The following is a 72089-nucleotide window of genomic DNA, read 5'->3' on the forward strand; positions in this document are numbered from 1 at the left end:
ACACACTCCCACATATATACACACTCCCACATATATACATACACTCCCACATATATACACACACTCCCACATATATACACACACTCCCACATATATACACACACTCCCACATATATACACACACTCCCACATATATACACACAGTCCCACATATATACAAACAGTCCCACATATATACACACATTCCCACATATATACACACAGTCCCACATATATACACACAGTCCCACATATATACACACAGTCCCACATATATACACACAGTCCCACATATATACACACAGTCCCACATATATACACACACACTCCCACATATATACAAACACTTCCACATATATACACACACTTCCACATATATACACACACTCCCACATATATACACACACTCCCACATATATACACACACTCCCACATATATACACACTCCCACATATATACACACACTCCCACATATATACACACACTCCCACATATATACACACACTCCCTACACACACTCCCACATATATACACACACTCCCACATATATACACACACTCCCACATTTATACACACACTCCCACATATATACACACACTCCCACATATATACACACACTCTCACATATATACAAACACTTCCACATATATACACACACTTCCACATATATACACACACTCCCACATATATACACACACTCCCACATATATACACACACTCCCACATATATACACACTCCCACATATATACACACACTCCCACATATATACACACACTCCCACATATATACACACACTCCCTACACACACTCCCACATATATACACACACTCCCACATATATACACACACTCCCACATTTATACACACACTCCCACATATATACACACACTCCCACATATATACACACACTCTCACATATATACAAACACTCCCACATATATACACACACTCCCACATATATGCACACACTCCCACATATATACACACACTCCCACATATATACACACACTCCCACATATATACACACACTCCCACATATATACACACTCCCACATATATACACACACTCCCACATATATACACACACTCCCACATATATACACACACTCCCACATATATACACACACTCCCACATATATACACACACTCCCACATATATACACACAGTCCCACATATATACACACAGTCCCACATATATACACACAGTCCCACATATATACACACAGTCCCACATATATACACACACACTCCCACATATATACAAACACTCCCACATATATACACACTCCCACATATATACACACACTCCCTATACACACTCCCACATATATACATACACTCCCACATATATATACACACTCCCACATATATACACACACTCCCACATATATACACACACTCCCACATATATACACACACTCCCACATTTATACACACAGTCCCACATATATACACACAGTCCCACATTTATACACACAGTCCCACATATATACACACAGTCCCACATAAATACACACAGTCCCACATATATACACACACACTCCCACATATATACACACACTCCCACATATATACACACACTCCCACATATATACAAACACTCCCACATATATACACACACTCCCTACACACACTCCCACATATATACACATACTCCCACATATATACATACACTCCCACATATATATACACACTCCCCCATATATACACACACTCCCACATATAAACACACACTCCCACATATATACACACACTCCCACATATATACACACACTCCCACATATATACACACACTCCCACATATATACACACACTCCCACATATATACACACACTCCCACATATATACACACACTCCCACATGTATACACACACTCCCACATGTATACACACACTCCCACATATATACACACACTCCCACATATATACACACACTCCCTACACACACGTCCACATATAAACACACACTACCACATATATACACACAGTCCCACATATATACACACACTCCCACATATATACACACTCCCACATATATACATACACTCCCACATATATACACACACTCCCACATATATACACACACTCCCACATATATACACACACTCCCACATATATACACACACTCCCACATATATACACACAGTCCCACATATATACAAACAGTCCCACATATTTACACACATTCCCACATATATACACACAGTCCCACATATATACACACAGTCCCACATATATACACAGAGTCCCACATATATACACACAGTCCCACATATATACACACAGTCCCACATATATACACACACACTCCCACATAAATACAAACACTCCCACATATATACACACTCCCACATATATACACACACTCCCTACACACACTCCCACATATATACACACACTCCCACATATAAACACACACTCCCATATATATACACACACTCCCACATATATACACACACTCCCACATATATACTCACACTCCCACATATACACACACTCCCACATATATACACACACTCCCACATATATACACACACACTCCCACATATATATATATATATATACACACTCCCACATATATACACACACTCCCTACACACACTCCCACATATATACACACACTCCCACATATATACACACACTCCCACATATATACACACACTCCCACATATATACACACACTCCCACATATATACAAACACTCCCACATATATACACACACTCCCACATATATGCACACACTCCCACATATATACACACCCTCCCACATATATACACACACTCCCACATATATACACACACTCCCACATATATACACACACTCCCTACACACACTCCCACATATATACACACACTCCCACATATATACACACACTCCCACATATATACACACACTCCCACATATATACACACTCCCACATATATACACACACTCCCACATATATACACACACTCCCACATATATACACACTCCCACATATATACATACACTCCCACATATATACACACACTCCCACATATATACACACACTCCCACATATATACACACACTCCCACATATATGCACACACTCCCACATATATACACACACTCCCACATATATGCACACACTCCCACATATATACACACACTCCCACATATATACACACACTCCCACATATATACACACACTCCCACATATATACACACACTCCCACATATATACAAACACTCCCACATATATACACACACTCCCACATATATGCACACACTCCCACATATATACACACACTCCCACATATATACACACACTCCCACATATATACACACACTCCCACATATATACACACACTCCCTACACACACTCCCACATATATACACACACTCCCACATATATACACACACTCCCACATATATACACACACTCCCACATATATACACACTCCCACATATATACACACACTCCCACATATATACACACACTCCCACATATATACACACTCCCACATATATACATACACTCCCACATATATACACACACTCCCACATATATACACACACTCCCACATATATACACACACTCCCACATATATACACACACTCCCACATATATACACACAGTCCCACATATATACAAACAGTCCCACATATATACACACATTCCCACATATATACACACAGTCCCACATATATACACACAGTCCCACATATATACACACAGTCCCACATATATACACACAGTCCCACATATATACACACAGTCCCACATATATACACACACACTCCCACATATATACAAACACTCCCACATATATACACACTCCCACATATATACACACACTCCCTACACACACTCCCACATATATACACACACTCCAACATATATATACACACTCCCACATATATATACACACTCCCCCATATATACACACACTCCCACATATAAACACACACTCCCATATATATACACACACTCCCACATATATACTCACACTCCCACATATACACACACTCCCACATATATACACACACTCCCACATATATACACACACACTCCCACATATATATATATATATACACACTCCCACATATATAAACACACTCCCTACACACACTCCCACATATATACACACACTCCCACATATATACACACACTCCCACATATATACACACACTCCCACATATATACACACACTCCCACATATATACAAACACTCCCACATATATACACACACTCCCACATATATGCACACACTCCCACATATATACACACACTCCCTACACACACTCCCACATATATACACACACTCCAACATATATATACACACTCCCACATATATATACACACTCCCCCATATATACACACACTCCCACATATAAACACACACTCCCTACACACACTCCCACATATATACACACACTCCAACATATATATACACACTCCCACATATATATATACACACTCCCCCATATATACACACACTCCCACATATAAACACACACTCCCACATATATACACACACTCCCACATATATACTCACACTCCCACATATACACACACTCCCACATATATACACACACTCCCACATATATACACACACACTCCCACATATATATATATATACACACTCCCACATATATAAACACACTCCCTACACACACTCCCACATATATACACACACTCCCACATATATACACACACTCCCACATATATACACACACTCCCACATATATACACACACTCCCACATATATACAAACACTCCCACATATATACACACACTCCCACATATATGCACACACTCCCACATATATACACACACTCCCACATATATACACACACTCCCACATATATACACACTCCCACATATATACACACACTCCCACATATATACACACACTCCCACATATATACACACTCCCACATATATACATACACTCCCACATATATACACACACTCCCACATATATACACACACTCCCACATATATACACACACTCCCACATATATACACACACTCCCACATATATACACACAGTCCCACATATATACAAACAGTCCCACATATATACACACATTCCCACATATATACACACAGTCCCACATATATACACACAGTCCCACATATATACACACAGTCCCACATATATACACACAGTCCCACATATATACACACAGTCCCACATATATACACACACACTCCCACATATATACAAACACTCCCACATATATACACACACTTCCACATATATACACACACTCCCACATATATACACACACTCCCACATATATACACACACTCCCACATATATACACACTCCCACATATATACACACACTCCCACATATATACACACACTCCCACATATATACACACACTCCCTACACACACTCCCACATATATACACACACTCCCACATATATACACACACTCCCACATTTATACACACACTCCCACATATATACACACACTCCCACATATGTTCACACACTCCCACATATATACACACACTCCCACATATATACACACACTCCCACATATATACACACACTCTCACATATATACAAACACTCCCACATATATACACACACTCCCACATATATGCACACACTCCCACATATATACACACACTCCCACATATATACACACACTCCCACATATATACACACACTCCCACATATATACACACTCCCACATATATACACACACTCCCACATATATACACACACTCCCACATATATACACACACTCCCACATATATACACACACTCCCACATATATACACACACTCCCACATATATACACACAGTCCCACATATATACACACAGTCCCACATATATACACACAGTCCCACATATATACACACACTCCCACATATATACACACAGTCCCACATATATACACACACACTACCACATATATACAAACACTCCCACATATATACACACTCCCACATATATACACACACTCCCTATACACACTCCCACATATATACATACACTCCCACATATATATACACACTCCCACATATATACACACACTCCCACATATATACACACACTCCCACATATATACACACACTCCCACATATATACACACAGTCCCACATATATACACACAGTCCCACATTTATACACACAGTCCCACATATATACACACAGTCCCACATAAATACACACAGTCCCACATATATACACACAGTCCCACATATATACACACACACTCCCACATATATACACACACTCCCACATATATACACACACTCCCACATATATACAAACACTCCCACATATATACTCACACTCCCTACACACACTCCCACATATATACACATACTCCCACATATATACATACACTCCCACATATATATACAAACTCCCCCATATATACACACACTCCCACATATAAACACACACTCCCACATATATACACACACTCCCACATATATACACACACTCCCACATATATACACACACTCCCACATATATACACACACTCCCACATATATACACACACTCCCACATATATACACACACTCCCACATGTATACACACACTCCCACATGTATACACACACTCCCACATATATACACACACTCCCACATATATACACACACTCCCTACACACACGTCCACATATATACACACACTACCACATATATACACACAGTCCCACATATATACACACACTCCCACATATATACACACTCCCACATATATACATACACTCCCACATATATACACACACTCCCACATATATACACACACTCCCACATATATACACACACTCCCACATATATACACACACTCCCACATATATACACACAGTCCCACATATATACAAACAGTCCCACATATATACACACATTCCCACATATATACACACAGTCCCACATATATACACACAGTCCCACATATATACACACAGTCCCACATATATACACACAGTCCCACATATATACACACAGTCCCACATATATACACACACACTCCCACATATATACAAACACTCCCACATATATACACACTCCCACATATATACACACACTCCCTACACACACTCCCACATATATACACACACTCCAACATATATATACACACTCCCACATATATATACACACTCCCCCATATATACACACACTCCCACATATAAACACACACTCCCATATATATACACACACTCCCACATATATACACACACTCCTACATATATACTCACACTCCCACATATACACACACTCCCACATATATACACACACTCCCACATATATACACACACACTCCCACATATATATATATATATATACACACTCCCACATATATACACACACTCCCTACACACACTCCCACATATATACACACACTCCCACATATATACACACACTCCCACATATATACACACACTCCCACATATATACACACACTCCCACATATATGCACACACTCCCACATATATACACACACTCCCACATATATACACACACTCCCACATATATACACACACTCCCACATATATACACACACTCCCTACACACACTCCCATATATATACACACACTCCCACATATATACACACACTCCCACATATATACACACACTCCCACATATATACACACTCCCACATATATACACACACTCCCACATATATACACACACTCCCACATATATACACACTCCCACATATATACATACACTCCCACATATATACACACACTCCCACATATATACACACACTCCCACATATATACACACACTCCCACATATATACACACACTCCCACATATATACACACAGTCCCACATATATACAAACAGTCCCACATATATACACACATTCCACATATATACACACAGTCCCACATATATACACACAGTCCCACATATATACACACAGTCCCACATATATACACACAGTCCCACATATATACACACAGTCCCACATATATACACACACACTCCCACATATATACAAACACTCCCACATATATACACACACTTCCACATATATACACACACTCCCACATATATACACACACTCCCACATATATACACACAATCCCACATATATACACACTCCCACATATATACACACACTCCCACATATATACACACACTCCCACATATATACACACACTCCCTACACACACTCCCACATATATACACACACTCCCACATATATACACACACTCCCACATTTATACACACACTCCCACATATATACACACACTCCCACATATGTACACACACTCCCACATATATACACACACTCCCACATATATACACACACTCCCACATATATACACACACTCTCACATATATACAAACACTCCCACATATATACACACACTCCCACATATATGCACACACTCCCACATATATACACACACTCCCACATATATACACACACTCCCACATATATACACACACTCCCACATATATACACACACTCCCACATATATACACACACTCCCACATATATACACACTCCCACATATATACATACACTCCCACATATATACACACACTCCCACATATATACACACACTTCCACATATATACACACACTCCCACATATATACACACAGTCCCACATATATACACACAGTCCCACATTTATACACACAGTCCCACATATATACACACAGTCCCACATAAATACACACAGTCCCACATATATACACACAGTCCCACATATATACACACACACTCCCACATATATACACACACTCCCACATATATACACACACTCCCACATATATACAAACACTCCCACATATATACACACACTCCCTACACACACTCCCACATATATACACATACTCCCACATATATACATACACTCCCACATATATATACACACTCCCCCATATATACACACACTCCCACATATAAACACATACTCCCACATATATACACACACTCCCACATATATACACACACTCCCACATATATACACACACTCCCACATATATACACACACTCCCACATATATACACACACTCCCACATGTATACACACACTCCCACATGTATACACACACTCCCACATGTATACACACACTCCCACATGTATACACACACTCCCACATATATACACCCACTCCCACATATATACACACACTCCCTACACACACGTCCACATATATACACACACTACCACATATATACACACAGTCCCACATATATACACACAGTCCCACATATATACACACAGTCCCACATATATACACACACTCCCACATATATACACACACTCCCACATATATACACACACTCCCACATATACACACACTCCCACATATATACACACACTCCCACATATATACACACACTCCCACATATATACCCACACTCCCACATATATATATATATATATATATATACACACTCCCACATATATACACACACTCCCTACACACACTCCCACATATATACATACACTCCCACATATATACACACACTCACACATATATACACACACTCCCACATATATACACACACTCCCACATATATACACACACTCCCACATATAAACACACACTCCCACATATATACACACACTCCCACATATATACACACACTCCCACATATATACACACACTCCCACATATATGCACACACTCCCACATATATACACACACTCCCACATATATACACACACTCCCACATATATACACACACTCCCACATATATACACACACTCCCACATATACACACACTCCCACATATATACACACTCCCACATATATACACACACTCCCACATGTATACACACACTCCCACATGTATACACACACTCCCACATATATACACACACTCCCACTTATATACACACACTCCCACATATATACACACAGTCCCACATATATACAAACAGTCCCACATATATACACACATTCCCACATATATACACACAGTCCCACATATATACACACAGTCCCACATATATACACACAGTCCCACATATATACACACAGTCCCACATATATACACACAGTCCCACATATATACACACACACTCCCACAAATATACAAACACTCCCACATATATACACACACTCCCACATATATACAAACACTCCCACTTATATACACACACTCCCTACACACACTCCCACATATATACACATACTCCCACATATATACATACACTCCCACATATATATACACACTCCCCCATATATACACACACTCCCACATATAAACACACACTCCCACATATATACACACACTCCCACATATATACACACACTCCCACATATATACACACACTCCCACATATATACACACACTCCCACATATATACCCACACTCCCACATATATATATATATATATATATATATATATATATATATATATATATACACACTCCCACATATATACGCCCACTCCCTAACACACTCCCACATATATACATACACTCCCACATATATACACACACTCCCACATATATACACACACTCCCACATATATACACACACTCCCACATATATACACACACTCCCACATATATACACACACTCCCACATATATACACACACTCCCACATATATACACACACTCCCACATATATACACACACTCCCACATATATGCACACACTCCCACATATATACACACACTCCCACATATATACACACACTCCCACATATATACACACACTCCCACATATATACACACACTCCCACATATATACACACTCCCACATAGATACACACACTCCCACATATATACACACACTCCCACATATATACACACACTCCCACATATATACACACACTCCCTACACACTCCCACATATATACACACACTCCCACATATATACATACACTCCCACATATATACACACACTCCCACATATATACACACACTCCCACATATATACACACAGTCCCACATATATACACACAGTCCCACATATATACACACAGTAGCACATATAAACACACAGTTCCACATATATACACACAGTCCCACATATATACACACAGTCCCACATATATACAAACACACTCCCACATATATACACACACTCCCACATATATACACACACTCCCACATATATACACACACTCCCACATATATACACACACTCCCTACACACACTCCCACATATATATACACACTCCCACATATATACACACACTCCCACATATATATACACACTCCCCCATATATACACACACTCCTACATATAAACACACACTCCCACATATATACACACACTCCCACATATATACACACACTCCCACATATATACACACACTCCCACATATATACACACACTCCCACATGTATACACACACTCCCACATGTATACACACACTCCCACATATATACACACACTCCCACATATATACACACACTCCCACATATATACACACTCCCACATATATACACACAGTCCCACATATATACACACAGTCCCACATATATACACACAGTCCCACATATATACACACAGTCCCACATATATACACACAGTCCCACATATATACACACACACTCCCACATATATACAAACACTCCCACATATATACACACACTTCCACATATATACACACACTCCCACATATATACACACACTCCCACATATATACACACACTCCCACATATATACACACTCCCACATATATACACACACTCCCACATATATACACACACTCCCACATATATACACACACTCCCTACACACACTCCCACATATATACACACACTCCCACATATATACACACACTCCCACATTTATACACACACTCCCACATATATACACACACTCCCACATATGTACACACACTCCCACATATATACACACACTCCCACATATATACACACACTCCCACATATATACACACACTCTCACATATATACAAACACTCCCACATATATACACACACTCACACATATATGCACACACTCCCACATATATACACACACTCCCACATATATACACACACTCCCACATATATACACACACTCCCACATATATACACACTCCCACATATATACACACACTCCCACATATATACACACACTCCCACATATATACACACACTCCCACATATATACACACACTCCCACATATATATTTACACACTCCCACATATATACACACTCCCACATATATACATACACTCCCACATATATATACACACTCCCACATATATACACACACTACCACATATATACACACACTCCCACATATATACACACACTCCCACATATATACACACAGTCCCACATTTATACACACAGTCCCACATATATACACACAGTCCCACATATATACACACAGTCCCACATATATACACACAGTCCCACATATATACACACACACTCCCACATATATACACACACTCCCACATATATACACACACTCCCACATATATACAAACACTCCCACATATATACACACACTCCCTACACACACTCCCACATACTGTATATACACATACTCCCACATATATACATACACTCCCACATATATATACACACTCCCCCATATATACACACACTCCCACATATAAACACACACTCCCACATATATACACACACTCCCACATATATACACACACTCCCACATATATACACACACTCCCACATATATACACACACTCCCACATATATACACACACTCCCACATATATACACACACTCCCACATGTATACACACACTCCCACATGTATACACACACTCCCACATATATACACACACTCCCACATATATACACACACTCCCTACACACACGTCCACATATATACACACACTACCACATATATACACACAGTCCCACATATATACACACAGTCCCACATATATACACACAGTCCCACATATAAACACACACTCCCACATATATACACACACTCCCACATATATACACACACTCCCACATATACACACACTCCCACATATATACACACACTCCCACATATATACACACACTCCCACATATATACCCACACTCCCACATATATATATTTATATATATATATACACACTCCCACATATATACACACACTCCCTACACACACTCCCACATATATACATACACTCCCACATATATACACACACTCCCACATATATACACACACTCCCACATATATACACACACTCCCACATATATACACACACTCCCACATATAAACACACACTCCCACATATATACACACACTCCCACATATATACACACACTCCCACATATATACACACACTCCCACATATATGCACACACTCCCACATATATACACACACTCCCACATATATACACACACTCCCACATATATACACACACTCCCACATATATACACACACTCCCACATATACACACACTCCCACATATATACACACTCCCACATATATACACACACTCCCACATGTATACACACACTCCCACATGTATACACACACTCCCACATATATACACACACTCCCACATATATACACACACTCCCACATATATACACACAGTCCCACATATATACAAACAGTCCCACATATATACACACATTCCCACATATATACACACAGTCCCACATATATACACACAGTCCCACATATATACACACAGTCCCACATATATACACACAGTCCCACATATATACACACAGTCCCACATATATACACACACACTCCCACATATATACAAACACTCCCACATATATACACACACTTCCACATATATACACACACTCCCACATATATACACACACTCCCACATATATACACACACTCCCACATATATACACACTCCCACATATATACACACACTCCCACATATATACACACACTCCCACATATATACACACACTCCCTACACACACTCCCACATATATACACACACTCCCACATATATACACACACTCCCACATTTATACACACACTCCCACATATATACACACACTCCCACATATGTACACACACTCCCACATATGTACACACACTCCCACATATATACACACACTCCCACATATATACACACACTCTCACATATATACAAACACTCCCACATATATACACACACTCCCACATATATGCACACACTCCCACATATATATATATATATATAAATATATATATATATATATATACACACTCCCACATATATACGCACACTCCCTAACACACTCCCACATATATACATACACTCCCACATATATACACACACTCCCACATATATACACACACTCCCACATATATACACACACTCCCACATATATACACACACTCCCACATATATACACACACTCCCACATATATACACACACTCCCACATATATACACACACTCCCACATATATACACACACTCCCACATATATGCACACACTCCCACATATATACACACACTCCCACATATATACACACACTCCCACATATATACACACACTCCCACATATATACACACACTCCCACATATATACACACTCCCACATAGATACACACACTCCCACATATATACACACACTCCCACATATATACACACACTCCCTACACACTCCCACATATATACACACACTCCCACATATATACACACACTCCCACATATATACACACACTCCCACATATATACACACTCCCACATATATACACACACTCCCACATATATACACACTCCCACATATATACATACACTCCCACATATATACACACACTCCCACATATATACACACACTCCCACATATATACACACACTCCCACATATATACCCACACTCCCACATATATATATTTATATATATATATATACACACTCCCACATATATACACAAACTCCCTACACACACTCCCACATATATACATACACTCCCACATATATACACACACTCCCACATATATACACACACTCCCACATATATACACACACTCCCACATATATACACACACTCCCACATATAAACACACACTCCCACATATATACACACACTCCCACATATATACACACACTCCCACATATATACACACACTCCCACATATATGCACACACTCCCACATATATACACACACTCCCACATATATACACACACTCCCACATATATACACACACTCCCACATATATACACACACTCCCACATATACACACACTCCCACATATATACACACTCCCACATATATACACACACTCCCACATGTATACACACACTCCCACATGTATACACACACTCCCACATATATACACACACTCCCACATATATACACACACTCCCACATATATACACACAGTCCCACATATATACACACAGTCCCACATATATACACACAGTCCCACATATATACACACAGTCCCACATATATACACACACACTCCCACATATATACAAACACTCCCACATATATACACACACTTCCACATATATACACACACTCCCACATATATACACACACTCCCACATATATACACACACTCCCACATATATACACACTCCCACATATATACACACACTCCCACATATATACACACACTCCCACATATATACACACACTCCCTACACACACTCCCACATATATACACACACTCCCACATATATACACACACTCCCACATTTATACACACACTCCCACATATATACACACACTCCCACATATGTACACACACTCCCACATATATACACACACTCCCACATATATACACACACTCCCACATATATACACACACTCTCACATATATACAAACACTCCCACATATATACACACACTCCCACATATATGCACACACTCCCACATATATATATATATATATATATATATATATATATATATATATATATACACACTCCCACATATATACGCACACTCCCTAACACACTCCCACATATATACATACACTCCCACATATATACACACACTCCCACATATATACACACACTCCCACATATATACACACACTCCCACATATATACACACACTCCCACATATATACACACACTCCCACATATATACACACACTCCCACATATATACACACACTCCCACATATATACACACACTCCCACATATATGCACACACTCCCACATATATACACACACTCCCACATATATACACACACTCCCACATATATACACACACTCCCACATATATACACACACTCCCACATATATACACACTCCCACATAGATACACACACTCCCACATATATACACACACTCCCACATATATACACACACTCCCACATATATACACACACTCCCTACACACTCCCACATATATACACACACTCCCACATATATACACACACTCCCACATATATACACACACTCCCACATATATACACACTCCCACATATATACACACAGTCCCACATATATACACACAGTCCCACATATATACACACAGTCCCACATATATACACACACACTCCCACATATATACAAACACTCCCACATATATACACACACTTCCACATATATACACACACTCCCACATATATACAAACACTCCCACATATATACACACACTCCCACATATATACACACTCCCACATATATACACACACTCCCACATATATACACACACTCCCACATATATACACACAGTCCCACATATATACAAACAGTCCCACATATATACACACATTCCCACATATATACACACAGTCCCACATATATACACACAGTCCCACATATATACACACAGTCCCACATATATACACACAGTCCCACATATATACACACAGTCCCACATATATACACACACACTCCCACATATATACAAACACTCCCACATATATACACACACTTCCACATATATACACACACTCCCACATATATACACACACTCCCACATATATACACACACTCCCACATATATACACACTCCCACATATATACACACACTCCCACATATATACACACACTCCCACATATATACACACACTCCCTACACACACTCCCACATATATACACACACTCCCACATATATACACACACTCCCACATTTATACACACACTCCCACATATATACACACACTCCCACATATGTACACACACTCCCACATATGTACACACACTCCCACATATATACACACACTCCCACATATATACACACACTCTCACATATATACAAACACTCCCACATATATACACACACTCCCACATATATGCACACACTCCCACATATATATATATATATATAAATATATATATATATATATATACACACTCCCACATATATACGCACACTCCCTAACACACTCCCACATATATACATACACTCCCACATATATACACACACTCCCACATATATACACACACTCCCACATATATACACACACTCCCACATATATACACACACTCCCACATATATACACACACTCCCACATATATACACACACTCCCACATATATACACACACTCCCACATATATACACACACTCCCACATATATGCACACACTCCCACATATATACACACACTCCCACATATATACACACACTCCCACATATATACACACACTCCCACATATATACACACACTCCCACATATATACACACTCCCACATAGATACACACACTCCCACATATATACACACACTCCCACATATATACACACACTCCCTACACACTCCCACATATATACACACACTCCCACATATATACACACACTCCCACATATATACACACACTCCCACATATATACACACTCCCACATATATACACACACTCCCACATATATACACACTCCCACATATATACATACACTCCCACATATATACACACACTCCCACATATATACACACACTCCCACATATATACACACACTCCCACATATATACCCACACTCCCACATATATATATTTATATATATATATATACACACTCCCACATATATACACAAACTCCCTACACACACTCCCACATATATACATACACTCCCACATATATACACACACTCCCACATATATACACACACTCCCACATATATACACACACTCCCACATATATACACACACTCCCACATATAAACACACACTCCCACATATATACACACACTCCCACATATATACACACACTCCCACATATATACACACACTCCCACATATATGCACACACTCCCACATATATACACACACTCCCACATATATACACACACTCCCACATATATACACACACTCCCACATATATACACACACTCCCACATATACACACACTCCCACATATATACACACTCCCACATATATACACACACTCCCACATGTATACACACACTCCCACATGTATACACACACTCCCACATATATACACACACTCCCACATATATACACACACTCCCACATATATACACACAGTCCCACATATATACACACAGTCCCACATATATACACACAGTCCCACATATATACACACAGTCCCACATATATACACACACACTCCCACATATATACAAACACTCCCACATATATACACACACTTCCACATATATACACACACTCCCACATATATACACACACTCCCACATATATACACACACTCCCACATATATACACACTCCCACATATATACACACACTCCCACATATATACACACACTCCCACATATATACACACACTCCCTACACACACTCCCACATATATACACACACTCCCACATATATACACACACTCCCACATTTATACACACACTCCCACATATATACACACACTCCCACATATGTACACACACTCCCACATATATACACACACTCCCACATATATACACACACTCCCACATATATACACACACTCTCACATATATACAAACACTCCCACATATATACACACACTCCCACATATATGCACACACTCCCACATATATATATATATATATATATATATATATATATATATATATATACACACTCCCACATATATACGCACACTCCCTAACACACTCCCACATATATACATACACTCCCACATATATACACACACTCCCACATATATACACACACTCCCACATATATACACACACTCCCACATATATACACACACTCCCACATATATACACACACTCCCACATATATACACACACTCCCACATATATACACACACTCCCACATATATACACACACTCCCACATATATGCACACACTCCCACATATATACACACACTCCCACATATATACACACACTCCCACATATATACACACACTCCCACATATATACACACACTCCCACATATATACACACTCCCACATAGATACACACACTCCCACATATATACACACACTCCCACATATATACACACACTCCCACATATATACACACACTCCCTACACACTCCCACATATATACACACACTCCCACATATATACACACACTCCCACATATATACACACACTCCCACATATATACACACTCCCACATATATACACACAGTCCCACATATATACACACAGTCCCACATATATACACACAGTCCCACATATATACACACACACTCCCACATATATACAAACACTCCCACATATATACACACACTTCCACATATATACACACACTCCCACATATATACAAACACTCCCACATATATACACACACTCCCACATATATACACACTCCCACATATATACACACACTCCCACATATATACACACACTCCCACATATATACACACACTCCCTACACACACTCCCACATATATACACACACTCCCACATATATACACACACTCCCACATTTATACACACACTCCCACATATATACACACACTCCCACATATGTACACACACTCCCACATATATACACACACTCCCACATATATACACACACTCCCACATATATACACACACTCTCACATATATACAAACACTCCCACATATATACACACACTCCCACATATATGCACACACTCCCACATATATATATATATATATATATATATATATATATACACACTCCCACATATATACGCACACTCCCTAACACACTCCCACATATATACATACACTCCCACATATATACACACACTCCCACATATATACACACACTCCCACATATATACACACACTCCCACATATATACACACACTCCCACATATATACACACACTCCCACATATATACACACACTCCCACATATATACACACACTCCCACATATATGCACACACTCCCACATATATACACACACTCCCACATATATACACACACTCCCACATATATACACACACTCCCACATATATACACACACTCCCACATATATACACACTCCCACATAGATACACACACTCCCACATATATACACACACTCCCACATATATACACACACTCCCACATATATACACACACTCCCTACACACTCCCACATATATACACACACTCCCACATATATACACACACTCCCACATATATACACACACTCCCACATATATACACACTCCCACATATATACACACACTCCCACATATATACACACTCCCACATATATACATACACTCCCACATATATACACACACTCCCACATATATACACACACTCCCACATATATACACACACTCCCACATATATACCCACACTCCCACATATATATATTTATATATATATATATACACACTCCCACATATATACACAAACTCCCTACACACACTCCCACATATATACATACACTCCCACATATATACACACACTCCCACATATATACACACACTCCCACATATATACACACACTCCCACATATATACACACACTCCCACATATAAACACACACTCCCACATATATACACACACTCCCACATATATACACACACTCCCACATATATACACACACTCCCACATATATGCACACACTCCCACATATATACACACACTCCCACATATATACACACACTCCCACATATATACACACACTCCCACATATATACACACACTCCCACATATACACACACTCCCACATATATACACACTCCCACATATATACACACACTCCCACATGTATACACACACTCCCACATGTATACACACACTCCCACATATATACACACACTCCCACATATATACACACACTCCCACATATATACACACAGTCCCACATATATACAAACAGTCCCACATATATACACACATTCCCACATATATACACACAGTCCCACATATATACACACAGTCCCACATATATACACACAGTCCCACATATATACACACAGTCCCACATATATACACACAGTCCCACATATATACACACACACTCCCACATATATACACAAGTCTCCCACATATATACACACACTTCCACATATATACACACACTCCCACATATATACACACACTCCCACATATATACACACACTCCCACATATTTACACACTCCCACATATATACACACACTCCCTACACACACTCCCACATATATACACACACTCCCACATATATACACACACTCCCACATTTATACACACACTCCCACATATATACACACACTCCCACATATGTACACACACTCCCACATATATACACACACTCCCACATATATACACACACTCCCACATATATACACACACTCTCACATATATACAAACACTCCCACATATATACACACACTCCCACATATATGCACACACTCCCACATATATACACACACTCCCACATATATACACACACTCCCACATATATACACACACTCCCACATATATACACACTCCCACATATATACACACACTCCCACATATATACACACACTCCCACATATATACACACACTCCCACATATATACACACACTCCCACATATATATATACACACTCCCACATATATACACACTCCCACATATATACATACACTCCCACATATATATACACACTCCCACATATATACACACACTACCACATATATACACACACTCCCACATATATACACACACTCCCACATATATACACACAGTCCCACATATATACACACAGTCCCACATTTATACACACAGTCCCACATATATACACACAGTCCCACATATATACACACAGTCCCACATACACTACCGACACACTTTATTGAAGTGTGGTCGGTACCGCAAGCCGGGAAATCTCCCGGCTTGCTAGTGGCCGCCCCTCGGCGTGCCGCGCGTCATAGACGCGCGGTCACGCGTCATCGGGAGCGTGCGCCCCCTGCACGCGTGTCCAGGGGCTCCCCGAGGGAGCCCTGGTGTCCCGCGATCGCGGGACAGCGGCAGGGGGTTCCGGGGGACCCGGCGGACCCGGCAGCGGTAGGGAGAGCGCCCCGATCGGAGGGCGCTCTTCCGCTGCTTCGGCGCGCGCCCGTCACACTCGGGCGCGCGCCAGGCTACTGCTGCGGCACAGAACGGGCAAATGCTCGAATAAACTGTGCCGCAGCAGTATATACACACAGTCCCACATATATACACACACACTCCCACATATATACACACACTCCCACATATATACACACACTCCCACATATATACAAACACTCCCACTTATATACACACACTCCCTACACACACTCCCACATATATACACATACTCCCACATATATACATACACTCCCACATATATATACACACTCCCCCATATATACACACACTCCCACATATAAACACACACTCCCACATATATACACACACTCCCACATATATACACACACTCCCACATATATACACACACTCCCACATATATACACACACTCCCACATATATACACACACTCCCACATGTATACACACACTCCCACATGTATACACACACTCCCACATATATACACACACTCCCACATATATACACACACTCCCTACACACACGTCCACATATATACACACACTACCACATATATACACACAGTCCCACATATATACACACAGTCCCACATATATACACACAGTCCCACATATATACACACACTCCCACATATATACACACACTCCCACATATATACACACACTCCCACATATACACACACTCCCACATATATACACACACTCCCACATATATACACACACTCCCACATATATACCCACACTCCCACATATATATATATATATATATATATATATATATATATATATATATATATATATATATATATATATATATATATATATATATATATATATATATATACACACTCCCACATATATACACACACTCCCTACACACACTCCCACATATATACATACACTCCCACATATATACACACACTCCCACATATATACACACACTCCCACATATATACACACACTCCCACATATATACACACACTCCCACATATATACACACTCCCACATATATACACACACTCCCACATATATACACACACTCCCACATATATACACACACTCCCACATATATGCAACCACTCCCACATATATACACACACTCCCACATATATACACACACTCCCACATATATACACACACTCCCACATATATACACACACTCCCACATATACACACACTCCCACATATATACACACTCCCACATATATACACACACTCCCACATGTATACACACACTCCCACAATTATACACACACTCCCACATATATATACACACTCCCACATATATACACACACTCCCTACACACACGTCCACATATATACACACACTCCCACATATATACACACAGTCGCACATATATACACACAGTCCCACATATATACACACAGTCCCACATATATACACACAGTCCCACATATATACACACACTCCCACATATATACACACACTCCCACATATATACACACACTCCCACATATATACCCACACTCCCACATATATATATATATATATATATATATACACACTCCCACATATATACGCACACTCCCTACACACACTCCCACATATATACATACACTCCCACATATATACACACACTCCCACATATATACACACACTCCCACATATATACACACACTCCCACATATATACACACACTCCCACATATATACACACACTCCCACATATATACACACACTCCCACATATATACACACACTCCCACATATATACACACACTCCCACATATATGCACACACTCCCACATATATACACACACTCCCACATATATACACACACTCCCACATATATACACACACTCCCACATATATACACACACTCCCACATATATACACACTCCCACATAGATACACACACTCCCACATATATACACACACTCCCACATATATACACACACTCCCACATATATACACACACTCCCTACACACTCCCACATATATACACACACTCCCACATATATACACACACCCCCACATATATACACACACTCCCACATATATACACACTCCCACATATATACACACACTCCCACATATATACACACTCCCACATATATACATACACTCCCACATATATACACACACTCCCACATATATACACACACTCCCACAAATATACACACAGTCCCACATATATACACACAGTCCCACATATATACACACAGTAACACATATAAACACACAGTTCCACATATATACACACAGTCCCACATATATACACACAGTCCCACATATATACACACACACTCCCACATATATACACACACTCCCACATATATACACACACTCCCACATATATACACACACTCCCTACACACACTCCCACATATATATACACACTCCCACATATATACACACACTCCCACATATATATACACACTCCCCCATATATACACACACTCCTACATATAAACACACACTCCCACATATATACACACACTCCCACATATATACACACACTCCCACATATATACACACACTCCCACATATATACACACACTCCCACATATATACACACACTCCCACATATATACACACACTCCCACATGTATACACACACTCCCACATGTATACACACACTCCCACATATATACACACATTCCCACATATATACACACACTCCCTACACACACTTCCACATATATACACACACTCCCACATATATACACACACTCCCACATATATACACACACTCCCACATATATACACACACTCCCACATATATACACACACTCCCACATATATACACACACTCCCACATATATACACACACTCCCACATATATACACACACTCCCACATATATACACACACTCCCACATATATACACACACTCCCACATGTATACACACACTCCCACATGTATACACACACTGCCACATATATACACACACTGCCACATATATACATACACTCCCTACACACACTCCCACATATATACACACACCCACATATATACACACACTCCCACATATATACACACACTCCCACATATATACACACACTCCCACATATATACACACACTCCCACATATATACACACACTCCCACATATATACACACACTCCCACATATATACACATACTCTCACATTTATACACACACTCCCACATATATACACACAGTCCCACATATATACACACAGTCCCACATATATACACACAGTCCCACATATATACACACAGTCCCACATATATACACACAGTCACACACACACACACACACACACACACACACACACGCACGCACGCACGCACGCACGCACGCACACACACACACACACACACACACACACACGCCCATGCATACACACACACACACCCATGCATACACCCACACACACACACACCCATGCATACACACACACACACCCATGCATACACACATACACACACACACACATTGGAAAGGCAGCAGGACCGAGCACCACCACTGCCCCCCCCCCCCATGACCATCTCCAGCCCAGAGATGCCGGGAAAGGGCGAGAGGGGGGAACACCCCCACTGCAAACAGCGGGATGCGGGGATGTCCCGCGGGGACAGGGCGAGAAGAGGGAACCCCCACTGCAATCAGCGGGACACGAGGACGTCCCGTGGGGACAGGGCGAGAAGGGGGAACAACCCCACTGCAATCAGTGGGACGCGGGGAAGTCCCGGGGGGAAAGGGCGAGAAGGGGAACCCCCACTGCAATCAGCGGGACGTGGGGACGTCCCGCGGGGACAGGGCGAGAAGGGGGAAACCCCATTGCAATCAGCAGGACTCGGATACAGGGCGAGAAGGGGGAACACCTGCCTCACGCGGGGAGTAAGGCGGCTTGCAGGGAAGGAGCAGAGGGGCCGCAAGACGGAGGATTGGAGAGTACTTACTCTCCAACAGATCTCCGGCCAGAAAGAATGTCCGCTCGTTGGGGGCGGGCACATATAGAGCCTGGCCGCGCACCCACAAAGCCTGGGAGCGCGCACCAATCAGCTGTCAAGTAGGGAGTTTTTTTTTTCCAGCCAGCGCGAGCAGGGAAATTTCAGCGCGAGCGGGGGGAAATTTAAAAAAAACGCACGTGGCGCTGCTTGGGCCAATATTTACTCGCCGGGGGGGTTAAATCCACCCGCCCCGGGCGTGTAAATGTATAGGATTGTCGAACACTGCATATATACATATAATATAATATATATATATATATATATATATATAAATTAATGATAATTTATGTTTCACCTAGAAAAAGGCCATTACTGCCTAATCAAGTCTTGCATGGAAGATTGTGCATTGAAAGGTGAACATTAATAATTTGCACAAACACATTTGGTTATGTTTTATTAAAGCTCTTTTTTCGCTTCATGTAGTATAATGAGAGCATAAATAGGAACATGTACCATATGGTATTTAATTGTGTTCATATGTAGCTCACTTCAGATTTTTATTTCGCTCATGTACCGGTGTGTGTAACCAGCTGCAATTAATATGTAATCACAGCATAGAGGTGAACACAGGGGGTGGGGTCGGGCACAGAGCCAGATCACAGGGTCATGGTAGGGTCAAGATTTGTGGGACGGCTTACAGGTGGTAGAACCAAATAAAAGTTTAGGGTGGTGTCACGTCTTGGGGGAGGGACAACAGTTGTTACACGCTGACAAGGTGAACAGAAGTTAATCACATTCATTAGAAATGGTAATTATCTGAATACTTTCAACCACAAGGCCACTATATATGAAAACGTACGTTAATTATTCGCTCACTCATATTATCTTTTTACCTTATAAATACGCCACCTTATCACAACAGTACCATCTGTGATCGACACACTGCATGTGTTGATGAGTGTCAGCCACATTGAGCGCTTCACCTGCTTCTCTTAAATGTTCAGACAGATCACTAAAAACATTCATTCACATTTCCACAATTAGTTACTGAATTATAAGCAGAGTCAACTTTGCTGTCATGGTAGTGATGTACATTATTATTGTTAGATTACTACACAAAATATGCAGTGTATGTACAACAGAACACTTAATTTTACAAAGCATTCCTGCATGAACATTGTATGTTTTATGGTGCCTAAAATAAATGTGCCAATTAGGTTCACATGTACATTTATGTTAAGATTGATAATGTACAGCTTGCCTGAAACATCATTTTCATTTCGTTATGTGATGCTGATATTTAGCCATAAATACTCCCACTACACAAACTTCATGCTAATTATGTACACATGTCAATAACATTCTGATGTTATTCTTCTATATAGTTGCTCCTGCAGCTCCTGGGACACCTGACACTGAACATTTCTCATCACCTGTCTCATCAAGGTCATCATCAAGCATGGAAGGGGAGTGTTCGAGGTGCAGCACATCTAATGTGTACATTTGAAGAATTTCATGTGCCATGCAAAATAAATGCCTTTCACATGTACTGCACCGACACACTTTATTCGAGCAAATACCCGGTATGTACCTGGCAGATACCTGGAATGCGCCACTCCTCACCTCTGACAAGCCCCGTTGCATTTGCCTTCCCAGCCTGGGTTCATGCCTGGCTGATGGGCGGCTGATCTGTTAAATGATAATGATTAGGATTTAATAGGCTGCAATGCTTCGCGTGTCTACCAGATGGCATAAATTCATGAATTGTAATGCAGTATATATAAATATACTGTGCAGTATTGCAGCCAGCGGGAATAAAATGCTTCAATCCCTGCTTGGAAAATAACTCAATGCACTCGGGCAGAAAACAGTCACAAACCTCAATACACCCGGGTATACCCGAATTCGTGGGACTAGCCAAGCTCGAATAAAGTGTGTCGCCAGTGTAATTAACTTCACATCAGTTATTGTCACAGAAGATGTAGTATTTCCTGACAACATGTAGTGCTAGGAGTTGTGAGGTTACAACAACCTTTCATTCATTCTTCTTTCAGACTGAGTCTAAACATCATTGTTACTTCAAGGATCATCTTTTAATTGGACACAAATTATAAATTATGGAAACATGTTATGTGTTACACTGAGAACAACTATCATTATATTGAAAAACAAGTGAAAATTCCATGGCAGTTCATAATGTCTTTCTTTATTTGTAGAACCAGATGTTGCCGCTCAAGGACAAATTCACTCAAGTGACCATGAAGCTGTTGCCACTCCTGGATTAACACAGCATTCTAGTCCTCCTGCTCGTGACACCTACTCAGCTATTGCAGCTTCTGAAGAACGAATCTTTGGTGAAGAAAATCGTCGCCATTCAGAAATGATTTCAGTGCTTGAAAGGATGCTGTCACTGCATGAAAGGATGCATGAAAGGTCAATATCAGGACTGTCACAAATTCAAAAAGTCATCATCCAAGTTCCTAAAGAAATCCAAAATGTAAACAGGACATTACAAGCACTAGTTCTGAATGTCAGCCAAGCAAATCAGTTGCGAATGACAGTAAAAGAACAACAATTCCACTTTACCCCATCTGAGGATGGATCTTTACATGCTGCAACTTTTTCTCCTGGGTCATCAGTTCTTCATTCCACAGTTCTGGATGATACCGGTACAGTAGGTGCAAGTTCTGTGCAGGTCCCTCTCAACATCCAACCGCTTACATTTGTTCAAAATCTGGAACCGACACCTACAAATGAGACACGAAAAAGAAAGTTAGGGCAACAATTACTACTAACCAGCTTTTGGAAAAAGATTAAAACACCAAAACAAGAAACTGCTCCACCATCACTCTTGCAATGTTTAGCAACTGCTTCACAACTGCCACAGCCCACACCCAGTGCCCCTGAAGTGCAACAGCCCACACTTAGTTCCACTGAAGTGCAACAGCCCACACCCAGTGCCCCTGAAGTGCAACAGCCCACACCCAGTGCCCCTGAAGTGCAACAGTCCACACCCAGTGCCCCTGAAGTGCAACAGCCAACACCCAGTGCCCATGAAGTGCAACAGCCCACACCCAGTGCCACTGAAGTGCAACAGCCAACACCCAGTGCCACTGAAGTGCCACAGCCCACACCCAGTGCGCCTGAAGTGCAACAGCCCACACCCAGTGCCATAGAATTGCCACAGGCTAGTACAAGTCATACAGTTAAGGTCAGAGTAGTTGCCAAAGGGAAAAGGCAAACACAACAGCCATCAAGCAGGCATGTGACTCGCTCTCAAAAGGATAAACAAAAATAAATAATCACATTCACTAAATTTGTTGGTGTCCTGGTGGTGTTTACTGCAGACTATTTCCTGCATAGTGTATGTATGATCATGTATAGATGCTTGATAACATTCAAGTATGTTCTTGTACACATGAATGTTTAGAAATGCTCACTGACTGAATGAATGCATATTTGATAACATATGAATATGTATTAATCATCAGTTTATTAATGGTACAACATTATTACACACTTGCCATGTTAATGGAAGCTGACATTCACTTAGCTCTTGTTCAAGATGAGATGTATCTGGGTTATTTTTGTAATGTAGATAGTCATTTCATGCTAATATTATTGACAGTTAACAAACAAGAGGATCTGCACGCAGGTGAAAGCTACAGAATTTACTCTGCTCAAGCAAAGGAGGGAAATTGATCCAAATAATTACTGAAGGGGTGGTGCTCACAGGGAATGAATTGACAGTAAGTGAGAGGAAAGAAAGAATCCCTTTAGTGTGGCACTAGAGAAAGTACACCCTAATTAATACTTAATTTTATTATAAACTGATTAAATTAGATTGTTTGGAGAAACCACATACAGAAAACAAACAAACAAATAATAATTAAAAGACAGAGAGGTGTGGTAGGGTGTTTAATAGAGGTGTAATTATATATAAATACCTCTCTAGTAAATCTTAATAAACAATAGAATGTGGGTGATCTCTATACCAAGGTAGGTATAGGTATATCTCTGAACCCCTGTGACCATTGCAGTGAAATGGGGTGAAAGCAGTTGAATGTGCTTGTCTGCTAGATGAAAAAGTGAGGCTGTATATAGTGAATTCTGAGTTGAAACAGCCACTACACACCTCACTCAGTATATCAATATACACTGCTATAAGCTCTGATATAATTTCGACCAGTCTATTGTAAGACCAGCCACACTCACTGCAGATATAGAGGAGATCAACCCTGAAGTCTGAGTGCTCTTTCTGCCCACGAATGCAGTCTACAAAGCACTCAGACAGTGTATGGCCCACACCTCACCGATGAGCCGACGTCACGTGACGGTGACGTCAGACGTACCCTACGTACTTTTCACCGTAACTGGCTTCATCGGGGGCTTAGTTTTTATTGGTTCCCGTTGCTATAGCAGCAAATCTCAGGTCTCTCCTGATTGGTTCTATCTGCCGGCCTATCGCACGGCTTGATGCGCTGATGCTCCCCCCTATATCTAGGGGCGGGAGCTGTCTTCCTTTGCTGTAATAGCAAATTGTAAGGCTCCTCTGATAGGTTCTCTCAAGCAGCCGAACAACCAATCACGCGGCTTGGAATATTGACACTCCTCCCCGTGTATAGGGTTGGGAGCTGGTAGTGAATGGAGACGGCTTCCTATTGGATAATATTGCAGGTTATGTGATTAATCATGCTCCTGAGCCGTTCGCTAAAAACCTTTACCAGATTTAAGGTCAGTGACTCCTGACTACTATAAATGGTTAGTTAATTAATAAAACCACAATATTAGAAAAGCCTGTATCTCAAAATAGCTCGTGTATATATATATCTCTACACACACGTTTCACAGAACTGCATCTCAAGTGACCTAATGGTCAGTAGGGTGAGGTAAGTATGATATGAATAAGATGTAAACAATGTTACATGACCAGGGTGTATTGGTGGGGTTAATAAAGCATGGATGAAATTCTCCCTGTGTATTTCATTTATACCTACTAGGAAATGTGCCTCCAAAGATCTTATCAAGGGAAGTAGGAATAGTGTGAATGATATTACACAGCTAATGCTCTGTGAAGTAGTAACCACGTAGATGGGTATCTAAATATAAGATACCCATCCAGAGGGAAAAGAACTATCCTTACAAAGTTCGGCAGATGCAGGATCCAAACAATCTATTTTAATCAGTTTATAATAAAATTAAGTTTTAATTAGGGTGCTTTCTCTAGTGCCACACTAAAGGGATTCTTTCTTTCCTCTCACCTAATATTATTGACATACAACTTTAAGTAACTACCCATATAACAGCTTACATTTTTATGTTATGTTTTCTGGTGTCTTAACTCTGTAAGACATTACTTACCTTAATCTTCTTTCATAGTTCATAATGTTGGCATGTGATCATGTATGATTTTTGGTTACAATAACAGATCTGTACAGTAAGTGTGTATGAATATATCTGTAGTCTCTCTGTATCTCTATGGATATATGTATACACACAGAGACACACACACACACACACACACACACACACACACACACACACACATACACACACACACACACACACACACACACACACACACACACACACACACACACACACACACAGTGTGTGTGTGTGTCTATATATATATATTAACTGAGAAATATATATATATATATATATATATATATATATATATATATCTGCCACTGTTGTCAGCAAACAGGCCTTGTGTTAATGAGATATAAATGTTAGGACACTTGCTAAAATTATGGGATCAGTATGATTGAGCCCATAATTCACTCACCTGTATTTAACTTTGAATATGATTATAACAAGGCCTACTTACTTACACACATCAATGGCTTTAGTTTAGCACTCTATATATATTATATATATATATATATATATATATATATATATATATATATATATATATATATAATCAGAATGAACAGTACAGGCCTCCATGGCTGAAAAAAGGCCTTGTATGCTATTAAATACAACTTCTACACAGCTGACTCAAATAGGCCCTCAAACATACTCACCCAGTAATGTTAAAAACTTTAATGAACTGTTAAGATAATTACAACAAGGCCTGTTTGCACACAAGGCCTTCAATGTAGAGATCTATCTATCTATCTATCTATCTATCTATCTATCTATCTATCTATCTATCTATCTATCTATCTATCTATCTATCTATCTATCTATCTATCTATCTATCTATCTATCTATCTATATCTATATCTATATAACTATAAAATATAATCAACATATATATTTATCTATATATAATTAGCTATATATTGTGTGTAGATATATATATGTAGATATATATGTATATATATATATATATATATATATATGTGTGTGTCTCTATCTATCTATCTATCTATCTATCTATCTATCTATCTATCTATCTATCTATCTATCTATCTATCTATCTATCTATCTATCTATCTCTCTATATCTATATCTATATCTATATCTATATCTATATAGATCTATATATATATATATATATATATATATATATATATATATCTACATATATATCTACATATATATATCTACACACAATATATAGCTAATTATATATAGATAAATATATATGTTGATATATTTATATATATCTAATTATATATATATATTTATTTATATTTATATATATATATATATATATATATATATATATATATAATCAAAAAAATAAAAAAATAAATAGATGATACCGTTCTGTGGCTAACGAAATGCTTTTATTTGTGCGAGCTTTCGAGATACACTGATCTCTTTTTCCGGCGATGTTGTAACATCTATTTATTTTTTTATTTTTTTGATTATTGAAGCTCGGCTAACACGGTACTGATACCTCTACATATATATATATATAGAGGTATCAGTACCGTGTTAGCCGAGCTTCAATAATCAAAAAATAAATAGATGATACCGTTCTGTGGCTAACGAAATGCTTTTATTTGTGCGAGCTTTCGAGATACACTGATCTCTTCTTCCGTCAGTGTATCTCGAAAGCTCGCACAAATAAAAGCATTTCGTTAGCCACAGAACGGTATCATCTATTTTTTTTTTGATTATATATATATATATATATATATATATATATAGATATATAGATATATATATATATATATCTATATATATATATATATAACAAAAGGAAAAATTGGCGCCAACCTAAACCACTATATATATACCCTAAAAAATATAAATAAAACCTATACTATGCACAGTGGACCAAATAAAAAATAAAAAGTTTAGTACATTAGAACAATATAAAACATGCAAAATAAGGCAACAAAAAGGAAAATGTCCAGAAAAATATATATATGAAAAATATACAAATCCTAAAAAATACTCCAAATGCTATCCAAAAGAGTCTCTGCAGCCCGAATGAAGGGAACACAACTTCCTTGAAGATATCTATAAAAACACAAAAAAAACAGGCGCACTCATAGCGTAAAAAAGTATAACAATGAGTTTATGGAATGAAGGATTTAAAAATACACACTCACAAACATAGCTGGATATAAAGCATATTTGAGTAAAAACTCAGCCCGTCAGACGCAGGAACCCGGTATGCAGGATTTTGTAGTAGTGTCCCTGGTAGGTCCTGCTGCGTTAGCCCCTCTGTGTCCTTGCAGTGACCGAAATCCACGAGGGACGCTGCCTTTCCCTTGCTCCGGCGTCACAGAGTGAGTTCTCTTGATCCAAATCTCGCGAGAACTCGGTGACGTCAGTAGGTTTCAACCGGAGTAAATTTGCAATGAAAAACGGGCTAAACGGCTGGGCGGCTGAGTAGAATGCTAACAGCACAGCAAAGATACGCTGTAGCTCATGAGTGGAGTATAATAAGTATAAAAACTGGACAGTAATCACCACTGCACTCTCTACGCATTTCGTCTCAAAAGAGACTTCATCAGGAGCTAAAGGCATACAGTAGGTAATGGACGCAGTAATATAGCACGTTAGACCAATCAGGGCATAGAAGACAATTAAGAACTAATAGGATAAATGTGGTCAGTACAGGGATGAAATTAACCCCTATTTATACTGGAACATATTCTAAAATAAACTAATTACATTAAACTAATACAATTATATTGAATGACCAAGCATATCAATGCATGCAATTACATACACTTTAACAAATGAAATAAAAAGTGAAATGCTTTATATTCAGCTATGTTTGTGAGTGTGTATTTTTAAATCCTTCATTCTATAAACTCATTGTTATACTTTTTTACGCTATGAGTGCGCCTGTTTTTTTTGTGTTTTTATAGATAGATAGATAGATAGATAGATAGATAGATAGATAGATAGATAGATAGATAGATAGATCTCAAGAGAGACTAATAGAAAGAGTCAAAGAGAGAGAGAAACAGAGAGAGAAAGAGAGAGAAAGAGAGAGAAACAGAGAGAGAGAGAAACAGAAAAAGAGCAAACAGAGAGATGTGTGTGTATGATTAAATCTAGCTAAGTGTAACCATAAATCTGTTAATCATAGCAGTGTAGATGATTTCACACACATTGTTATTCTAATTCAAAGAGTCAACTTGTTTTGCACATGTTGATAGCCTAAGCCGAAAGTAAAGTTTCGATTCCTGTGAAAAGAGTATCTTACCCAAAGATTTTCAGGCAATTATTGTAACAAATTTCTTGTGGGAGAAAACCTAGGCGTATAACTGCTAGGTTGTATTATAACCTTGGAACAAACCGCGAAGATAACATGTAACTATTCACACATTCAGCAGACATCCGTCTGCGTTCAACTTAAGACAGTGTACACTTGGAGAGAAGAAATGGCAGAAGCTTCCACATTGCACAGCCATCCACGTAAATCATACAAATTTATGATTTATGAAGCAATCGAATCAACGCCAGAGAAAAGTTCAAACGTGGCCAAAATCTATGACTTGATCCAAAAGAAATATCCATACTACCAAGAACCTGACAAACAACGAAATTTTAAAACTTCTGTACGATTCACTTTATCCGCAAATGAATGTTTTGAGCGTGTCCATGATCGGCTAGATTACGATATGGATTCTGGCATGTTGCTCCATCATTTAAACTTACCATGGAACATGGAACATATCTTCTGTTAAATAGCATATTTTTGCCTAATACCAGTGACACTGAAGCCGCACCGACTGTCGCGTCTGCTGATATACCTGCACCCTACATTCATCAAGACCAGATGTAAGATGGACATAACTACTATGATATGTATCCAAACCTATATGGGCAATACCAATGTGGATGGGAAAACAACCAACAACTGTACGTACCTCTGGACGTCTTGTTTGAAGAAGCCACTGCAGATCCATATGACGCCCTCATGGAGATGTGTGTGATTCAGGATTCAACGGTTGCCTCAACCATGGATGATACTGTTGTGCCTTCCTGGAGCGAGCAGTTGCAGCCAAATGAGTTTTGACTTCTACAAGAATGGTAAATACAAATTTCATTATGCCTTTACTCAAATTATATATGTGTACATTAATAATATACACCATTTTTTAGCCAAATTAGTGGATACAGCTTAACATTGCTGGCAGCCTTACATGTAGCGTGCACAAAGACATTATTTCCTATAACAATATACTACATGACGAACCATTAGTACACATTGGTGACGGAGTCCTAAATCATAGATGCTTATTGTTTTTAAAGTATCATTTCAACATGTTACACTAACTGTAACACACACACACCTCATTGTTTAGCATTCAAAATATAAAAACAAAGTGTCGCCCACATATGACGTTGGAACCTGGTCATGTCCCAAGGCGTCCTTAAAAAGGTTACCGATGCAAGCCCCACCCCCAACCGATGTGCGCACATGAAACAGTATTGGCTGTGCCCGTAGCTTATTGTTACGGTCAGTGCAGTGTGTCATGTGCGTGCGTCGGTGGGGCGGTGCATGCACAGCGCTGGAGACCAATGTTCATTCAGTGGGAGGGGTGTTTGCGTGCATTTCACGGTGCCTTAACATGACATCACACGTATTTTGTTCGCTCATTGGCTGATCGTCCATTTTTGCCGTGGGCACACGTCCGTTTACAAAGTTTAGATATGTACGTGTGTTGAAGTGAATTTGTTTTGCTTCCATATCATAACTTTCAGCCATGATATGCGTAATGCTAACAACACCATGGAGGGACATGTATTGAACGCACAGCGTACACATCGTTTCGCGCATGCGCTAAGACTTAGTCCACACATTCGTGACGTGCGCGCGCAACAGACGTTGTGCGCGCACATTATTATGTATACAGGCACCGGAACTAACATATCAGTAGTAATGCCAGCAACGCGATTTGAAAAATGAGACAGTTCTGTATCTGTAGTTTTATCCTTGCAGTTTAAACATATACGTAACTTATGCGTGAATATCCACAATCATATAGAGATGTGTTAAGCGTTGTGATGCTGAGACATAGATAAATGTGCCATCTTTGAACATCATGTGTTTGCTATATTTCACAGATGTCGAGGATGAATACATGGGACCAATGTATGATTTCAGATGGGCCAATCGTTATATTAGATGATTGTGACGACTAGCGAACAACTATTATAATAAGTATGTAACAATGCTTTCAATGATTGGTGCGCAGATTAACAATCACTACATAATGTTATCCTATAGTGCAAATATTTACTATACACTTAATTATCATAATGATGTTGCTAAGCACTGAAGTTAGAACTTCTATTGATATTTTTATCTTTTCTACTAACATTATATGTATTGCAATGTGATATATGCAACCAACATTATCACTCAGCAAACACATTAATCTACTATATATTATAATCTCACGTGTGACTTGTCAAAGAATGTATATGGTACACTGGCGACACACTTTATTCGAGCTCGGCTAGTCCCACGAATTCGGGTATACCCGGGTGTATTGAGGTTTGTGACTGTTTTCTGCCCGAGTGCATTGAGGTATTTTCCAGGCAGGGATTGAAGCATTTTATTCCCGCTGGCTGCAATACTGCACAGTATATATATATATACTGCATTACAATTCATGAATTTATGCCATCTGATAGACACGCGAAGCATTGCAGCCTATTAAATCCTAATCATTATCATTTAACAGATCAGCCGCCCATCAGCCAGGCATGAACCCAGGCTGGGAAGGCAAACACAACGGGGCTTGTCAGAGGTGAGGAGCGGCGCATTCCAGGTATCTGCCAGGTACATACTGGGTATTTGCTCGAATAAAGTGTGTCGGTGCAGTATATAACAACTCGACATTGTGTTACGCCGGTGCTGCCCGCAGACCAGACCCGTCCCTTATACTGAGGTGGGGACGTATAGGAACACACACCCGCAGCAGAAGGAGCGTGTCCGGAGTGTGGTGAATTAGGCGTTGCCAGGCAAGGTGGTGTTTGCTAGCAATACTTTCCGGTACCGGTTAAAGAAGTTCCGTAGTCGTAGTCCAAGCCGGGTTCAAGGGGTATCAGAGTGAGTGTTGTCCAAGGAGTGCCGAGTTCGAGAGCCAGAGGGGGTAGTCGTACAAGCCATGTCAGAACCTGTGAAAACACTAAGAGAATCCTGAAGTACTTCCATGCAGAGACTATGTCGAGCAAAGACTGAGAGCAGAGAGGAGCTAGATAAAGCAGGAAGGTCCTATTAGGAACGGAGGCGGGACAGGAAGAGCTACAGGGAGACACTGCAGATTGGTGCAGGCATAACAGGCCAGGTGAGACTTGTTGGTAACCTGAGTATGCCCGTGCGGCTTGCGGGGGCGGAGCCTGAGGTCTGGGGGACGGGAAGAAGAGTGTGCAGACTGAGCGTGCTCCGTAACGCATGTACGCGTGTTGACCGAGCCAGTGGATGGTGCAGGTGTGCGAGCGGGAAGGCGTGGGCGCACCCGGCGCTGAGCAGAGGAACCGTGAGGGAAGTGAGTGCTCTGTGTGGGGTTCGCGGAGATTGTCGATTCCTGACAGTACCCCCCTCTTCAGGAACGGCCTCAGGACGGTCCATGAACGGTTTCTCTGGAACCTTTTTCCTGACGGACTTAAGAAGGGCCAGGGCATGAATGTCCTTTAAAGGTACCCAGGATCTCTCTTCAGGGCCAAAGCCCTTCCACTGCACCAAGAACTGGAGCTGGCCCCTGGATAGGCGAGAATCCAAAAGAGGGTGAAGTTCGTATTCCTCGTTATTTTGGACAGTAATGGGGTCCGGTTTACGAGTCTGATCCGGAAAGAAGTGACTGATGATGAATGGTTTTAAGAGGGATACATGAAAGACATTGGGAATCTTCATACTGGGTGGTAGTTGGAGCCGGAATGCCACAGGATTGATTTGTTCACTAATAGGGAAGGGACCCAGGAACTTAGGTGCACATTTTGGAGATGGTACCTTGAGGCGGATATTCTTAGAAGAGAGCCATACCAAATCCCCTGGCTTGTAACTGGGTGCCAAACGACGACGACGATCGGCCTGTAGTTTTGATCTGTGGGAGGAGTCGAGAAGGGTAGACTGAATCCTAGACCATGTGGTTTGGAGGGCAGTAATGCGTTCATCTACGGCTGGAACTCCAGAAGGGTTGTTGGAGATGGGTAGGCAGGGGGGGTGGAACCCATAATTTATAAAGAAGGGCGACTCCCGGGTGGCTTCATTTTTAGCAGAATTGACAGCGTACTTTGCCCAAGGAAGGAATTGAGCCCAATCATCCTGGGAAGCAGATATGAAACATCTCAGGTATTTCTCCAGGGATTGATTGATTCTCTCTGTTTGTCCATTGGACTGTGGATGATAGGCGGAAGAGAAAGAAGAAGAGATGCCCAACCTCTTGGTGAAAGTTCTCCAAAACTTGGATACAAATTGAGAACCTCTGTCAGAAACAATGGACGAAGGAATCCCATGAATCTGGAAAATCTGCTCCGTAAAGATATCAGCAAGGGCGGGGGATGAGGGTAATCCCTTAAGTGGAATAAAATGGGACATCTTTGAGAACCTGTCAACGACCACCAAGATAGTGTTCATTCCTCTGGACCTGGGCAACTCCACAATGAAGTTTATCGAAATGTGGGACATGGGGTGGTCGGGAACTGGAAGAGGTAACAGAAAACCCTGAGGCTTTTGACGGAGAGTCTTGCTTTGAGCGCACGTGGGACAGGCGCGGGTAAACTCCAGAATATTTGAGACATCCTTGGCCACCAGAAATTCCGACGAATGAGATCAGTAGTCTTCTTAAAACCTGGATGACCTGGGCGTGTCGATGACGTCACACAGGACGGTCGGCTGAAGGAAGAGCTCCAGAGACCCTTCCGACTAAACCCTATTTTAAAGAAGTTTTAGCCCACCAAAAAACTTCAAAAAAAACATAAATCAACCCCTGAACCTGTCAGGATGACATCTAAAGGGAAAAAACCCTCAACTCAGGGCGTGGGGAACTTCTTTACGCCCGCAAAGCGGCCCGCTGAGGCAGGGAATAAGAGGCAAGATGGTGCCCAGGCCTCAGGCCAGAAAAACAAACAAGGCCCCCACGACCCACAGAGCCCCGCTGAGGCCACCCCACTCGTGGACGGAGGCATCACTAAAGAATACTTAGAGGGTTTACTCACTAAGCTCCAACGGTCCCTGCAAACCAACCTAAAAGAGGCTGTGGCAGAGATCAGGCAGGACATCCACGGCCTGGAGGAAAGAACTACCACGCTGGAGACCAAACTAGATGAGGCTGCGCACCACCAAACTGACGCAGACGAAGAAATTATTCGCCTGGGCCATGAGATCAATGCCTTAAAGGATAATCAGGAGGATCAGGAGAACAGGGTTCACCACCAAAATTTGCGCATCCGCGGCATCCCTGAGACCGTACTGCCCTCACACCTGCGGGGCTACCTGTCTGACTTTTTCCTCCTCCTCTGCACTGAGCTTGAACCGCGGGACCTGGAGATGGACAGGGCGCACCGGGCCCTAGGCCCCCGCTCTGAGGACCCTAACCGCCGGCGGGACGCGATCGTGCGCCTACACAGCTATACAGATAAAGAAAAGCTGATTACAGCAAGTAGAGGGAAGAACAAGATCGCGTTCAGAGGCGAGCAGCTGCAGGTTTATAATGATCTGTCCAAGCGGACCATGGATCGTCGCAAGGCCCTCCGCCCCCTGACCCTACTCCTCTGTGAGAGGGGGATCTCCTACAAATGGGGGTTCCCCTTCAAGCTTGTGGTCTCCCATAAGGGCAAATTTCTTACCTTGCGCCATCCAGAGGACATGGAGCACCTGGACAAAGTCCTGGGACTCCCGCTGGAGCCCTTCCAGCCGGAACACCGCCCGGAGGGCCGGCCACGAGATAGAGACAAAGATGATATCCCCGTCCGAGCTTCAGAGAGGATTGCGGAGCAAAGACAGTCCCGGGACAAATAGAGGACTATTCAGTACAAACCTCGGTCCACATTGGAAGAGCCCCTCATGCGCACACCACAATTGCAAACACAACAACATCTAAAGGGAAATTATGTACCCCCCAAAAAATGGCGACGGGAACCCTCATACCTCCACACGTGGCCACCCCTCTCTCTGGCGATTACGGCAGCTCAGGTTCGATCACGGACAGCCGCCCCAAGGACACCACAGCAAGCGCGGGTCCCCATGGAGCTGACTCTGGTACCTCGAGGAAGGCCCTGGCTCGTATAGCCTCCAACTCCAAGGAGCCCTCAAGATGGCGACGGGTGAGTCCATTTCTCCCCACGTGGAACTTCTCTGCCCTGCAGCTACCTGGGGTCCTCCACAAGATGGCGCCCGAGGAGGACCCGCACCAACGAGATGCTCCCCTCCGCCCTAGACGTGCGCCGGCTGACGTCATCAAAAGGCGCAATGGGCTCCCACCTCCGACGTCAGACGCACCAGAGCAGACCTACGGCTGCCCGCGAGGAACATCCGGCTCCACCCGACGCCCAACTACTGGCCGCTCCCCCTCCGCCTACGCTTGGCCCCACGTACCCAAGCCTGGTCCCCCCCTGCACCCTCCCCCCCGCGTCTGCGGGGAATCCCGACAGCACACCTCCCGTGCCAACGGCGCCCGGTCCCCTGACCTCCCCCCCCTTACCACCTCCCCCCCCACGCAAGACCCCGATCACAGCATACCTGGACCGGTCCCCCACAGATGATCAACGGAGGTCTGAACTGGTACAGATGCAGCCCCCAAGGCACTCACCACTGGGTAACGCCTCATTATAACATACTACCCTAGGTGCGGCCCCTACCTACCTCCCCCTCTCTTCTCCCCCTTCCTATCCCCCTTACCTCCCCCCCCTCCCCATTTAACCCCCCCGCCCCCCCTCCTCCCCCTCCCCCCCTGCCTCCCCAAACTCCCCCCTACCACTACCTTACCCCCCCTCCTCCCCTCACCCCCTCCCCCACCCCCCCGCCGGTTAAAGACGCCCCTCTCACTCAGGCGTGGAGCACGCCCAGGTGGAATCACCCTGGATCTCACCTGCCCCGCAGGAACCCAAGAGAAGTGGGACTTCCCCCTATACTATGTAGGAGTTGATATATGCCTAGGTGATCTAACAATGCGCACATTACACTCGCCTGAAACATTACACATTGCATGAATTGTACCCACTGCAGAACACACATGCGAAATACCTCCCCGCCTCCCCCTTCCCCCTAACCCCACCCCCACCCTCCCGCTCCCCCCCATCCTCCCTCCCCCAATTCCTCTCCCCCCCCAACCCACCTCCCCCCCCGACACACCCAACCCCCCCCCTCTCTCCCCCAACCCCCTCCCTCCCCCAGACCCCCCCTCCCCCCACCGCCCCCCAGTCCGCTCCCCTTCCCCTATGATCAATCTCCCCCCCACCCCCTCCTCCCCCACCCACGGATCATCCTCCTGTTAAGTCACAGGTGACTACCGCCGCTCCAAAGAAGCTTAGGAGTGGATTGCTTCAGTTCAGTATTGTATGTAACCAATCTCTCTAGTATTGTATGCACACAGCCTATCTAATACGAGGTACAATGTTGGTAGTGAATGCTATGCTTATGATATGTCAGAACTGCTCTCCCCCCCTTCTACCCCTTATCACCCCGCCCAACCCCCTCCCTCCTCCCATATCACCCCCCTTTTCCTCCCACACCCTCCCCCAATTCCTCCCCTCCACCCCCCACCCCCCTCTCTTTCCCCTCTTCTCACACCAAGGACCACTCCACGGAGGGGACGCACCCGAACCTCACCGCCCCGGGAGGGCCCAAGAGACCTCAGGTTCATTCAACCGTAATATAGACACCAACCCGAGCGGTCAAGGTACACACTATGAGTGCCTGTAAACACAGTATAGAAGCCAGGTACACATTAATCGGACTCTTCCCAGAAGCGGTCCCCTACCCAGCCTACCCCTGAACCCCCCACCCACTCACCTACCCCCCACCGCCCACCCTCAGAACTGAGCAGCCCAGCGCCTGCCCTCTCCCCTTCCACCTCCCCACATTGCCCATACAGGAGAGAAACCCAATCTTCTGGGACACCCACGGTCTGCATGTTTTGGCTGTAACTTCCAATAGCTAAGGGTCTCTACTCGGCCCACCCTTACTGGAGACAGTCGTCGGACCCGCCCCCCTAGGGTCTTAAACCACCCCAACCGGTCTATAAACCAGATCGGTTTCAAACTTTACAGACCCCAATAGGGTCTAGCTTCCCTCTTTTCTACCTCCGCTGATCCTATCCCAGCGGTTCCCCTCCCACCCTACCCCCCGTCCCATTTGGCTGTCCAGTTACCATCTTAACTCAAAGTTTACAAATAGTCAACGTCCATTCCAAACAGAATGTCACGCCAACAAGCTCTAAAGTTTATTTCCCTAAATGTCAAGGGCCTCCACAACACCAGGAAAAGACGCCTGGCCCTACAGGAGCTTAAGAGGTTGGGAGGCGATGTTGTTTTCCTCCAGGAGACACACTTCACATCTCGAGTGCCGCCTAAAACATTCCAGCATGTGTATCCGATGAGCTACTTTGCCTCATATAGTAGTAAACGCAGAGGGGTCGCCATTCTGATTCGTCAGGGCACCCCATTTAATCTTACTAAAATCCAGGCAGATCCAGAGGGAATATTTATTGTGGTCTACGGTTCGCTCTCAGGCTCGGCAATCGCCCTTATTAACCTATATGCCCCAAACCCTATGGCTCTCAACCCTAAAGAAGATAAATCGAGCCTCCCAGGGCGACAACAATCCACCCAGTCACAAAGACTGGGGAAAAAATTCAAGGACATAATGGGGGACTTTTCACTTTTAGACATCTGGAGAACACAACACCAGGGGCAAAGGGATTATACCTTTTACTCGGCCCCTCACCAGACATATTCCCGTATAGACTACTTTCTTGCTACCAAGAACATCCTAGAAGCCGCCCTAGATACTGACATCGGCCCATTCACGTGGTCAGATCATGCTCCCATCACCCTGACCCTATCCATTCCATTCGTGAAAACAATCTCGTATTCCTGGAGACTGAACGACTCCCTACTGAATCACTCGGAGACGGTACGGGAGATCAAAAAATCCCTTAAGGAATATTTCCGGACGAATATAGGCACTGTTACCTCTCCAGCGAGCCTGTGGGAAGCCCATAAGGCGACAATTAGAGGACATTTCATCTCGATTGCCTCCCATAGGAAAAAAACTAAACTTAAACAAACCAAAGAGCTAACAGATAAAATAATAAGTTTAGAACAACAGCATAAAAATAAACCTTCCCGGAAAATTTATAAACAGTTGACTTCTACCAGAAGCGACTTAAGAATAATTCAAATGGACAATGTCGAAAAAGCTTTTAAATGGACGGGTCAGAGGTATTACGATAAAGGGAACAAGGCCGACAGACTTCTTGCTAGCAAGTTACGAGGCATACACAAAAGATCGCAAATAACGGCGATTCGGAATAGTGTTGGTGAGCTCCTATACAATGAAAAAAAAATTGCAGAGGAATTCACTAAATTTTACTCTGAATTATATAACCTAAGGGCTCACTCTGCTAGCCCAGCCCCGAAGGAGCTATCGGCTACCATTGATTATCTAGCTGACTGCGACCTCCCCTCATTAACAGAGGAGGAACTCCTTCTCCTGAACGCCAAAATAACGGCGGAAGAACTAGAATGGGCCGTTAAGGCCTCCAAAATTTCTAAAGCACCGGGCCCTGATGGTTTCACAAATGCCTACTATAAGAAGTTTCTCCCCATTCTGTCCACCCACCTTTTACAATTGTTCAACTCATTTTTAGAAGGATGTCCTATCCCATCTTCAATGTCGTCCGCCAATTTGGCCATAATCCTTAAAGAAGGGAAGGACCCCACACAATGCGGTAGCTATAGACCAATCTCACTGTTGAACAATGATCTAAAACTATACAGTAAAATATTGGCGAACAGACTTAATCCAATTCTCCCGAGACTAGTACACATGGACCAGGTCGGGTTTGTCCTGGGCCGTCAGGCCTCAGACAATACCCGTAAAATCATTAACCTTGTTGACCATGCCCACCTTACAGACTCACAAGCTATGTTACTAAGCTTAGACGCAGAGAAGGCATTTGACAGAATTGACTGGCTGTTCCTAGACCAAACATTAAAAAAATTCGGATTCAGGGACTCCTTTCTTACGGGTGTCCAGGCGCTCTACCAAACTCCATCCGCCTCAGTTAGACTATCGGGTGGAGGAGCGGAACAAATCCACATTCGAAATGGTACCCGACAGGGTTGCCCCCTCTCCCCTCTCCTTTTCGCTCTCACGATTGAACCACTGGCGGCCAAAATAAGACAAAACCCAAACATCCAGGGTATACCTATGGCCACTGAACAATACAAAATTTCCCTATTCGCTGACGATATTATCCTGACCTTGACCAGACCCCTAACTTCCCTCCCCAACCTCCAGATGGAACTGACGTAGTTTGGTAGGTATCAGGATATAAAATAAACAGCGACAAATCTGAGGCCCTAAATATTAGTCTTCCCGACCCCACAATCAAACTCCTCAAGCTAAATTTCAGCTACCGATGGTGCCCCTCATGCATTAAGTATCTGGGAATTAATGTATCTAGGCACTATCGGGACCTATATAGGGATAACTACCCGAAACTATGGGATCAGATCAAAAGGGATCTAGATCGGTGGGAAGGTTATCAGATCTCATGGATTGGGAGGATGATCTCCACCAAAATGAATATACTCCCAAGAATGCTGTACCTATTCCAGACGCTCCCAATCCAGGTCCCGGCCGCCGATCTAAAATATATACAGAATAGACTACTCCACTTCATTTGGCAGGGTAAGAGGCCCAGGGTCGCCAGATCAGTCCTGATGACCACGAGATCCAGAGGAGGGATGGGGGTGCCTGACCTATATAAATATTATCTAGCCGCTCAGCTCAGGCAGGTAGTAATGTGGAACTCAGACCCGACCCGGTGTTGCTGGGTGGGAATGGAAACTCGGTGTGCCAAACTGCCTTCTCTGCAAGCCTGCCTTTGGAGCCTGAACAGAGGAGATGGCCACTTACACAATCTTAAGCTACAGGCCTCATGATTCACGTGGGACACCTGGTCCAGTTGCAAACTTAAATTTAACCTCTCATCCATAAACTCACAACACACCCCCTTCGTTAATAACCCTAAATTCCCTCCAGGATGCGGATCTAAGCTGTTCGCCCACTTTCACACACGGGGTATAGAGGCGATTGCCGACGTACTGAGCCTAGGGAAGCTCCTGAGCTAGAAAGAACTGAGGAACAAATTTAAAATTACAAAATTGGACACCTTTAAATATCTACAAATTAGAAACTTTGTTAGAACTACGTGCCCTCATCCAGAATACCCCACTCTCACTACGTTTGAACTTTTGTGTGAGGACAAGTATTACCAGAAGGGACTCATCTCGGACATATACAATATTCTAATGCGCTCAACGTCCCCTACACAGCACGACTACATGTTGCGATGGTCAGCCGACCTAAACGTTGATATAGAAAGAGAGACTTGGGAGACTTCCGGTGACGTCACCGTGAATGGAAGGGTAAGAGGAGAGCTCCCGACACCCTCCTACTAAAGCAATAAGAAAAGCACCCTAAACTGAGCGATTTCTTCCCAAAAAGTGGCTGACAACCACTCCTGAATAACCAGGCATGACGGGGAAGAATCAAAAGAAAGCAGCGAACCCAGTAACTAAATTTTTTCCGCCAGCACAGCGGCAGAGGGAACCACCCGCTGACTCCCAAGATGGCGACGAGGAGCACGAGGACGCCGCGGAGGCAGCTGCCTTGCACCAAACAGACTCTACCCAGCAGGAGCTTAACCCAGCTTTCTTCGAGGCCCTGCTTCTCAAGATGAGAAAAGGATTTGTGAAAGACCTAGAAAAGGTCTTAAGAGACATCAGGGCAGACATAAGCAGCCTGAATGCGTGGACAGAGGCAGTGGAGGCGCAAGTCACCACAATTGCAGACGCACACTCCAATCTAGAGGACGACTTAGCAAGAATGGGACACGAGATCACAGCGTTGAAAAATACCATAGAGGATCACGAGAATAGAGACCGCAGACAGAATCTGTGATTCAGGGGAATACCTGAGACGGTCCTACCAGAGTCCCTGCCAACCTATCTCAAAAAGATCTTCTTAAAACTAGTCCCCGAACTCACGGAACACGAGCTCCTGCTGGATAGGGCACATAGAGCCCTTGGACCCAAATCCCCGGACCCAAACCGCCCACGGGACATAATAATGAAGTTTCATACATACACGGCAAAAGAGAAAATCTCAGCGGTGGCGAGAAGGGAAGGGAGTCTCAAAATGGAGGACTATACTATACAAATATCCCCCCACACAGATCTTCCTCACCAAGTTGTCAAACCCCCCCCCCATATTCCACCTCACTAACCGACCTCAACGCAAACAACCCCCCCACACCTAGAATCCAAGTCCCCCCCTCACCCCCCCACCCCACCTACCCCTGCCTCCTCCCACCTCCCCCCCCCACCTTCCCCTACCCCCCCCTCCTCCTCCTCACCTCAGACGCCGAGAGCCGAGACGCAACGTTACCCCACACAGCTAGGCAATGAACAAACCTCCAGCGCCCGAACAAACCACCCTTTGACGATGCACGACCGGCTGGTTCATCTGAAGAGACTCCGGAGACCGAAGCTGCTTACGTCACCAGCTCCAGGGATACCGCACTGAAAACGGGATTACGAGACCAGCCACCGCAAAAGGGCGAAACAACCCCAAGAGGAGACGGCCTCCGCCTAATTTTTCCCCCTCCAGTCTTTGCCTCCCTGGGGGAAGGGAACTGAACTTCAGGACACCCGCACTAGCAGAGTCGCGGACCCTCCCCCACCAGGGCTCCACTTGGACAACGGCCCCTCTCTCCCTCTTCTCCCCGGACAGCAGTCTCCAAAGGAAAGGTCGTATGAAAGCATCCACCCCACCCCCCTCTCCCTCTCCCCATCACCCCAACCACCCCTTAGAGTATAAGAGATGTTTTACTATCCCCCCCCTCCCTCCCTCTCCCCCTCCCCCGAAACAGCAGAGGACCCGAAGCGGCTCTGAACTAAGACTTGAGCTCAATAAACCCCGCGAGGGTCTGTGAACTATCAGATGTATAAAAATGAAAAGAACTCTGTGTGCTCACCCAAATGCCTCCATACATATCTACCCTCCCCTCTTCCCCCCCCCCCCGATTATATAGTAAATGATGAGGAGAGAGATCAAATACGAATGACAGAAGCCCCTAGCAATACAGGTTGTTAGTAAAGAACTAAGGCAGATAGAATGTACCAATGCCACGAAAACGCAAACATAACCGTGCAAACTGCTAAAATGTTTAATTAAGAGTCGTGAGCCAGGCTGATGCCTAAAGAGAGATACAAATTAGATACCCTCCCCTCCCCTCATCTTCCACAATTCCCCGCCTTGCCCAGTATCCCCTCAGCCAACCCCTCCCCCCCCCACCCCCCCACCCCCCCACCCCATAGCCCAAGCTAAGGGCATTTGCCTGAAGCTTGTATAGAAGTATGCTCTTCCCCTCCCCCCTACCCATTCCCTCAGCCCTTTGCCCAACACCTCCCCCCCTCCCCCCCTCCCCCCCCACCTCTCTGGTACCCCGGACTGGCGACATATAAAGTGAAATGGTCCACTTAAAGCTCAGGGTAAAATTCTGCAGTAAGCAAAGAGGTATTTTGGGAAAGCATGTGTCTGAAACTTCCCACTACCGAGATCCTGTCAAACTAAAAATGCACCACAATAACCCAGAGGCAACTGTGATATGTCCACAGATAATACATAAGAAATGCTTGTTTGCCAATCGCCTGGACCCCTTCCCCTCCCCCCTCCCCCCCTCTGACCCCCCCTCCCCCCCTTCCCCCCCTCCTCCTCCCCGGCTCTCCTGAGTGGTAAGATAAGGAAAGAACTACCTCCCTAGCGGGTATCAGGGAGTACCCCCAGCCTCTCAGGAAGAACACTAAGAGAAAATTAGAAGGGAATATCCCACTGTTATGAAAATGCTTGTCTGTAACTGTATTCTCGCACTCTATATAATGTGTTCCCACGAATAATGTCGATGCATAATGAAAGGCCTCAAACTGCCACCCCCTCCCTAACCCCCACCCTACCTCTGCCTCCCCCCCCGCCAGAACCCTCCCCCCCCGCCAGAACCCTCCCCCCCCCTGCTTCCCCCCCCCTCCTCCTCCCCCCCTCCTCCTCCCCGGCTTTCCAGAGTGACAAGACAGGAAAAGAACTACTTTCCTACCGGTTATTTGAGAATATCCCCAGCCTCTCAGGAAAAACACTAAGAGAATGTCTGACAGAAATATCCCACTGTCGTGAATATGCTTGTCTATAACTGTACCCTTACACTCTAAATAATGTGTTTCCACAAATAATGTTGATGCAGAATGAAAGGTCTAAAACTGACCCCCCCCCACCCCCCCCACCTACCTCCACCTCCCCCCCCGTCAAACTCCCCCCCCTGCTCCCTCCCCCCCCAGCATGCCCCGCCACAACCCCCCCCGCCCCCCCCCTACCCAAATAAAATACAGAGAAACGCCATACTTCCCCTCCCCCTCACTACCCCCCCCCCTTCCACCCCCCCTCCCCACCCCCGTATACCCCCCTCCTCTTTTCCCCCTCCCCCCCTCCTACCCTCCCAACCCCCCCCCATCCTCCCCCCCCTCCTCCTACACTCCTATCCCAACCCCCCCCCATCATTCCCACCCCCCACCCCCCCCACACCCGCACAATGGGGAACCTAAGTCTCTCCCCAGTGACGAACCCAATCCTAATAAACCCCCCCCCCGAGCTCCCCTACCTTAAACCCAAAATATATTAAAAAAAAAAAAAAAAAAAAAAAAGGAGGGTGTCAGACCTCCAAACCCAGAAGTGCCCCACGATAGGCGCCCCAGAAGGATCTCCCGGGGATCTTTACCCCAACTCCTTGACACGTGGATGTCAAAGGGGAAAACAAATGGGCGCTCTGACAGCCCACCTCTTTCCTCCCTCTTGTGTGCTCCTCTCCCCCTCCCCCCCTCCCCCATTGCCCTGCCCCCTCCCCCCTCCACCCTCCTCCTCTCGAATCTCCCCAATCAAAACGCTAGACGAAACAGATAGAGAATTCACCAACCCTCCACCCTGTAATAAGCACGCCAACCCCCGTCATGGGACAAACACGGGATCCAGGCCTCGTACCCCTGGAAACACCCCCCCCCCCATAATGTCATCAATCAAAATCACTTCCCTTAATGTTAAGGGTCTCAACTCAACTAAGAAACGTAGACTAGCACTCCAGGAGTTTAAAAAACTCCAGAGCGATATTCTTTGCTTACAAGAGACCCACTTCAACTCAAATGACCCCCCAAACACATTCAAACAGACCTTCCCCCTGGCCTTCTTCGCCTCCTCCCCGGTTAAAAAAAGAGGAGTAGCCATCCTAATAAAGAATAGTGTCTCATTTGGCCTCACCACCATAACCCGAGACCCAGATGGGAGATATCTGCACATACAAGGATACCTATCTGGAAATCCAATCTCCATAATAAACATATATGCACCAAATGAAAACCAGGTACAATTTATCCAGGACCTACTGGACTCCCTAGACCAATCCGTGCTAACCTCACTGATTATGGTAGGGGATTTCAATATGGTTCTTGCTCCGGAGCAAGACAGAACATCCCTCCCTTCCTCCCAACATATAGCTCAGGTCCAACAAAAAGCGATGAGATTTAGAGAAATTTTAAAGAGCTTCTCCCTCACGGATATTTGGAGGGCCCAGCACATAGTCCAGAGGGACTACACGTTCTTTTCGGCCCCACATCAATCTTTCTCGAGGATCGATTATTTCATAGGTTCCACAAATGTACTCCAGGCGTCCTCCCACACCAATATAGGCCCTATAACGTGGTCCGATCATGCCCCGATAGATTTGACCCTATCTCTCCCATTTGTGAAGAACAACTCCTATAATTGGAAACTTAACGATTCGCTACTAAACGACCCCCAAACTGTAGACACGATTCGGCACAAACTAGCCATATTCTTTGAACTAAACAAAGGGTCAGTTTCCTCAGCGTCTACACTGTGGGAAGCCCACAAAGCCCAAATCAGAGGAGACCTAATCTCGCTGGCATCCTACAAAAAGAAACTCAAACTAAAAACGCAAAAGGCGCTAACCGAGAAAATAATTGCACTTGAACAGCAACATAAAAAGTCCCCTACTAAGAAATTACTCAGGATGCTTGACATGACAAGGACCGAACTTAAATTGTCCCAATTAGAAGAGGTGGAGAGAAAGCTTAAATGGTCCAATCAAAGGTTCTATGACAAAGGCAATAAGGCCGATAAACTTCTGGCATCAAAACTTCGGGGCATAAAAGCAAGGGCCCAAATCACAAAAATTCGAACTAAAGGAGGCCAAACCACCTATATTGAAAATTAAATTGCCCAAAAATTTGCAAAATATTATACGGAGCTCTACAACCTCCACCCCCCTAACCATGACCCAGCAGATGTAGACTGTATTTCGCAGTTTCTATCGAAATGCAGTCTACCATCTCTCACAGACGAGGAACTCAAAGCCCTAAATGGTAAAATCACCCAGGAAGAACTGGCGCAAGCCATAAGCACCCTCAAGATAGCCAAAACCCCTGGTCCAGACGGCTTCTCAAACGCCGATTATAAAAAATTTAAACTGCCGCTATCCCCCTTTCTACTTTAACTCCTTTCTAGAAGGAGCCCCGATTCCAGGCACAATTTCGGCTGCCAACCTAGCTATTATTCACAAGGAAGGAAGGGACCTGCTGCAATGCGGTAACTACAGACCAATCTCCCTGCTTAACACAGACCTAAAACTCTTTAGCAAGATCCTCGCAAACCGGTTAAATCCTATTCTCCCCAGACTAATTCATATAGACCAAGTGGGATTTGTGTCAGGAAGACAGGCCTCTGACAACACCCGCAAAATTATTAATGTTATCGACCACGTGCATCTCAACATACTCCAAGCTATGATCCTAAGCCTAGATGCTGAGAAGGCATTTGATCGCATCAAATGGACCTTCTTGGACAAAACCCTGATCAAGTTCGGCTTCACAGGCCCATTTTTGGAGGGGATTCGAGCACTATACCAGAACCCCACCGCATTTCTGAAATTGCCAGGAGGACAATCCAGTCCTATACACATCAGAAACGGAACCAGACAGGGCTGTCCCCTATCCCCCTTGCTCTTCGCAATTTCAATAGAACCCCTGGCGGCCCAAGTTAGAGCAGATCCGAATATAACAGGCATAACCATAGCCGACAAAAACTATAAAATATCCCTTTTCGCGGACGATGTTATTCTGACCCTAACTAACCCCCATATTTCCCTTCCCAACCTCCACAAATTACTAGATCAATTTAGTCAGGCATCAGACTATAAGATAAACAGGGACAAATCTGAGGCCCTGAATATATCCCTCACCGAGGCCACATGGAAACTCCTCCAAGCGAATTACAAATATAGATGGAACTCGTCCCATGTAAAATACCTAGGGATAAAGATTACCAAAACGTATTCCATGTTATACAAAACAAATTATCCCCCCTATTTAGTCAAATTAAAAGAGATCTAGAGACCTGGAATACATACCAGATTTCCTGGTTTGGCAGAATCGTCTCCGCTAAAATGAATATCTTACCCCGCCTGTTGTACTATTTTCAAACCCTCCCTATCCCAATACCAATAGCGGAGCTGAGAAATATACAAAAGCAGATAATGCAGTTTATATGGAAGCAAAAAAAATCCAGAGTCCCGAAATCGGTGCTCATGGCAGCAAAGACGAGAGGCGGACTGGGAGTGCCAGACGTGGTCAGGTACTACCAAGCGGCCCAACTCAGACAAGCTGTAGTATGGAATAATCCCCCAAACACAGCCTGCTGGCTGGAAATGGAGGCTAGCTATGTATCCCCTGTACCCCTCCCAGTATTGCTATGGTCCCCAGAATATAAAGAAAAACCTCCACAGAAATTTGAACTAGGAGCAATGAAATGCACGTGGTCTATTTGGTCCAAAAACAGAGGGAAATATGGCCTAACTTCAACCCCCTCCCAACTCACCCCCTTACTTGGGAACCCTGAATTCCCTCCAGGATGCACCCAAGCCCAAATTGGTCTATTTCAGGACCTACATATTAGCACGGTGGCGGATATTCTAGAGAATAACGAAGCTCTGTCCTTCCAGGAGCTCAAAAACAAATGGCCCCCCATTTTCCCATTTTTGCATTTTTACAGATAAGACATTTCCTCAGAGCTCTGTCCCCGAACTCAAAATCCCCCCCCCTAACCAAATTTGAGTCCCTCTGCCAAGTGAGAGAATACCAGAAAGGGCTAATTACAGCAATTTACGGTATAATCGAAAACTCCCTCCCCCCGCCCACACATGCTTATATGCAGAAATGGTGTATAGACCTGGGCATACCATTAGATTTTGAAGACTGGGAGGACATCTGGGAGGCAGCCCCCAAAACCTCAATTTGCTCAACGACAAAAGAAAATATCTACAAAATATTATTTCAATGGTACCTGACCCCGAGTAGATTGAGCCAGATCTTCCCCGGCACACCCGATTTGTGCTGGAGAGGATGTGGTCAAAAAGGAGACATGGTCCATATATGGTGGACATGCCCTGAGATCCAGAAATTCTGGACCAGAGTCCAGAGATTGCTGGACGAGATCTTGGGCCTGGAAGTCCCACTGGACCCTCTGACATATGTGCTGGGCTCCCCAATAGAGGACATCCCGGCTCCCACATCCAGGCTGATGTCAGCCATACTCACGGCAGCAAGATTCTCAGTGGCAGCATCCTGGAAACAGCTGAAAGCTCCCTCCAGAAGATCAGTAGTAAACAGAATAAACGTAGTCATGAACATGGAAAAACTAACAGCAATGCTCAAACAAAAAATGCCACAATTCTACAATACCTGGGAACCCTGGACAAGTTCCGGAGCCCCTCCTCCAGACTAGGCCAAACAAAGGCAAACAACTCCCCAATGAAAAAGCCAAACAGAGGGAGAAAACATGACCTGTCCCCTTTCTCCCCACCCTCCCCCCCCTAATACTAAAGATGAGAGAGGAGAACCCGAACACCCCCCCCCACACCCCTCCCTCCTCCCCCAGCTACCCTCTCCCCCCACCCCCCCCTTCTTATGTCGTTCCCAACTATCTCCCCCAACCTAAGTCTCCCCCTTTCTCCATTTCTAATAGCTAAATGAGAAAATGTTTTATTGAGACAGTTTAAGCGTTCCACAAACAAATTCAACTATCCTAAGAATGTATAATGCTATACCAATGTAACCCCTGTATGTACCATTACCCATCTGTCTTCAATAAAAGGGAAAAAAAAGTGTTAAAAAAAAAAAAAAATAGAAAGAGAGACTTGGGAGAAAATCTGGCAGGCAGCCTCAGAAACTTCCCTTTGCACCACAATTAAGGAAAACATCTATAAGATCATGTTTGGCTGGTATCTTACCCCAGCACGATTAAACCAGATCTACCCTCTGGCATCAGACCAATGTTGGAGAGTCTGTGGTAATAGAGGGGACATGGCCCACATCTGGTGGACCTGTCCAGAAATTGGGAAATACTGGGCCAAGGTCCAAATTCTTATAAAAGAGGTCACAGGCCTAGACATTCCTATTGAACCACTGACATTCCTGTTGGCAGCACCCATGCCGAATATAGTTTGGCCCACCAGGAAATTAATATCCTTCATTCTCACTGCGGCGAGATGCTGTATTGCGGCCTCCTGGAGGAAAACAGCTACGCCAGCGCTCAATACAATAAAGAAAAGGATTGGGGAAGTAATGAATATGGAAAGGCTCACAGCCAACATCAGACAAAAAACCTCGGCCTTTGAGGCTATCTGGGAACCCTGGTTCCACTTTACCAGAGCGCCCCGACCAACCCAGGGGGGTGGGAGACTAACTCCCCCTCCATAAGAAAAAATTAGTACGAATCTCACCAGCTACACCCTATTAGCCAAGTAGGACGACAATACCCTCCCCCCCCATCCCCCTCCCCTCCCTTCCTCCCATCCCCTCAACTACCCCACCACCCTCCCTCCTTACCTTCTCTCTATGAAGGCTCCCCCCCCCCTTTTTTCATGGACAACTTAGGTTGCCCTTCTTTCCCCCCCTTTAAAAAATATGTTTTGGAAAATGTTAGGCTACAAAATATGTCAGAAATGTTGTATTCTCTAAAAATGCCTAATAAAAACATTGGAAAAAAAAAAAAAACCTGGATGACCTGCAGATTTAGAGGAGTGACCCCATGACAGGACCTCTGCAACCAATTTGGAGGGTACGAAGAGTTTGTTGTCGGGAACGACCAAGTCCTTGGGAATGCGTCTCTGGAGTGCAAAATCTTGTCAAGATTCTTGAAAGTAGACATGGTGAGAATCTTTTCTTTTGGAAGGATGGTCTCCAAAAGTTCCTCTGGTCTCTCTTAAGAAGAATGTATTCGGGAGAGTGCGTCTGCCTTTACGTTCTTGGTCCCGGGAATATAGGAACGGTGAAAATCGAATCGAGAAAAAAAAGAGCCCAATGAGCCTGTCGTGGACCAAGGCGTCGAGCATTTTCTATGTAAAGAAGGTTCTTGTGGTCCGTGAGAATAGTAAACGGCTCTTTCGACCCCTCCAGCAGGAGTCTCCACTCTTGAAGAGCCATCTTCACGGCCAGAAGTTCCCTGTTACCCACGTCATAGTTCCTCTCGGCAGATGAGAATTTCTTGGAAAAATATGTACAGGGATGTAACTTATCTTGAGGCGTGGGTCTCTGAGAAAGAACGGCTCCAGAGCCGCAATCAGAAGCGTCGACCTCCAGGACGAAGAGAAGTTCAATGTTGGGATGACGGAGAATAGGTGCGGATATAAAAGCTTCCTTGAGTGTCTCGAAGGCGGAGATGGCCTGATATGACCATGCAGAAGGATCAGCTCCTTTTGTGGTGAGCGCAGTGAGAGGTGCCACGATGGTAGAAAAACTCCTTATAAACTTACGATAGTAATTAGCAAACCCTAAAAAACGTTGTATGGCCTTGAGAGAATTGGGTCTTGGCCATTCAGTGACTGCTTGAAGTTTACCGGCATCCATCATAAAACCTTCATTGAAAATGATGTTCCCCAGGAATGGAGTAGATGTCTGATGAAAGGTGCACTTCTCCAGTTTGGCGTACAAATGGTGTTCACGGAGACGGGAAAGGACGTAGGAGGTATGGCGTATATGGTCCTGGAGATCTTTGGAAAAAATCAGGATATCATCCAAGCATACTATAACAAAAATATTGAGTACCTTACGAAATACAGAAACGACATGTTTCAATTGTCACATCTTTGTCATTACGTGCTGTTTATACATCCTGTAACTATACCTGTATCGAGGTTTGCACATCTTATGACAGATGTGAATTGAAATACATACCATGAGCAGAAATTGGAGTGATATACCTTGAAAAAGAAAACATGAATGAATATAAATCATTGTCATGTTTCATGTATGTGATATGAAACAAAATCTATAATACGTCAAATATGATCTTAAATACACAATAGTGTACACATGATTGTGACACACATGTCACACTCCAAAAGAAACATTGTATGTAACCATACTGCACTAGCTATTGACTATCGACATAGTAGGTTTATTGTGTATGCATAACCAAAAATAGCATGTACATAAAATATAGATTTTGTACACATTATTTCTTCACGAACACACGACACCTTTTATTGGTAAGAAGTATAATACAACCTGTTGACGAATGACATACCGGTGCCACATGCAATTGTCCACACAGCAGAGAAGAGAAAGGTGTGCGAACCATATTCATCTGTTTCCTACTGCACCGACACACTTTATTCGAGCAAATGCCCAGTTTGTACCTGGCAGATACCTGGAATCCGCCGCTGCTCACCTCTTGCATGCTTCGTTGAGTTTGCCTTCCCAGCCACGGTTCATGCCTGGCTGACGGGGGCCTGATCTGTTAAATGATAATGAGAAGGATTTACTAGGCTGCAATGCTTCGCGTGTCCACCAGATGGCATAAACTCATGACTTGTAAAGCGCCGAATCAGTAATGTGTGGGCTTGCAGTTGCAGTTGCCCGCTTTATTGTGTGTAGTGGGGATGGGTGAGGGGGGGTATTTGGCCCTTGGTGTGAGTTTAGGACTTGCGGGGGGGGGTTTGCGGGTGCACTTAACCCCTTCACGACCGTAGCAGTTAATACCGCTACGGTCATGAAGGGGTTAAGCCCTCCCGATACCCCCCGCAAGCCCTAAACAAGCACCGTTGGGGCTAATACCCCATTCACCCACCCCCGCTACCCACAATAAAAAAAATACACACACACAGCAGCCGCCAAAAAATAAATAAATAAATCTAAATAAATGACAATAAATACATTTTAAATGAATTTTTATTGATAGTGTAGATGTGCAGGGGGTCTCCGGAGCTGAATCGTGTTGGTTTCAGGTCTGGGGACCCCCTGCCCCCCGAGATACAAGCCCCTTTAGGGGGTGCTGGTATCCCTCTGCTTGGTTTAAAGGGCCCGATCATGTGATCGCGGCCTGTAAACCAAGCAGAGCAGAGGGATACCGGCACCCCCTAAAGGGGCCTGTATCTCGGGGGGCAGGGGGTCCCCAGACCTGAAACCTGTGCGCTTCTGCTCTGGAGACCCTCTGCACATGTACAGTATCAATAAAACACATACAATATACAGTATAAATAAACACTTGTTCTTTACCTTAGCGGCTATGCGCTATGGTAAAGAAGCATCATTTCTGAATTTTAATAATATTGTACAGTGAGCAGGGGGATCCCTGAGCCAGAAATTAATGCTCAGGGACCCCCCCTGCTCCTGCTCAATATTATTAAAAATACAGAAATGCTGCGTCACTACCATAGCGGATAGCCGCTAAGGCAATGAAGGGGTTAACCAACCGTGCCCGCTTTATTGTGTGTAGTGGGGATGGGTGAGGGGGGGTATTTGGCCCTTGGTGTGAGTTTAGGACTTACGGGGGGGTTGCGGGTGCACTTAACCCCTTCACGACCGTAGCAGTTAATACCGCTACGGTCATGAAGGGGTTAAGCCATCCCGCTACCCCCCGCAAGCCCTAAACAAGCACCGTTGGGGCTAATACCCCATTCACCCACCCCCGCTACCCACAATAAAAAAAATACACACACACAGCAGCCGCCAAAAAATAAATAAATAAATCTAAATATATAAATAAATAAATGACAATAAATACATTTGAAATGAATTTTTATTGATAGTTTAGATGTGCAGGGGGTACCCGGAGCTGAATCGCGTTGGTTTCAGGTCTGGGGACCCCCTGCCCCCCGAGATACAGGCCCCTTTAGGGGGTGCCGGTATCCCTCTGCTTGGTTTAAAGGGCCCGATCACATGATCGCGACCTGTAAACCAAGCATAGCAGAGGGATACCGGCACCCCCTAAAGGGGCCTGTATCTCGGGGGGCACGGGGTCCCCAGACCTGAAACCTGGGCGCTTCTGCTCTGGAGACCCTCTGCACATGTACAGTATCAATAAAACACATACAATATACAGTATAAATAAACACTCGTTCTTTACCTTAGCGGCTATGCGCTATGGTAAAGAAGCATCATTTCTGTATTTTAATAATATTGTACAGTGAGCAGGGGGTTCCCTGAGCCAGAAATTAATGCTCAGGGACCCCCCCCTGCTCCTGCTCAATATTATTAAAAATACAGAAATGCTGCGTCATTACCATAGCGGATAGCCGCTAAGGCAATGAAGGGGTTAACCCACCATGCCTGCTTTATTGTGTGTAGTGGGGATGGGTGAGGGGGGGTATTTGGCCCTTGGTGTGAGTTTAGGACTTGCGGGGGGGTTGCGGGTGCACTTAACCCCTTCACGACCGTAGCAGTTAATACCGCTACGGTCATGAAGGGGTTAAGCCCTCCCGCAACCCCCCGCAAGCCCTAAACAAGCACCGTTGGGGCTAATACCCCATTCACCCACCCCCGCTACCCACAATAAAAAAATACACACACACAGCAGCCGCCAAAAAATAAATAAATAAATCTAAATAAATAAATGACAATAAATACATTTGAAATGAATTTTATTGATAGTTTAGATGTGCAGGGGGTCTCCGGAGCTGAATCGCGTTGGTTTCAGGTCTGGGAACCCCCTGCCCCCCGAGATACAGGCCCCTTTATGGGGTGCCGGTATCCCTCTGCTTGGTTTAAAGGGCCCGATCACGTGATCGCGGCCTGTAAACCAAGCAGAGCAGAGGGATACTGGCACCCCCTAAAGGGGCCTGTATCTCAGGGGGCAGGGGGTCCCCAGACCTGAAACCTGTGCGCTTCTGCTCTGGAGACCCTCTGCACATGTACAGTATCAATAAAACACATACAATATACAGTATAAATAAACACTCGTTCTTTACCTTAGCGGCTATGAGCTATGGTAAAGAAGCATCATTTCTGTATTTTAATAATATTGTACAGTGAGCAGGGGGTTCCCTGAGCCAGAAATTAATGCTCAGGGACCCCCCCTGCTCCTGCTCAATATTATTAATAATACAGAAATGCTGCGTCATTACCATAGCGGATAGCCGCTAAGGCAATGAAGGGGTTAACCCACCGTGCCTGCTTTATTGTGTGTAGTGGGGATGGGTGAGGGGGGGTATTTCGCCCTTGGTGTGAGTTTAGGACTTGCGGGGGGGTTGCGGGTGCACTTAACCCCTTCACGACCGTAGCAGTTAATACCGCTACGGTCATGAAGGGGTAAAGCCCTCCGCTACCCCCCGCAAGCCCTAAACAAGCACCGTTGGGGCTAATACCCCATTCACCCACCCCCGCTACCCACAATAAAAAAAATACACACACACAGCAGCCCCACAATTAATAAATAAATCTAAATAAATAAATAAATACATGAAGAGAAATAAATATATACTGTATATATATACTGGATATATATACAGTATATATATAATAACAATCCCTATACATATACAGTATATACTTTGTATATATATATACACTATATATATATATATATATATATATATATATATATATATATATATATATATATATATATATATATATATATATATATATATATATATATATATATATATATATACAGTGTTCAACAAACCTATGCATTTGCTCGCCCCGGGCGAGTGGATTTAACCCCCGGGCGAGTAAATATTGGCCCAAGCAGCACACGTTTGGTACTAGGTGGCGAGTAGATTTTTATGGTGATTTGTCAACCACTGTATATATATATATATATATATATATATATATATATATATATATATATATATATATATATATATATATATATATATATATAGTATACAGTATATATACACATGATGAACCAATATACAAATATATGTAGAATGGTTATCAAAATCATACTGTCCTACAGATAATGCTTCTCTATACAGACAATAATAATAATCCATTTAATAATCCTAACTGATTTTACAATATAAAACATAACATTCCAATCCACACAGTACATTGCATTTACATTGTATAAATGATGCATAAAATCTATGCACCATATACATTCTGCAAATGAATGTTAACAATATAATTGCAAGCTACTCTACCAGTAAATACAAACACTTCCAAACAATTCAACTATTTTAACCAATCAAGTATACAAAAATCAATATATACTGTAAGTACCAACCAGAAAACACAATTTAAAACCAAAGCTAACCCTTACAATACCAAGGATTACATCTATCTAATTGTAAAAAACCTTATACATTATACACAGCATTGTTTAAAGCCCCCTCCCCCCTAATGTTTCTGTTAAACAGATTACACTGAAGGGAGAGAGATATAAAGGCCTAAAGCCCCTTCCCCCCTAATGTTTCTGTTAAACAGATTACACTGAAGGGAGAGAGATGTAAAGGCCTAAAGCCCCCTCCCCCCTAATGTTTCTGTTAAACAGATTACACTGAAGGGAGAGAGATGTAAAGGCCTAAAGCCCCCTCCCCCCTAATGTTTCTGTTAAACAGATTACACTGAAGGGAGAGAGATTTTACAGAAACACACATTAGGGGGGAGGGGGCTTTAAACAGATTACACTGAAGGGAGAGAGATGTTTCTGTTACCAGTAAATCTCCCTCCCTGCATTGCTAACCACCCTCACCCCCTACCCACATACCATTACCCCACCCCCATCCTGGCCATGGCCCCTCCGCTTCTGCAAAACAGACACAAAAATTAAAACATACAAAGTAATGTCCCCTAACCCCTTAAACACCATAGCGGTTATTAACCGCTACAGTCATGAAGGGGTTAACCCACCCTCACCCACCACTCGGGATGCCTACATACCCTCCCACACTAACCCCCCCCCCCCACCCGTGAGGCCTAACCACCCAGTCAGTACCCACAAGGGAGGCCTACCCACATACCGTTGGGGAAACATCCCACCCCCACCCCAGTACCCACAATAAAAACAGTACAATGACCCACAATAAACAGCATTATATTTATTAAATACATTACCCACCCCCTGTGCCCCCCCATAAATACAAGATTTATTCTTTTACATTCAGGGTCCATAACGCAGCCCCACGCTAGTCCCCGGTGGGCTGGCAGGGCACCTGGACAGACCTACAGTTTACCAGCAGCATTCCACAGGTTCTGGAGGCCTGTTGGTGGATCCTGCCAGCACCATAGCCCTCAGGTGGTCTCCTTGGGTCACCGTGGGCCACAATTGGGTCCCCATGGTAGGTCCAAGGATGTCTGGGAGCCCCGGGTCAAACCCACAGGTGTCTGCGGGGCCTCGGGTGGTTCCCATGGGGGTCTGGGGAACTCACGGGTGCTCACTATGGGTCCGCGGTGCCCCCACAGAAGTGGGACCACACATCATCATCCCCGCACCTACAGGTCGGAGGTGCCCCCACAGAAGTGGGACCACACACCGTCATGCCCGCAGACTACGGGTCGGAGGTGCCCCCACAGAAGTGGGACCACACATCGTCATCCCCGCATGTGTCACCCGTGGAACCACCAGCCTGCTACCCTTTAGGATACCCGAGGATACCTACAGGTGGTCTCCATAGGCCCCACGCAAAACCACGGAATCAAACCCTGAATGTAAAACAAATAAACCTGGCCTATACATTCAATACATACACCCTCCCCCCCAACACCTAGAGTACAATAATGTGCAAAATAACTATTATCCAGATATGGATAATAGATTAATTGCCCATTATTAAAAACATTAACTAGCATATACAAATAAATAAAGTACTACTGACCTCATCAATACGAAGTGTCCGACGCCAGCGCCTTCCTTCTCTTGCCCACACAATACATAGCCAAAACCAAGGCAATACATTGCAAGTACATTCAGATATCAATTAACACCTTAAACACCTTATCGGATAATAACCGCAAAGGTAATTAAGGGGTTAAGCCACACAGGCACGATACCCACACTTCACCCATGAATTTGTACTGTGGCTTCATCATGCAACTATATATATATATACTGTATATATATACAGAGAGACAGAGAGAGAGATATATACAGTATATATATATATATATATATATATATATATATATATATATATATATATATATATATATATATATATATTTATATATATATATATATATATATACACACACGTTATATACACACCCATGATAAACCAATATACAGTACAAATAAATGTGTGGCTTAACCCCTTAATCACCTTTGCGGTTATAATCTGATAAGGTGTTTAAGGGGTTAATTGATATCTGAATGTAATTGCAATGTATTGGCTTTTGATTTTTGTTTACTTGGTTGTAGGGCAGTATGCTTTTGATAAACCTTCTACATTTATTTGTACTGTATATTGGTTTATTATGGGTGTGTATATACCGTGTGTGTATATATATATAAATATATATATATATATATATATATATATATATATATATATATATATAAAAATATATATATATATACTGTATATATCTCTCTCTCTGTCTCTCTGTATATATATACAGTATATATATATATAGTTGCATGATGAAGCCACAGTACAAAATCATGGGTGAATGGTGGGTATTGTGCCTGTGTGGCTTAACCCCTTAATTACCTTTGCGATTATTATCCGATAAGGTGTTTAAGGGGTTAATTGATATCTGAATGTACTTGCAATGTATTGCCTTGGTTTTGGCTATGTATTGTGTGGGCAAGAGAAGGAAGGCGCTGGCGTCGGACACTTCGTATTGATGAGGTCAGTAGTACTTTATTTATTTGTATATGCTAGTTAATGTTTTTAATAATGGGCAATTAATCTATTATCCAGATCTGGATAATAGTTATTTTGCACATTATTGTACTGTAGGTGTTGGGGGGGAGGGTGTATGTATTGAATGTATAGGCCAGGTTTATTTTTTTTACATTCAGGGTTTGATTCCGTGGTTTTGCGTGGGGCCTATGGAGACCACCTGTGGGTATCCTCGGGTATCCTAAAGGGTAGCAGGCTGGTGGTTCCACGGGTGACACATGCGGGGATGACGATGTGTGGTCCCACTTCTGTGGGGGCACCTCCAACCCGTAGTCTGCGGGCATGACGATGTTTGGTTCCACTTCTGTGGGGGCACCTCCGACCCGTAGATGCGGGGATGATGATGTGTGGTCCCACTTCTGTGGGGGCACCGCGGACCCGTAGTGAGCACCCGTGAGTTCCCCAGACCCCCATGGGAACCACCCGAGGCCCCGCAGACACCTGTGGGTTTGACCCGGGGCTCCCAGACATCCTTGGGCCTACCGTGGGGACACAATTGTGGCCCACGGTGACCCAAGGAGACCACCTGAGGGCTATGGTGCTGGCAGGATCCACCAGCAGGCCTCCAGAACCTGTGGAATGCTGCTGGTAAACTGTAGGTCTGTCCAGATGCCCTGCCAGCCCACCGGGGACTAGCGTGGGGCTGCGTTATGGACCCTGAATGTAAAAGAATAAATCTTGTATTTATGGGGGGGCACAGGGGGTGGGTAATGTATTTAATAAATATAATGCTGTTTATTGTGGGTCATTGTACTGTTTTTATTGTGGGTACTGGGGTGGGGGTGGGGTGTTTCCCCAACGGTATGTGGGTAGGCCTCCCTTGTGCTTACTGACTGGGTGGTTAGGCCTCACGGGTGGGGGGGGGGTTAGTGTGGGAGGGTATGTAGGCATCCCGAGTGGTGGGTGAGGGTGGTTTAACCCCTTCATGACTGTAGCGGTTAATAACCGCTATGGTGATTAAGGGGTTAGGGGACATTACTTTGTATGTTTTAATTTTTGTTTCTGTTTTGCAGAAGTGGAGGGGCCATGGCCAGGATGGGGGGGGGGGTAACGGTATGTGGGTAGGGGGTGAGGGTGGTTAGCAATGCAGGGAGGGAGATTTACTGGTAACAGAAACATCTCTCTCCCTTCAGTGTAATCTGTTTAAAGCCCCCTCCCCCCTAATGTGTGTTTCTGTAAAATCTCTCTCCCTTCAGTGTAATCTGTTTAACAGAAACATTAGGGGGGAGGGGTTTTTAGGCCTTTACATCTCTCTCCCTTCAGTGTAATCTGTTTAACAGAAACATTAGGGGGAGGGGGCTTTAGGCCTTTACATCTCTCTCCCTTCAGTGTAATCTGTTTAACAGAAACATTAGGGGGGAAGGGGCTTTAGGCCTTTATATCTCTCTCCCTTCAGTGTAATCTGTTTAACAGAAACATTAGGGGGGAGGGGGCTTTAAACAATGCTGTGTATAATGTATAAGGTTTTTTACAATTAGATAGATGTAATCCTTGGTATTGTAAGGGTTAGCTTTGGTTTTAAATTGTGTTTTCTGGTTGGTACTTACAGTATATATTGATTTTTGTATACTTGATTGGTTAAAATAGTTGAATTGTTTGGAAGTGTTTGTATTTACTGGTAGAGTAGCTTGCAATTATATTGTTAACATTCATTTGCAGAATGTATACGGTGCATAGATTTTATGCATCATTTATACAATGTAAATGCAATGTACTGTGTGGATTGGAATGTTATGTTTTATATTGTAAAATCAGTTAGGATTATTAAATGGATTATTATTATTGTCTGTATAGAGAAGCGTTATCTGTAGGACAGTATGATTTTGATAACCATTCTACATGTATTTGTATATTGGTTCATCATGTGTGTATATATACTGTATACTGTATATATATATATATATATATATATATATATATATATATATATATATATATATATATATATATATATATATATATTTATATATATATATATATATATATATATATATATATATATATATATATATATATATATATATATATATATATATCACAGTGTATATATATATACAAAGTATATACTGTATATGTATAGGGATTGTTATTATATATATACTGTATATATATATCCAGTATATATATACAGTATATATTTATTTCTCTTCAAGTATTTATTTATTTATTTAGATTTATTTATTAATTGTGGGGCTGCTGTGTGTGTGTATTTTTTTTATTGTGGGTAGCGGGAGGGTGGGTGAATGGGGTATTAGCCCCAACGGTGCTTGTTTAGGGCTTGCGGGGGGTAGCGGGAGGGCTTAACCCCTTCATGACCGTAGCGGTATTAACTGCTACGGTCGTGAAGGGGTTAAGTGCACCCGCAACCCCCCCGCAAGTCCTAAACTCACACCAAGGGCCAAATACCCCCCCTCACCCATTCCCACTACACACAATAAAGTGGGCACGGTGGGTTAACCCCATCATTGCCTTAGCGTCTATCCGCTATGGTAATGACGCAGCATTTCTGTATTTTTAATAATATTGAGCAGGAGCTGGGGGGGTCCCTGAGCATTAATTTCTGGCTCAGGGAACCCCCTGCTCACTGTACAATATTATTAAAATACAGAAATGATGCTTCTTTACCATAGCGCATAGCCGCTAAGGTAAAGAATGAGTATTTATTTATACTGTATATTGTATGTGTTTTATTGATACTGTACATGTGCAGAGGGTCTCCAGAGCAGAAGCGCACAGGTTTCAGGTCTGGGGACCCCCTGCCCCCCGAGATACAGGCCCCTTTAGGGGGTGCCGGTATCCCTCTGCTCTGCTTGGTTTACAGGCCGCGATCACGTGATCGGGCCCTTTAAACCAAGCAGAGGGATACCGGCACCCCCTAAAGGGGCCTGTATCTCGTCGGGCAGGGGGTCCCCAGACCTGAAACCAACGCGATTCAGCTCCGGAGACCCCCTGCACATCTACACTATCAATAAAAATTCATTTCAAATGTATTTATTGTCATTTATTTATTTATTTATTTAGATTTATTTATTTATTTTTTGGCGGCTGCTGTGTGTGTGTATTTTTTTTATTGTGGGTAGCGGGGGTGGGTGAATGGGGTATTAGCCCCAACGGTGCTTGTTTAGGGCTTGCGGGGGGTAGCGGGAGGGCTTAACCCCTTCATGACCGTAGCGGTATTAACTGCTACGGTCGTGAAGGTGTTAAGTGCACCCGCAACCCCCCCGCAAGTCCTAAACTCACACCAAGGGCCAAATACCCCCCTTCACCCATCCCCACTACACACAATAAAGCAGACACGGTGGGTTAACCCCTTCATTGCCTTAGCGGCTATCCGCTATGGTAATGACGCAGCATTTCTGTATTTTTAATAATATTGAGCAGGAGCAGGGGGGGTCCCTGAGCATTAATTTCTGGCTCAGGGAACCCCCTGCTCACTGTACAATATTATTAAAATACAGAAATGATGCTTCTTTACCATAGCGCATAGCCGCTAAGGTAAAGAATGATTGTTTATTTATACTGTATATTGTATGTGTTTTATTGATACTGTACATGTGCAGAGGGTCTCCAGAGCAGAAGCGCACAGGTTTCAGGTCTGGGGACCCCCTGCCCCCCGAGATACAGGCCCCTTTAAGGGGTGCCGGTATCCCTCTGCTCTGCTTGGTTTACAGGCCGCGATCACGTGATCGGGCCCTTTAAACCAAGCAGAGGGATACCGGCACCTCATAAAGGGGCCTGTATCTGGGGGGGCCGGGGTCCCCAGACCTGAAACCAACGCGATTCAGCTCCGGAGACCCCCTGCACATCTACAGTATCAATAAAAATATATTTAAAATAATTTTTATTGTGTCGATGTTTGCGCAGAGAGTGAGCAGCGGATCTCTCTCTGCTGCAAACACATCTCGCCCCCGCCGCCCATACAGTAGTATCATTTATGTATGTGCATATACAGTACTGTACTGTATGTGTACAGTACTGTATGTTAGGGCTTATAGGGGTTGTTGTTATACAGTATATATATATATACAGTATATATACTGCATTACAATTCATTATAGGGACGGCTTCACAGAGAACAGCTCGCAAGCGCCACCATGTGTATTTTCACGGCATTGCAGTATTTCAGCAAGCCGGAATAAAAAGCTTAAATCCCTGCCGGAAAATAACGCAATGCACTCATGCAGAAAACGATCAGAAAACTGAATACACCCGAGTACACCCGAATTCACGGGACTAGCCGAGCTCGAATAAAGTGTGTCGCCAGTGTAAGTGAATGGTATTTGTACAAATGTATTTATCATTACAATGAATTAATACATCTATGTAGTTCTATGAACATATATGTATTTGCTTGCACGAAAAATAGGTGTTTATGACATTCCGACGTGTCTCCACACCACCGGCTGTTTGCTCAGTGTCAGCTGGTAAATTTAAGGGATGCTCCTCCTCTAAGCCCTGACGTATGTCGGTTTGAACATTATTGCGGAGTGCCAGATTTTGCAAAATGCAACATGCAATGACAATATCTGACATTTTAGCAGTCTTATATTGCAATGCCCCCCCCTTTCTTTCTAAACACCGAAATCGTGTTTTCAGAAGCCCAAATGTCCTCTCTATGATGGATCGGGTAGATATATGGGTAACATTGTACCTCTCCTCTGCTTCACATTGAGGGATTGCCATCAGGGTCAACAGCCACGGCCTAATTCTGTATCCTGGGTCACCTATAATCCATCGTGCCAAAAAATGAAAATGAAACAATTTGTGTTAACATTATTACATTGTACAGTTCATATAAAAACTAGAGTTGTTTGTTAACACATCATAATATGTACTCACCCACCAGCCAACCAGGTCCAAAATAGCCTTCTTTGAAAGCATGGAAGACTGATGAGTTTCTCAGGATAGAGGAATCGTGACTGGAACCAGGGAATTTGGCTACCACATGCATAATCTTCATCGTGGCATTGCATACCACCAGTACATTCAGGGAATGGTAGTGCTTACGATTGCGGTAAAGCATGCTCACTCTGACCAGGTGGGATCAAAGCAACATGGATGCAATCTATTGCACCCATCACACATGGTATCCCGGCTATGGTATAAAAGCCATTCCTCACTTCCAGCCACTCTGTGTGCACTGTAGGAAAATGATTATAATTCCTAGCGCGTCTATTCAGTGCACATAGAAACTGGGTAAAGGCCAGCGAGAATGTAGATTGCGAGACCCCGCCCACTATGCCCACAGTTGTCTGGAATGACGCGGAAGCAAGATAATGTAATGAGCACAGCATTTTAACAAGCCCAGGGACTGCACGACCTCTGGCTGTCACAAAATCTAAATCTCCCCGTATCTCTTCATAAAGAGCTAAGATTGCTGCTGAACTCAAACGTTAGCGACTTACAATCTCCTCCTCACTCATCCCATCTAACATGGTTCTCTACCTGTACAAACGAGGACAAGGCACAACTTATCTTCTCTCTCTTCTCCTCTCATCTCCTTGCCCTCTCCCTCTCCCTCGACCTCTCCCTTTCCCTCTCCTCTCCGCGTGCCTGTCCCTGTCACTGTCCATGTCCCTGTCTCTGTCCCTGTCCCTTCCTTGGCCTGTGACATCCTCTCCATCAGCAAGCCTCTCGTCCAATAGAATCTTCCTCCGTCTCATAAACATTCGCATAATTTTCAGGTCTGTAGCTGTGAATGCGCAGGTAATTGCCCTCCTTTAAATACCTATGTGATTATGTCAGGTGACTTGCTGAAGTGCAAGGTGTTACATTAACATATCCAAGTAGTTCACTCCCAAAGTGTATCCAGTACCAATTAAAATGATTATTTATGTGTGTTCACCAGGCAATCATGATATTTGAGAATGATGTAACGTTAAGCTTTGTACAACCATTTATTATCAAGTATTTCTGGAATGTGTAATGCATGTACCACTTCAAAATGCAACACTCAGTCATCTAATTAGGATACAAACATGACATTGACGTTGAGAAACTACGTTGCAACATGTGTAATTTGGCATGTTATTGTCACCTGTTCACATGAACTAATTGTATGTGCATATGCATAATTTAATGCCATCAGGATAGTTGCTATTGATTCAGTTTCAATCGTGTAAAAATGAGTAACTATTATAGATGTGTGTATAAGTTTGCATGAAGTGATTCTATTGCATCGTGTATAATGTAAACATGCAATGTTATTGAGTGTCCAATTGCGGACGTCATCAAAAGAGGGAGGTCACAAAGTACATGTAAACACGAAAACAAACAGCTACATTTACATTTGATCATGTGTTACACATTCAAAGCATTCTGTAATGTATACCAACATTACTATACGCTGGATCTGTTAGATGTGTGAAATCTGTTACATCATATATTAAATTGAAGCACACTTAAGTAACATGTTTCATATTATGTGACCTGTTCCATTAAAAGTTGAGTATAGGATTTTCCATTGACACACCATAACATTAAGACTAATGTGACACGCAAATTATCATAACATATAAAAGTACAATGTTATGCCAATAATAAACGTAAGCGCTGACACGATGAAGTGAATGACCTCGACAGTGTAATGCCAAGCACATTTTTATTATGAGCAATAGAATGTAAACAGTCCTATAATGTTATAAGTCCCCGCTCCATTGACTCCATTGATGTAGAGATGAGGTTTTTTTCTAAGTGCCGTCCCGGCAACCTTGCTGATCCTTCTCCCCTCCAACTTGCCAACTTTAGTTGGCGGGACCAATTGCCGATGAAATCTCCATTTCTGAATGCCGATCAGCACTGATAAGCTGATCGGGGCTACTTGAATACAGCCAATTTCAAAAAGTGCCGATAAGTACCGATAAGTGGGTTATCAGCAGCCACATTTTTATCGGCAAGAAAAACTGACGATTTTGAGCACTTATCGGCACTTACTGAATCTCAAATCCAATTTTGGCAGGAAAATGCCAATAAAAGCCTTATCGGCACTTACTGCATGAGGCCCCAAGTTATTACTATTATTATTCAAGTATTTATACTTTATACTCATTACCATATATGTTTTGTCAATTTGATGTAGCATTGGGCACCCATGTCTTCTGTTGTACGTATACATTTGCCACGCTCAGGAGCACTCATTTTGGCATAAATATATATTCATGATGTGGTAGATGTAGGAGTTTGAGCTATCTGGGAATGTGTGTTAAATATATATATATATATATATATATATATATATATATATATATATATATATATATATATATATATATATATTATTAACAGACACTGGAGCATTATTGAGAATAGGCCCTAAGGTGCCAGTACGAGCTCCAATTGTCTTTAAAAAAGCAAGGTGTCTGAAGACCATGATTGCCCCTAGTAGACTTAAGCCTACTATTGATTTACAATCTAGAACATCTATCAAGAATCCTACAAGGGGAAATTTCCCCTGTGGTAGGAATAGATGTATTACTTGTGGGCATACTGCACCGACACACTTTATTCGAGCAAATACCCAGTGTGTACCTGGCAGATACCTGGAATGCGCCGCTCCTCACCTCTGACAAGCCCCGTTGCGTTTGCCTTCCCAGCCTGGGTTCATGCCTGGCTGACGGGCGGCTGATCTGTTAAATGATAATGATTAGGATTTAATAGGCTGCAATGCTTCGCGTGTCTACCAGATGGCATAAATTCATGAATTGTAATGCAGTATATATATATATATACTGTGCAGTATTGCAGCCAGCGGGAATAAAATGCTTCAATCCCTGGCTAGAAAATAACCCAATGCACTCGGGCAGAAAACAGTCACAAACCTCAATACACCCGGGTATACCCGAATTCGTGGGACTAGCCGAGCTCGAATAAAGTGTGTCGCCAGTGTATAAGTAAGATTCATTCCTTCAAATCTTTTTCTAATGGCTCTGTACATGAGATAAAACACTATATAAATTGTCTTTTTACCTACAATATATATCTCATTACTTGCCGTTGCGGTCTACAATATGTGGGCCGCACGTCAAGGACTGTTAGTACTAGATTTCTCGAGCACCGTAGAAATGTGAAACATGGTCTTTAGCACATTGCTTATCACGGCACTTTGATAGTGTACACAATAAGGATCCCTGCTCTCAGTCCATCTTTGGTATCGAGGCCATTCCACCTTCCCTTTCGGAGGGTGATAGGTTCAAGAAACTGTGTGTCAGGGAGTTTGCAGAGAAGGTTGTAAGGAGGCGGTCACTGCTGCCGCCCGGGAAATGATGTTGCTCACGCTTAGAAATAAATAATAGGTTTATTCGTGCATGTATAGCAAAAAACAGCCACAGAGAAAAACTCTCAAATTTCTTTAGACATTAGAGTGGGACACTGGTACCAAGAGGTTTTTATTGATTTTTATGCACCTTGTTGCTAACTCTCTTCTGATCTGGATAGTTTTGCTGAGGACAATTCTAGTAGCACCAGTTTGTCTTATGAGTGATCATAAGTTTTTTGCTATATGTGTCAGGGAGACCTACTGGATATATGTACTTGGTACGTTGTGTCCAGGGGGTCTCAATGACACAATAGATATTAGTATAGTAGTTTAATGACACCTTTCATGCCTGTGATGGGGTGTAGTGTTTTCACGGAGGTCTGGGTTGAGCGATGTAATTCGTTCCCTCCGTGGTGACATTCATACTATCGCACTGGTATAGTTGATTGTTCCCTTTTTGACAATGGTTGAAATGTGGTATATCTATTATAAGATCTTACTGTGTATATAGCTATATCAGCTCTGCTTGCGTGACCACCATTGATCAAAAATCCTTCTCCGTCCATTCCTCAATTTTGTCCATTCCCTCACTTCTTTTCCTCCCCTAATCACCCCCTCCAATTCGTCTCCCCCCCTCCCCCTCCCACCTTCCCCTACCTTTCCCTTGCACCCCCCCCCCCTCCCGCATCACTCTGTCTTTTGTACTTTGGCCTCTCTGAATCTTTGTATCATTATCTCTGTATATGTATTATCTAGTTGAGACCCATTTATTTAAATCACTAGGATCAATGTTATCTCTCTACTAACATCTGTTTATTATATTATTATATGATTTTGCCGATGATGCAATATTATGTTGTATGATATTATATTATATTTTGTTGTAGTATTTAAATGTATTTTAATTTAATTTGTTTAATTGTATGTTATCACATGTATCTGTTTATTTGGTCACTTTCT

Source organism: Ascaphus truei, chromosome 2 (genome assembly GCF_040206685.1).
Source record: "Ascaphus truei isolate aAscTru1 chromosome 2, aAscTru1.hap1, whole genome shotgun sequence".
Taxonomy (NCBI): Eukaryota; Metazoa; Chordata; class Amphibia; order Anura; family Ascaphidae; genus Ascaphus; species Ascaphus truei.